Raw genomic sequence first — 72,089 nt, 5'->3', positions numbered from 1 at the left:
CACTACAGATGCTGTGGTTAATAAAACAGGGCTCCTCTTTTGCATGAGCTTAGACTAGTGGTGAGTAACTTTAGAGATGTACATTTTGTTAGAATTTGAAAGGCAAAGTAACAGGGAGAGAAGACAGGGAAAGAGCTTGAGAGACAGACATCTTCTATCCTCTGGTAAATTGTCCAAATGGCCACTGCAGCAGTGGTTGGGCCGGGCCACAGCCAGGACATGGAGCTCCATCTGGGTCTCACGCATGCACCCAAGGAATGGGACAATTTTCTGCTTTCTTGCCAGGCATTATACAAGGGAGCTAGATAGGAAGTGGGGTTACAGGTACTAAAATTCATGATCTATGGGTGCAGACTCTGCTCAGACTGCTGCTCCACTACACAGAACCCTAGCTATGATTGTGTTAAATGCTTGATAGAGCAAGTGAATTCTAATCCCATTAAGTCTGAAGTGCTGAGACATGTCTACATAATCAGAGGTGGAATGAGGTAAAGGGGACCAGGGCATTGTTTTAGGAGAAAAAATGAGAACTCAAGGGCAGGAAGGTAAGGGATCAAAGCCAGAACAAGGCAAGCAGGGAGAAAGAAATACTGATGTTTGGAAGCACTGGATGACAGGATGTTTGTCTAATGACGAGTGTGCTCACAGGAGGTCAGGAACATGCATCTCAGTGAGGCACACTGCAGGGTCCTGCATCTACTTGCAGAAGAAGCTAGGCCACAGCTTCTCTTTCCTGTAAGTGCAGGAATAGAGTTTGCAACTGGCAGACAAGAAAGCAAAAGTGACGGGGTGGGCAGGGTCATACAGCTAAGCTCCTGTCAGATCACAAAGACTAGAAAGGATGGCTTCAGGTGCCTGGGCCCAGCCCTGTCCCGTCTTCCTTAGACCCATCTGCTTTGGTCCTGGGACCAATGGGAGAGTATGAATGGAAGCAGGTCTTCTTTGCTGAGCTTGATGCCCAGAGATGACCTGCCAGGCCTTACACCAGGTGTCCAAGCCATATCTTGGGGAGCCTTGGAGTGGCATACAAGAGCCCCTGCAGCCGTGGGAAGATCTCCATTGCCATGGGCCCCAGGAATTGTGCCCATGACACATCAGAGTACAGGACCTTGGAAATATTTCATGGTAGTATGTGAACAAATCCTGTCACTGTGCCTTGGGCCAACTCTTACTAAGGCCTTGCATAGCCCTTTAACCCTGTGGGGAATGCCAAGGATCCCACAGCACCTCAGGGATTCCAGCATGGAGGCAGCACTGAGGAGAGCAGGGAGTGAAATGTGCACTGAGTTTGCAGCAGGTCCATGTTAGCACCATCAAGAGGAGGACGGAGCAGCTGCCACCAAGCCAAGGGTGGTGGCAGGGATGCAGCAGAGGAGTTTAGCACAGCTTCCTGCCACTCAGATGCCAAAGGCTGCTGGCCAGAAAGCAGCGGCAGCTGTGCTGGAAGTGGTGCGGTGGAATCACTGTTCTCCACCCTGCACTGGGGCTCGGCCATGGCGATGTCCTCTGCTGCCTTGAGCAGCATGGAGGAGGAAAAGGAGAGGCTGGAACACTAGCACTTCTGGAGATCACGAATTCTTTTGGCCACTATGGCCCCAGAATGTAAGAGTTGGCACATTGAATAGAAAGAGAATTTTGATAACTTCCAGCTAATCAGCAGAAATTGCTTCCTCAATATCTTAACTTGGACAAGATCTCAAACTGCATTTCTCCTAATCAAGGCATGCTAATGACCATTGTGAATGACTACATACTTATTTTAAGAAATAAAGGATATGGAGAATATGGAAAGATCTCACCAGCATCTACATTTGACATGAGTAAGTGAAAATCCAAGTGAAACACTTTGTGAGACTATAGTGAAACTGGCGAAGCAGGATGGGATTTCTGCTACCAGCCAATCATTATAAAAATGTTTTTTAAATTTTCAAAGATATGGGATCCTTCAAAAACAAATATTCTGGTATGTGGTGCTGGGCTAGGAAGATTGGCCTGGAAAATATCTATGCTCAGTTATGGTTGTCAAAGAAAGAATGGAGACTTTTGTGATTTTTCCCTAGGTTTATAGTAAATAGATGCTTTGAAATTAATAAATATAACCTTTATCCCTGGCCCTTAGTTTCCTCAAATGTTCTATAAAGGAAGCACATGATCTGCCTGCATCTTGACAGTCATCATTTTTCCAGAGAAAAATTTCAGAAGAAGTTGGCAAAGGCACAGCTTGTGTATGTGGAAGGGATTGAGGCTGTCATTGAGAACTCCTGAAAATGGTACCCGAGCCAACTCTCATAGGCAGTGAAACAAATGTGCTATGTAGAAGACACCCAGGACCAGTGCTGATTCAAACAGAAGTTGAGGCAGAAGTCCTATGAAGCAAAGATCAAACAGTAGTGCAGAAACCTCCATTTGTGTCCATTTCCCAATCTGGATACCTTGGAGAACCATGCATAAAGTTCTAAAACACTATCCAGAACATTCTGATATCAGTTATCTAAGACATTAAGGGAGGGAGTGTGCCCTCTTTGTAGAACTTTCTGCCCTGTTGTTCTAGTTAAGCCTCACCAGGAAGAGCAACTTCCTTCACAAGCTCTGGCTGTTCAGATGTTAGACCATGCCAGAAATACCCACAGAGACATGTCAAGAATGAGGCTAGAGCTCTCTGCTGTGGCCTGGGAGTACAGTGGAGGATGGCCCAAGTGCTTGGGTCCCTGCACCCACATGGGAGACCGGGAGGAAGTACCCGGCTCCTGGCTTCGGATTGGCACAGCGCTGGCCATAGCAGCCAACAGGGGAGTGAACCTACGGAAGGAAGACCTTTGTCTCTCTCTCACTGTCTATAACTCTCTCTCTCTGCCTCTCTCTCTCTCACTAACTCTGCATAGCAAAAAGAAGAAAAAGAAAGAAGAAGAAGAATGAGGCTAGCCCAAATGTTTGAGCACTCAGTGGCCCAGTCCAGTCATTACATAAAGTTAACTATCATAATATGATCACACAGAAAATAAAAGCAATATTAAGGCAAGGCTTTGGCATTCATAACCATAATCCTTGATATGCACAGGCAGGCAGGAAGAAGGAGAAGGGCTGCAAGGGGAGAAGAGGTAAAGAAGGGAAGCCAAGCAAAGGGGTCTACTGGAAGGCAGAAAAATGATCAGACTGAAAAGGCAAATAACCAAAGACAAAACAATGCCATAGGGGTGAGCAGAGGAGTAAAACTCTGGAGTGAGAGAGCTGTTACCTGAAGCCTCAGCCCTCAAATTTAGCTCAATCCCTCACCCTTCACCCCATGGTGACCAAAAATATTAGTGGGCCAACCAGGGACAATTTTTCCCAAATTCAGGAAGAAGCTAATAGACCAGACACAGGCAGCCATTTCCAAACATCTCTCATGGGGGCAAAATGCTGTTCATTCACAGGCTTTTCCTCAGTACCCATGGCAGGGAAACGGGTCTCATTCCAAGGCGTCTCTGGAATTCAGTGTCACATAGGAAACCACAGGCAAGTAACAAAGGCAAAGACATGCTTTGTTATCTCACTTAGAACACGCACACACTTACTGTGGATGGCCGTGCATTTGTTGACTGATGCTTCTTAAAACTCCTCTGTATGAGAAACAGCCTCACCCATCCAGTCATGCGATGGATTCAGGAAGTGCACCCAAATAGAGACTTGATTAACAATCTTGTAAGATTTCCAGCTTGGTAGGTCAGCACACCTGGGGTGGGTAGAGCAAACTATTTATTTCCTAGCATGGAGATCCCTTCCCTGGTTCCTCAAGGCTGAGAAGGACTGGGGTTAGAATCTTCCCTGCATTTGCTTCACCTGTTTTTGCCGCTATACTCCTGTTTAACTTGTTTGCCTAAAAGCATTCAGGTGCATGTAACCAAGCAGTCTGACTTTAAAAATGAATCAAATTTGTTTTCAGTGATTTCTTAAAAAAGATGTACTTATTTGAATGGCAAAAATCATACAAACAAATACAGAGCATTCACATCTAAAATACTCAAAAAAAGTCAGTTCCAGGCCAGGCTAAAGTTTGGACTAGGTGTAAATCTGCCACGTTTGTGGCAAAGACTCAAGCTCTTTTTTTTTTTAGTTTTCTTTTCTTTCTTTTTTTTTTTTAGAGACACAGGGGGAGAAAGGTCTTCCTTCCGTTGGTTCACCCCCCAAATGGCCACTACAGCTGGCATGCTGCGCTGATCCGAAGCCAGGATTCAGGTGCTTCCTCCTGGTCTCCCATGCGGGTGCAGGGCCCAAGCACTTGGGCCATCCTCCACTGCCCTCCTGGGCCACAGCAGAGAGCTGGACTGGAAGAGGAGCAACTGGGACAGAATCCAGCACCCCAACTGGGACTAGAATCCAGGTTGCCAGCGCCACAGGTGGAGGATTAGCCTAGTGAGCCGCGGCGTGGGCCAGATCCAAGTTCTTAAGCCATCACATGCTGTTGTCTATGCTCAAGGTTTTCTATCTTTGATCTAAACCTTCTATGTGTACTGCTCTCTGGCCAAGGTCCTATTGGCCTCCAAGGTTTCCACCAGAGGTCAAGTGCCTAAGCCAAAACCTCTGCCTTCCATGTTTGTGACCCCAATTTTTCACTATCTCAGCTCACTATACCTCCCCTACCCACCCAGGAATTCGTACTTTATCTCAGAACCAGGCCTGGCCCAAAGTCTACTCTCTCTGTGTTATCAGTTTGGGAATGATTGTCTCCATGCTTTTGCTCTCCAGCCCTCGTCCTCCAACTGGTCTTTTGTCCCTCTCTTGTTCCAGTTTTACCATAAGAATAGCAAGGGAGTGGTAATCCCATCCTTTTGGGCTCCCTGCTTATTGAGAAATAAATTAGGTATCCCACCCTTCTGATGGCTCTTTTGTTTCATCATGAGCAAGCCAGACAGGAAAATTAGGTTTGGTGCACTGACCTCTGGCCCACTGTCACCTTTGGGAATTGTCTTCATGCAGTCCCACGTGGCTGATTATGATGTCATGGGTCTAAGGTATTCTTAGGAAAAAGGCAACTGTAACTAGACATTGAGTTTGAAGGAATTTCTCTTTAAATCTAGCAAGATCACTACCTTTAAAAATATTGCTTTATAACCTGTTGAACTTATTTTGCAATTTATTTTAACAGGTTTCCGGGTAATCAGTACTCAATGAAACAGCAATGCGTAATTAGTACTTGTTTTAGATGAATGCAATTTTAATTTTAATCAAATTCAGATAGATATATAATATCAGCATCTTAAGTCATTTAGGTGTAACTGCTAATTTAAATTGGGTAAAGGCAAAAGAAATAAATGCATCTAAATGTAAACTTTTGTATACTCAGCATTTTATATTCTATAAAAAAAATTTGGGTTAGTTTATAAACTGTCCATGAAAATAGTTTAACATTGCTTAGAGTAATTCAGGCTGAAATTTGATTTGTTACCTTATTTAAAAATGTCTTAATTTGGAGATTTTTAACAGATATTTTAAAATGTAAATCAAGGACATTGGCAGATGGAAAACATCACAAGTATACTAACCAATTCTCTTTGACATAAAATTAGAATCTGATCCTCTGTTAAAGCAATGTGTTAAAGTAATCTATTATGTTCTCTTGATGTCTGTTAAATTCTTTTGTTTTTTAGTGAGCATAAATTTCCAAAGTACAGCTTATGAATTACAATAGCTTCCTCCCCCCCCGTAACTTCCCTCCCACCCACAATGCTAACACTCTCCCACTCCCTCTCCCCTTCCCCTTCACATCACGATTAATTTTCAATTATCTTTATATACAGAAGATCAATTTAGTGTGTGTTAAGATTTCCACATTTTGCTCCCACAAACACAAAGTGTAAAATACTATTTGAGTACTAGTTATAGCATTAATTAAACACTTAAGAGTAATTGTGTATTAGTTACAGAGTTCAACCAATAGTTTTAAGTAGAATATAAAATGCAACTTTTGTATTGCTATGGCTTCCCCCCACAACCTCCCTCCCTCCAGTGGCCCTCCCCTCTCCCACTCCCTCTCCCATCCCGCCCTTCATCACGTTTCATTTTCAATTACCTTCATATACTGAAGATCAACTTAGTATATACTAAGCAGGAATTTCAACAGGCTGCACTCACACAACCGAACCAGGTATAGGGTATTGTTCGACTAGTAGTGTTGTTTTTGAGTTTCATAGTTAAACACATTAAGGACAGAGATCCTATGTGGGGAGCATGAACCCAGTGACTCCCATTGTTGATTTAACAATTGGCACTCTTGTTTATGATGTCAGCAATCACCCGAGACTCTTGCTATGAGCTGTCTAGGCTATGGAAGCCCCTTGAGTTCACCAACTCTGAATTTGCTTAGTCAAGGCCGTATCACAGTGGAGGTTCCTTCCTCCCTTCAGAGAAAGGCGCCCCTCTCCTTGATGGCCTGATCCTTCTGCTGGGGTCTTGTTCACCAGGATCCTTCATTTAGATTGTTTTTTGCCACCACGTCATGGCTTTCCATGCCTGTGAGACTCTCATGGACCTTTTAGTCAGATCCGAATGTCCCAAGGGTTGATTCTGAGGCAGGAGTGCTGTTTAGGGCCTGTGCCATTCTATGAGTCTGCTGTGTGTCCTGCTTCCCCCGCAGGATCATTCTCTCCCTTTTGATCCTTTCATTATTTGCTTACACTGGTCTTATTTGTGTAATCTCTTTGACACTTACCCTATCTTTTTGATCAGTTGTGTATTTATACTTATCACTTTACCAAGTGTGCTGGCATTGGTACCTGCCTCCTTGGTAAGGTTGAGTTGAAATCCCCTGGCACATCTCTAGTTCCACCATTGGAGGTAGGTCTGAGTGAGTATGTGCCGTCCTATATATCTCCTCCCTCTCTTATTCCCACTCCTATGTTTCACAGAGATCAATTTTCTGTTAATTTTTAAACACTTAAGAATTGATGTGCATTGATTGCAGAGTTCAACCAGTGGTCTTGTGTAGAACAAACAGAGCAACAACAAGAAAAACAACAACAAAAATACTAAAGGAACAAAATAGTAAGTTGTTCCTCAACAGTCTAGACAAGGGCTGCTCATGTCATTGTCTCTCATAGTGTCCATTTCACTTCAATAGGTATCATTTTAGGTGCTCGTTTTGTTGCCATCGATCAGGGAGAACATGTGATATTTGTCCCTTTTGGACTGGCTTATTTCACTCAGCATTATGTTTTCCAGCTTCTTCCATTTTGTTGTAAGTGCCCGGATTTCATTGTTTTTTACTACTGTATAGTGTTCCATAGAGTACATATCCCATAGTTTCTTTATCCAGTCATCCGTTGATGGACATTTAGGTTGATTCCATGTCTTAGCTATTGTGAATTGAGCTGCAACAAATATTGAGGTGCAAATGGCTTTTTTCACTCCTTTAATTCCATTTGGGTATATTCCAAGGAGTGGGATGGCTGGGTCCTGTGGTAGTGCTATATTCAGGTTTCTGAGGATTCTCCAGACTGACTTCCATAGTGGCTTCACCAGTTTGCATTCCCACCAACAGTGGATTAGTGTCCCTTTTTCCCCACATCCTCGCCAGCATCTGTTGTTGGTTGATTTCTGTATGTGAGCCAATCTAACTGGAGTGAGGTGGTATCTCATTGTGGTTTTGATCTGCATTTCCCTGATGGCTAGGGATCCTGAACCTTTTTTCATCTGTCTGTTGGCCATTTGGATTTCCTCTTTTGAAAAATGTCTGTTAAGGTCCTTGGCCCATTTTTTTATTGGGTTGTTTTGATTCTGTGGTGTTTTCTGATATTTGTGTAGATTCTAGTTGTTAATCCTTTATCTGTTGTGTAGTTTGCGAATAACGTCGCCCATTCTGTTCGTTGCCTGTTCGCTTTCCTGACTGTTTCCTTTGCTGTAAAGAAACTCTTCAATTTGAGGTAATCCCATTTGTTTATTTTATCTTTGATTACCTGTGCCTGTGGGGTCTTCTCCAGGAATTCTTCGCTTCGCCTATTCCGATATCTTGAAGGGTTTCCCCTATGCTCTCAATTAGTTTCATGGTGTCGTGGCACATCTCTAGTTCTTTGATCCATGTTGAGTGGATTTTTGTATAAGGTGTAAGGTAGGGGTCTTGCTTCATACTGCGACATATGGACATCCAGTTTTCCCAGCACCATTTGTTGAAGAGGCTGTCCTTGTTCCAGGGGTTGGTTTTAGGTCCTTTGTCGAATATGAGTTGGTTATAGATGTTTGGATTGATCTCCGGTGTTTCTATTCTGTTCCATTGGTCTATCCATCTGTTTCTGTACCAGTACCAGGCTGTTTTGATTATAACTGCCCTGTAGTATGCCTTGAAGTCTGGAATTGTGATGCCTCCAGCCTTGTTTTTATTGTTAAGGATTGCTTTAGTTATTCTTTGTTTCCTGTTTCTCCATATGAATTTCAGCATCATTTTTTCTAGATCTGAGAAGAATGTCTTTGGTATTTTGATTGGTATTGCATTGAACTTGTAAATTGCTTTTGGGAGAATGGACATTTTGATGATATTGATTCTTCCAATCCATGAACATGGCAGGTTTTTCCATTTTTTTGTGTGTTGTCTTCTATTTCTTTCTTTAGTGTTTTGTAATTTTCATCATAGAGGTCTTTGACATCCTTGGTTAAATTTATTCCAAGGTACTTTATTGTTTTTGTGGCTATCGTGAATGGGACTGATCTTAGTAGTTCTGCCTCGGCCCTGGCATCATCTGTGTATACAAAGGCTGTTGATTTCTGAGCGTTGACTTTGTATCCTGCTACTTTACCAAACTCTTCTATGAGTTCCAGTAGTCTCTTATAGGAGTTTATCAGGTCCCCTATATATAGTATCATGCCATCTGCAAATAGGGATAGTTTAGCTTCCTCCTTTCCCATTTGTATCCCTTTAATTATTTTTTTTTTTTGCCTGATGGCCCTGGCTAACACTTCTAGGACTATATTGAATAGCAATGGTGAGAGTGGGCATCCCTGTCTGGTGCCAGTTTTCAATGGAAATGCCTCCAACTTTTCCCCATTCAATATGATGCTGGCCTTTGGTTTATCATAGACTGCCTTAATTGTGTTGAGGAATGTTCCTTCTAACCCCAATTTGCTTAGGGTTTTCATCGTGAAAGGGTGTTGTATTTTGTCAAATGCTTTCTCTGCATCTATTGAGATAACCATATGATTTTTGTTTCTCAATTTGTTAATGTGATGTATTACATTGATTGACTTTCGAATATTGAACCATCCCTGCATACCAGGGATAAATCCCACTTGGTCCGGGTGAATGATCTTTGTGATGTGCAGTTGGATTCGGTTTGTCAGAATTTTATTGAGTATTTTCGCATCTATGTTCATCAGGGAGATAGGTCTGTAGTTTTCTTTCTCTATTGTGTCTTTTCTGGGCTTAGGAATTAAGGTGATATTGGCTTCGTAGAAGGAATTTGGAAGGATTCCCTCTCTTTCAATCATTTGAATAATTTGAGAAGAACTGGGGTTAGTTGTTTTCTAAATGTCAGGTAAAATTCGGCAGTGAAACCATCCAGTCAAGGGCTCTTCTTTTTCAGTAGTGTGTTTATTACTGATTCAATTTCTTCCATGGTTATGGGTCTGTTTAGATTTTCTATATCTTCACGGCTCAGTTTAGGAAGGCTGTATTTGTCCAGGAATCTATCCATTTCTTCCAGGTTCCCCAATTTGTTAGCATACATCTCTTTGTAGTAGTTTCTGATGATTCTTTTTATTTCTGTTGTGTCTGTTGTTACATTTCTATTACTATCTTTGATTTTACAGATTTGGGTCTTCTCTCTCCTTTTTTTGGTTAGTTGGGCCAATGGTGTGTTGATTTTGTTTATTTTTTTTTCATAGAACCAGCTCCTGGTTTTGTTGAACTTTTGTATTGTTTTTTTTTTTTGTTTCAATTCTGTTTATTTCTTCTCTCATCTTTAGTATTTCTTTCCTCCTTTTGGATTTGGGCTTGATTTGCTGCTGTTTTTCTAAATCCTTGAGGTGCATGGATAGTTCATTTGTTTGGTTCCTTTCCAGCTTCTTGATGTAGGCACCAATTGCTATAAACTTTCCTCTTAGCACTGCTTTTGCTGTGTTCCACAGGTTTTGATAGTTGTGTTATCATTTTCTTTTGTTTCTAGAAATCTTTTGATTTCTCTTTTAATTTCTTCGATGACCCACTGTTTATTTAGGATCATGTTGTCCATTCTCCATATATTTGCATATGGTGTAGAGATTCTTGGGTTGTTGATTTCAAGTTTCACTGCGCTATGGTCTGAGAAGGTGCATGGTATAGTTTCAATTTTTTTGAATTTGTTGAGGCTCCCTTTATGGCCTAGTATATGGTCAATCCTAGAGAATGTTTCATGTACTGGGGAGAAATACGTGAACTCTGTGTCTGTGGGGTGGAAGGTTCTGAAGATATCTATTAGGTCTATTTGGTCTATGGCGTCAACTAGCTCAGTTGTTTCCTTGTTGAATTTCTGTCTGGTTGATCTGTCCATTGGTGAGAGTGGGGTGTTGAAGTCCCCTGTTACTATTGTATTTGAGTCTATATCTCCCTTTAAATCCTTTAGTAATTCTTTCAAGTAGCCAGGCACCCTGTAATTAGGTGCGTATACATTTATAATAGTAATGTCTTCCTGTTGGATAGATCCTTTAATCATTATATAGTGCCCTTCTCTGTCTCTTTTAATAGTTTTTATGTTAAAGTCTATTTTGTCTGATATTAGGATGGCCACACCAGCTCTCTTTTGATTTCCGTTAGCTTGGAGTATCTTTTTCCATCCTTTCACTTTCAGTCTGCGTGCATCTTTGCTGATGAGGTGTGTCTCCAGAATATAGATGGATTCTCTTTTTTGATCCAATCAGCTAGTTTGTGTCCTTTGGTAGTAGAATTAAGACCATTCACATTCAGTGCGACTACTGTTAAGTACTGTCTTTTTTCAGTCATGTTTCCTGAAATGAGCTGTTTATGTATTTTGAGGTTTGTAGCTTATTCTACATTCGCTTATTTTTGTAGTGAAGTTCTTGTTTTTGTATTTCTGTGTGCAGCATGTCTTTGAGCCAGTGTTGTGGGGTTAGACACGAAGATATAAATTCTTTCAGTTTCTGTTTGTCATGAAAGATCTTTATTTCCCTTCATTCATAAATGAGAGCTTTGCAGGGTATAGTATTCTAGGTTGGCATTGTTTGTCTTTTAAAACTTGAAATATATCATGCAATTGTCCTCTTGCTGTAGTGTTTGTGATGAGAAGTCTGGGGTGAGTCTGATTAACTTACCCCTGAATGTGATTTGTTGTTTCTCTCTGGCACATTTTAGGATTTTTTCTTTGTTTTTCATTGAGCTGAGTGTTGCCACAATGTGTCATGGTGAATTTCTCTTCTGGTCTAATACCTTCCAATCCATTCTCTCTTTCCACACCCTCAGGGACTCCTATTATCTGAACATTATAATGCTTGATTGAATCTTGTAGGTCTCCAACTGTATTTTTTAATTTTCTAATTTCTTCTTCCTGTGTTTGAACTGACTATTATTTTTGGAAGTTTGTCTTCGAATTCTGATATTCGCTCTTCTATTTCGTTTGTTCGATTTCTGAAGGATTCCACAGTGTTTTTTATATGGTCAATTGAGTTTTTCATTTCCAGTATTTCATTCTGGCTTCTCTTTAGGATCTTTGATCCTTGGGTGTGCTTTTTGTTCAGATCTTGAATCTGTTTCTCATTATTTCTCAGTAATCTGATTATAATTTTCTGCATTCTTTTCCAGCATGGTTTCAAATTCTTCTTCTCAGCCTCTATTATGGATGGTTTAGCCTGCTCCATTTGTGTGTTCATAGATTCTTCTATATTCTTATTCTGGATTTTTCCTTTGTTTTTCCACAATTCTGTTTGGCTTAATTTTCAGGTTGATTTCCCTCTGCTGTGGGCTGCTGTGGGTTTGTACCAATATCCAATGTAAGCAGGCAGCTCTACCTTCTAGAGTTTATTTATTTTTATTTATTTATTTTTTGGTAGCTTGAGTGGGCTGGTGTCAGGGCTTTGAGGTGCCAAGCTCTGCCCCTTGGGGCCGGTTTCCCTGTTCCTTTGTTCGCCCTAACGTGCCTGGGCCTTGTTGGTCAGCCGCCCCCCCTCACTGCGACCCCTGTCCAAGGAGTGATGAGTAGCTCCGAACCACCTTTGGTCTCTGCCACTGAACTTTCCTCCTTCAGAGTCCGAAAGCAGAATCCGCCCTCCTTTATGCCCAAATGTAAACAAACAAGATGGCTGCTTTCTGCCCACTGCAGCTCTGATGGGGGGCATGGAGACACCAAAGGATCCTGGCATGTTCAATCCCTCAGTTCGTCCCCTTAGATCGCACCCTCTTTCTGCAGGCAAAATTCACTTTTTTTATTTTGATTTCCTCCCCTACTCAGTCGTGCATGTCTCACCTGTCTGTCCCAGGGTGGGTCGGGAGCAGCGGCGGTGGCGGTGGCAGCTGCCTTGTCTCACCTCCCTTTCCAGCACTGGTGCATAGACTCTGCAGCTGGGGTCCCGAGCCGTGGGTGCCCATGCCCTCCTCGTAGGTCCACTCTGTCCCACTAGTTCCAGAAGAGTTTCCTCTGCAGTTTTTTCCCTGAAACCACAGAATCTCCACTTTTATTAAACTATCTTTTCCCAGCCATCTTTCATGAAAGGCTTCTTAGCATTGATTATCATCATGGAAATGCAAAGCTAGAACAGCTAGTTGCAAATTCAAATACAAGAGATGTTGGTTAGGATGCAGAGAAAATTGAATGATTATACATTGTGGGATATAAATTCCAACAGCCATTATGGAAATCACTGTGGAGGTATTCCCCCAAAAATAATTTAAACAAGAACTTTCATAGAGATCTAGTAATCATACTTTTGAGTCTATAACCAAAGGGTTCAAAATCATCATTTCAAAAATGTCTACATTCCCACCCTCACTATAGCAGTAGCCATGAAAGCAAAGGTATGTCAACAAGTGTACACTGACAAATCAATAAACATAGTATCACACTATGTATATTTATGGTACTATATAACCCCACGAAGACACATACAAACATGGATGTAAAGAAAGGAGCATCACAATGTCATAAACAATAATGTGCAAGGGATAACACTGACCATTGTGAATGATTGCATACATATGTTTGAAAATAATGGATATAAAGAATGTGGAAGAATGCAAAGATTATGCCAGCATCTACACTGGACATGCACAAGCTAAAATCCATATTGAAACCCTTTGTGAGCCTGGAGTGAAAGTGGCAAAACAGACAGGATGTCTGCTAGCAGCCAATCATTAAAGAAATATTAAAAAATTTTCCAAAATAGAGATGAGATCCTCTGAAAGAAAATACTCCAGTACATGGTGTTGGACTAGGAAGATAGACCTGGGAATATCAATGCTAGGTTTTGCTTCTCAAGGAATTAATATAATCTTTTTCTGCTTTTTCCCTCACCATTATACTCAATGGATGCTCTGAAATTAATAAATATATACTATATACTGGGTCCAACAGATTAACAACATATCAGCTGATCGGATTAGACTTACCTTTTTTCTCTGATCTTGACTCCCATCATCTTCCCCTTGTTTGTAACTTTTCTTTGAATGTAACAGCTTTTCTGGAGATTTATTCAAAATTCAATACCTGGAACTATATTGCTATGTGCTTCTTCATAGATACTGCTCACCATGTAATGGATTACATTGATATGAGATGGAAAATATTTAAAACAGCTGGAATTTGGATCAATCCAGGGCATCTTTTGCATTACTCTGAAAATGGTAGCAAATGAACTTTTCATAGAATTGAGCTACAAGGATACAAATATTGTCATTCTGCAATATGAATTCCAAGTAGAGATGAAAAAACAATCTGTCCTGGCCGGCGCTGTGGATCACTAGGCTAATCCTCCACCTTGCGGTGCTGGCACACTGGGTTCTAGTCCCGGTCAGGGGGCCGGATTCTGTCCTGGTTGCCCCTCTTCCAGGCCAGCTCTCTGCTGTGGCCAGGAAATGCAGAGGAGGACGGCCCAAGTGCTTGGGCCCTGCACCCCATGGGAGACCAGGATAAGTACCTGGCTCCTGCCATAGGATCAGCGTGGTGCGCCAGCCGCAGCATGCTGGCTGCGGCGGCCATTGGAGGGTGAACCAATGGCAAAGGAAGACCTTTCTCTCTGACTCTCTCACTGTCCACTCTGCCTGTCAAAAAATTAAAAAAAAAATCTGTCCTGTCAACTTATACTCTGAATGATCTCTCTAATGAAATGCTACTATGAATGTGCCTTGTTTTTGGCCCATAAGCTACCATAATGATCTTAAGTGACATTGCCTGGAAAAAGTTTCCATAGGAACAAATGGTGAAATAACTCAAAATCAACCATCAGTGATGAAAGGTCACAACCTCAAATCAGTGTTGGCTTCTTGTTCCTGACAAAAGTTAGAAATACGGTCTACTGGGGCTGGCATGCTGCATAGTAGATGAAGCCTCCACCTACAGTGCTGGAATCCCCTAGGGGCACCCATTCATGACTCAGCTGCTCCTCTTCTCATCCAGCTCTCTGCTATGGCCTCGGAAAGCTGTGAAAGTTGGCCCAAGTACTTGGGCCCCTGCAACCACATGGGAAACCTGAAGAATGCTCCTGGCTCCTGGCTTTAGATGGGCTCAGCTCCAGTCATTGTGGCAATTTGGGGAGTGCAGCAGTGGATGAAAGACCTCCCCGACCTCTAGTTGTCTCTCTCAATCTCTCTCCATCTGTAACTGCCTCTCAAATAAATCTTAAAAAAGAAAGTGTCTATTTTCTCAATGTGTCTATTGTTTAAAATATATACTGTCATGTACATTCATAGTAAACAGTTAAAATATGGAGGAAATGTCTTCAATTCCACTATCTTTGAGTTTTCATTCAGTAGAATAATTCTAATTGCCAATGTCTTCATGAAACCATCCATTGAAAATCTGCTAAATTATTGCTGAATAGTGAAGACATTCTCACGGAGAGTTGAAGAAAAAAACTGCAGTGAAAATTCTGTGGGAGGAGGCATGCCGTAGATGAGTGTAGAAGGTGCAAACATGCAGCAGTGTGCACAAGCACAACATAATACCACAGCAGCCAAGAGCCAGAGAGAGCACAAACTTTAGAAAGCAAGGTGACATCAGAGTGCAACAGCTTTTGCCACTGGTGATATATTTGAAGGGGGATCCTGACACACTAAACTATCTTTGAGTTCAACCTGGAGCCCAAAGGGGAAAAGGGTACCCACAAACCCCACAAATAAATGGGGGGGTACATTTCTCTCTGCCCATGTCCCCACGACAGCAGCTGACAACCAGCTGACAGAGGGTAGGTGCCATATTGGACCTAAGAAGCAGCCAGGCAGCTCTTGTGTGGGCACCCAGCAACTGGCATTGACAACACACCATCATGAAAGCAGCAGCTATGGAGGAACAGTGTTACTTCATACTACTTGTTGAACTCTTCATTTAGTGCAGGGTTAATCTTAGATGAATAAAGTAAACTGAAAGTACATCTTGCTGAATTCTACCAGACATTTAAAGAAGAACTAACTCCAATTCTTCTCAAACTATTCAGAACAATTGAAAAAGAGGGAATCCTCCCAAATTCTTTCTATGAAGCCAGCATCACCTTAATTCCTAAGCCAGAAAAAGATGCAGCATTGAAAGAGAATTACGGACCAATATCCCTGATGAACATAGATGCAAAAATCCTCAATAAAATTCTGGCCAATAGAATGCAACAACACATCAGAAAGATCATCCACCAAGACCAAGTGGGATTTATCCCTGGTATGCAGGGATGGTTCAATATGTGCAAATCAATCAATGTGATTCACCACATTAACAGACTGCAGAAGAAAAAACCTATGATTATCTCAATAGATGCAGAGAAAGCATTTGATAAAATACAACACCCGTTCATGATGAAACTCTAAGCAAACTGGGTATGGAAGGAACATTCCTGAATACAATCAAAGCAGTTTATGAAAAAACCACGGCCAACATCATACTGAATGGGGAAAAGTTGGAAGCATTTCCACTGAGATCTGGTACCAGACAGGGATGCCCACTCTCACCACTGCTATTCAACATAGTTCTGGAAGTTCTAGCCAGAGCTATTAGGCAAGAAAAAGAAATTAAAGGGATACAAATTGGGAAGGAAGAACTCAAACTATCCCTCTTTGCAGATGATATGATTCTTTACTTAGGGGACCCAAAGAACTCTACTAAGAGACTATTGGAATTCATAGAAGAGTTTGGCAAAGTAGCAGGATATAAAATCAATGCACAAAAATCAACAGCCTTTGTATACACAGGCAATACCATGGCTGAGAAAGAACTTCTAAGATCAATCCCATTCACAATAGCTACAAAAACAATCAAATACTTTGGAATAAACTTAACCAAGGACGTTAAAGATCTCTACGATGAAAATTACAAAACCTTAAAGAAAGAAATAGAAGAGGATACCAAGAAATGGAAAAATCTTCCATGCTCATGGATTGGAAGAATCAATATCATCAAAATGTCCATTCTCCCAAAAGCAATTTATAGATTCAATGTGATATTAATCAAGATACCGAAGACCTTCTTCTCAGATCTGGAAAAAATGATGCTGAAATTCATATGGAGACACAGGAGACCTCGAATGGCTAAAGCAATCTTGTACAACAAAAACAAAACTGGAGGCATCACAATACCAGATTTCAGGACATACTACAGGGCAGTTGTAATCAAAACAGCATGGTACTGGTACAGAAACAGATGGATAGACCAATGGAACAGAATAGAAACACCAGAAATCAATCCAAACATCTACAGCCAACTCATATTTGATCAAGGATACAAAACCAATCCCTGGAGTAAGGACAGTATATTCAACAAATGGTGCTGGGAAAACTGGATTTCCACGTGCAGAAGCATGAAGCAAGACCCCTACCTTTCACCTTACACAAAAATTCACTCAACATGGATTAAAGACTTAAATCTATGACCCGACGCCATCAAATTACTAGAGAGCATTGGAAAAACCCTGCAAGATATAGGTACGGGCAAAGACTTCTTGGAAAATACCCCAGAAGCACAGGCAGTCAAAACCAAAATTAACATTTGGGATTGCATCAAGTTGAGAAGTTTCTGTATTGCAAAAGAAACAGGAAAGTTAAGAGACAACCGACAGAATGGGAAAAAATATGGGCAAACTATGCAACAGATAAAGGGTTGATAACCAGAATCTACAAAGAAATCAAGAAACTCCACAACATAAAAACAAACAACCCACTTTAGAGATGGGCCAAGGACCTCAATAGACATTTTTCAAAAGAGGAAATCCAAATGGCCAACAGGCACATGAAAAAATGTTCAAGATCACTAGCAATCAAGGAAATGCAAATCAAAACCACAATGAGGTTTCACCTCACCCAGGTTAGAATGGCTCACATTCAGAAATCTACCAACAATAGATGCTGGAGAGGATGTGGGGAAAAAGGGACACTAACCCACTGTTGGTGGGAATGCAGACTGGTAAAGCCACTATGGAAGTCAGTCTGGAGATTCCTCAGAAACCTGAATATAACCCTACCATTCAACCCAGCCATCCCACTCCTTGGAATTTACCCAAAGGAAATTAAATTGGCAAATAAAAAAGCTGTCTACACCTTAATGTTTATTGCAGCTCAATTCACAATAGCTAAGACCTGGAACCAACCCAAATGCCCATCAACAGTAGACTGGATGAAGAAATTATGGGACATGTGCTCTATAGAATACTATACAGCAGTCAAAAACAATGAAATCTGGTCATTTGCAACAAGATGGATGAATTTGGAAAACATCATGCTGAGTGAATTAAGCCAGTCCCAAAGGGACAAATATCATATGTTCTCCCTGATCGGAGACAACTAACTGAGCACCAAAAGGGAAACTTGTTGAAGTGAAATGGACACTATGAGAAACAGTGACCTGATCGGCTCTTGTCCTGACTGTTGATGTACAATGTAATACTTTATCCATTTTAATATTTTTTGTTCTAGTACTATTGGTTGAACTGAGTAATTAACACACAATTATTCTTAGGTGCTTAAATTTAACTGGAAAGTGATCCCTGTTAGGAATCTGGAAAGCATTATGCTGCGTGAATTACCAGTCCCAAAGGGACAAATATCATATGTTCTCCCTGATTGGTGACAACTAAGCACCAAAAAGAAAACCTCTTAAAGTGAAATGAACACTATGAGAAATGGTGACTTGATCAGCCCTTGCCCTGACTGTTGATGAAAAACTTAATATATTATCCCTCTTAGTATTTTCTTTTGTTTATTTGTTCTATTTAATACTTTTGGTTGAATACTGTAATCAATACAGTTATTTTCAAGTGTTGAAACTTAACTGAAAAGTGTTCGCTGTTAAATATAAGAGTGGGAGTAAGAGAGGGAAGAGATGTGCAATTCGGAACATGCTCAAGCTGACTTACCCCAAATGGTAGAGTTAGAAACATACCAGGGGATTCCAATTCAATCCCATCAAGGTGACATGTACCAATGCCATCTCACTAGTCCCAGTGATCAATTTCTGTTCACAATTGATCATAATGATAGGACTAAGAGCCAAAAGGAGCACATAAACAAGACTAGTGTCTGCAAATACTAGCTGATAGAATAAAAAAGGGAGAGAACGATCCAACATGGGAAGCGAGATACACAGCAGACCCATAGAATGGCAGATGTCCTAAACAGCACTCTGGCCTCAGAATCAGCCCTTAAGGCACGCGGATCTGGCTGAAAAGCCCATGAGAGTATTACAGGCATGGAAAGCCAAGACACTCTGGCAAAACAAACAAACAAACAAACAAAAAACAACAACAACAACAACAACCTAAATGAAAGATCTCTGTGAGTGAGATCCCAGTGGAAAGAACAGGTCTTCAAAGAAGGAGGTACCTTCCTCTGAAGGGAGGAGAGAATTTCCACTTTGACCATGGCCTTGTCTAAATATTATCAGAGTCGGTGAACTCAGGGGGCTTCCATAGCCTTGGCGACTCATGACAAGAACCTAGGGTGATTACTGATGCCATAAACAAGAGTGTCAATTTGTTAAGTCAACAACAAGAGTCATTGTGCGGTTACTCCTCATGTAGGATCCCTGTCCTTAATCTGCTGTACATTGTGATTTAATGCTATAACGAGTACTCAAACAGTATATTTCACTTTGTGTTTCTATGGGGGTGCAAACTGTTGAAATCTTTACTTAATATATGCTAAACTGATCTTCTGTATATAAAGAGAACTGAAAGTGAATCTTGGTGTGAATGGAAGGGGGGAGGGAGAGGGAAAGGGGAGGGTTGCTTGTGGGAGGGAAGTTATGTGGGGGGGAAGCCATTGTAATCCATAAGCTGTACTTTGGAAATTTATATTCATTAAATAAAAGTTTAAAAAAAGTAGATCTTTGTAAATCTTATGCGTGGGAAAAGGAGAGAAAGGAAGTAGTGTGGGAGGGAAGGTAGAGTGGGATGAACCACTATCTTCCTAAATCTGAATATGTGAAATACATGAAATTTGTAAATCTTAAATAAAATTTTATAAAAAGAACATATGCAAAAAATATGCTCAAAAACAGTACTGAAATCCATAATCTTGCTTTTTATTCATTGGGTGTTATTTTAAAAAGAGCTGAAGGTGTTCTGTCACATACAACATGTGGAATGGAGACTTCTATGCTCTTTGGACCCAAGCAGTATATACATAAAAGGTGTGTATTTTTATCACTCTAATTATTTTATTTTTTTTGTGTTTGACGGATTTTTTAACTTTTATTTAATAAATATAAATTTCCAAAGTACAGCTTTTGGATTATAGTGGCTTTCCCCCCCATAACTTCCCTCCCATCTCCTGCTCCCTCTCCCATTCCATTCACCTCGATTCATTTTCAATTATCTTTGTATATGGAAGATCCATTTAGTATAGACTAAGTAAAGATTTCAACATTTTGTACCCACACAGAAACACAAAGTGTAAAGTACTGTTTGAGTACTAGTGATAGCATTAATTTACATTGTACAACATATTAAGGACAGAGATCCTACATGGGGAGTAAGTGCACAGTGACTCCTATTGTTAACTGTTGACCCTCTGGCCAGCACCGCGGCTCAATAGGCTAATCCTCTGCCTTGCGGCACCAGCACACCAGGTTCTAGTCCTGGTCGGGGCACTGGATTCTGTCCCGGTTGCCTCTCTTCCAGGCCAGCTCTGTGCTGTGGCCCAGGAGTGCAAGTGCTTGGGCCCTGCACCCGCATGGGAGACCAGGAGAAGCACCTGGCTCCCGGCTTCAGATCAGTGCTGTGCGCCAGCCACAGTGACCATTGGAGGGTGAACCAACAGCAAAGGAAGACCTTTCTCTCTGTCTCTCTCTCTCTCACTGTCCACTCTGTCAAAAAAAAAATTGACACTCTTGTTTATGGCATCAGTAATCACCCTAGGCTCTTGTCATGGGTTGCCAAGGCTATGGAAGCCTTTTGAGTTCACCAACTCCGATCTTATTTAGACAAGGTCATAGTCAAAGTGGAAGTTCTCTCCTCCCTTCAGAGAAAGGTGCCCCTGGCACGTTTCTAACTCTACCATTTGGGGCAATAAAATAATACAATACTAAAAATACAAATGATTGCTATGCATATGAAAGACTGATCAACACTATTATCATCAGGGAAATGCAACGTTGGGATGGCTAGCACCAGAAATTCAAAAGACAAAAATGTTGTTTAGGAGAAAGAGAACATGGAATGCTTGTATACTGTGGGATGCAAATGGTAGTCACGTAGGAAAGCAATCTGGAGGTTCCCCCAAATTTTCATGTAGAAGTGTGTGTGTGTTTTTCAGTCATTAAAAGGGAGGAAATCCCGCCTATTCAAACAAGAGGAAAGAACTCTGTGGGTATCACTCTGTGTGAAGTAATCTGGATATAGACCTCACTTACATGTAGAATTTCAACCTGTTAAATTCATACCCACAGAGAATCAAAGAGTGGTTTCTGAAATGGGGGTGGGAGAATGAGGTGATGCTAATGGGAATAAACTTGCAGTTATAAGATGGACAAACTAGAGTGCTAACTAACAGCATGGTGACTACAGTTCATAATTATGTATTTTACAAGAGGTTAGTTCTTAGGTGTTCCCAGCACAACCAAAAAAGGTAATTTGTACATTGATGGATAACTCAGATTGTGATACAATTTGACAAAAGTATATAAAACGATCAAGTAAGACAACTTGTACACGTAAAACTTTTATGTCAAGTGAACTTCAGTAAAACTCAAACCATCACTATAGCCATGACAAAAGGGAAAAGATTCATTTAATGAATCATAACTTGGTTTACATGTTTTGGATCTTCGGTCCTATTGATGCTGTTTGCATTTGTCAACTTTTTGTTATTTACATAAAACACCTGAAAAGAGCTTCTTTGGAAAACAGTAGGCCTATTTTGTCTTACACCTAGAAAGTACAGGCTCATATTCAGAATTTTAAAAATTCCACACATTTTCAAGTGGGTGCTCTGTGTTTATGTTTTGGGTACTTTTGGTCAATAGAACTGTGAACTCATATTAAATATGTAGACTTGTACCCATCACTGCAATCAGTTCACAGAACTGTTTCTTTCTCATTCATAAACTTTTACTTGCTGTGTATTTGTCACACTCTCTCCTCACCCACAAATCCTGGCAACAACTAATCTTTTTCCATGTCCACAATTTTCTGACATCAACTGTTACTTGAAAGTTATCTGCTGGGCTTGGGATGTTAATTTGGATGCTGCATATTCTCCAAGGCCCAGGTGTTAAAGGTTTGGTCTCCAGGGTATTGATACCGGGATGGTGAAACCATTAGCTAGTATGAGGAAGTGGGAGGTCATTGCATGATTGCAGGTGTTCCCCTGGAAGGTAGTTCTCATGAGAGTATTGTCCTAAGAGTCCTGAGGCAGGGCTCAGCCTCCATCTCCGATTCCTTGCTGACCAGGTGATCCTTCTTCACACACACTCCTCTAATGCCACCCACCCCTCTCAGCAGAGGACAATGAAGTTCCCCCATCACGTGGCATAGCTATTGCTTGTGATGTTGGTACCCCCAAATACAGTACAATTTGAGTCCAGCTGCTTTGCTTCTGGTCTGTTTCCCTGCTAATGCACCTGTGAAGCAGCAGAGGATTTCCCTTGGTGCTTTGAACCCTGTGACCCATTCAGGAGATCTGAATGGTATCCCAGGCTGGAGCCTTAAGCCACGATCATCCCAGGCATTTTAAGCCATTTTGGGAAGAACCATTGGATAGAAGATCTCTCCCTTTCTCTGTCATTATCTTTTTAAAAAATGTTTTAAATATTTGAAAGAGACACAGAGAGAAGTAGAGGCAGAGAGAGAAATGGCCGCAATGGCCAGAGCTGCGCTGATCCGAGGCCAGGAGCTTCTTCCGGGTCTTCCATGCGGGTGCAGGGGCCCAAGGACTTGGGTCATCCTCAACTGCTTTGCCAGGCCACAGCAGAGCTGGATCAGAAGAGTAGCAGCCGGGACTAGAACTGGCGCCCATATGGGATGCCAGCGCTTCAGGCCAGGCCTTTAACCTGCTGTACCACAGTGCCAGCCCCTCTCACTATCTTGAAAATACGATAAGTAAATATTGTTCTGAGGTTTTTTTCAAATAGTGTTTTACTGCATAGCCTTCATTTTGAATCTTTGTCAAAACTCAATCTGAGTGTCATACATTGCAGTACAGCACAATAAGCTGCTACTTGGGAATCCCACATCAGGCCTGGAGCCTGGTGTCACACCCCAGCACTCCAACATGGCATTGGATATCCCAGGAACATTATAACCATCAGGCCAAATGCCTGTCTCCAGAGTTTATTACCCATGATATTTTTGAAATTCAGTTCATTGATGGCCCAGGAGCTCCACACATGTGTATATATAAATGACTGTGCTTGCTTTAAATCCTAGGTATCTGTCATTTGTGTTAAAACAAGAAGATATATTGTAAATGAGGGAAATTAACATCTTGAGACTTCATTTTTTACAGCCCTTACCTAGACACTTGAGTAATAGTGGTTTTTTAAATTACTACTGTTGAATTCTTTATTTAGTAGAAGTTAAGCTTGTGATTATAAAATAACCTGAAATTATGTCACAAACAAATTAAAAATTAGAGAAGGATGAGGGAGGGTGGGAACATGGGCTAAAAGGAGGTTAGGGTGGGGAGTATCATTATGCTTTTAAATCTGCTTATATGAAAGACATGAAGTTTGTTCACCCTATATAAATAAACCCTTTAAAAACTAGATGATGTTTTATCTGAAAGGTCAGCATTTAAATTCCTGCTATAATTTGCAAGGGAAGATTATGTCCATGGTTTTGGGTATGGAGATGAAATATCTATACTGCCTTATTCCTCAAGGGTTGGACACTGGAAGTCATTTATTTTTCTTCCAAAGCCACTAATGGCAGTGCCGTTGTCCTGTCTGATTCAGGAGTCCTGAGTTTAATAGGCACAGAATTTTGAAAAAAAAAAAAAAAAACCATGAAAGCAGAGATGCCCACAGTACGAGAGCCCAAGGGTGGGTACCCATGTGCATCACTTGTTTTCACAGTGCAAGGAACACAATTCCCAATAGGAACAAACAGCATGAAAGTACTGCTTGGACCAAGAGAAACCGTGCATGTCTTCTTCACCACTAACCAATGTCCTAAGATTCAGAGAAGGGCCTGGTGTCATGCATTTGGCTTTGATCCCTCCCCAGAAGAACAGACCCCAGCTGGGGAAAAGCCAGGGGATATGATTATTCCCACAACAGCTGAGTTGATTTAGTCTTCAAGTGACTCCATTTGGTTTCACTTGCCGATTCTACATGCAAAAATTTTAACAGTGCTCCTGCATTTTGAGACCAGGCATTTCTCTGTGCTCTACTTTCATTTGTCCATTGTCTTCATGTGTGGGTTTGTTTTATCTACTCAAAAAGCCTGTGCATTCAGGGAGCAATTTTGTTTCACTCCTCTTTACTATACCATGCTGCCTGACCTCTCAGAATTATACAGGTACTCAAAAATTCTGCTAGCCAACTATATTAGCCAGAAATCCCAATGTGAGTAGAAACAACAGAATGCAGAAATCTTGTATGCTTATCTGTATATCTTTTTTTTTAATTTTTGACAGGCAGAGTGGACAGTGAGAGAGACAGAGAGAAAGGTCTTCCCTTACCGTTGGTTCACCCTCCAATGGCTGCTGTGGCTGGTGCACAGTGCTGATCCGAAGCAGGGAGCCAGGTGCTTCTCCTGGTCTCCCATGTGGGTGCAGGGCCCAAGCACTTGGGCCATCCTCCACTGCACTCCCGGGCCATAGCAGAGAGCTGGCCTGGAAGAGGGGCAACCGGGACAGAATCCAGTGCCCCGACCGGGACTAGAACCCGGTGTGCCGGTGCCGCAATGCAGAGGATTAGCCTATTGAGCCATGGCACCGGCCATCTGTATATCTCTAACTATCCATTCATTCATCTATATGTCTGCCATTTCCCTATATTGGCCTATAAAGAAAGAGATATTACACAGCTACTGGCACTCCTAAGCCAATTAAGAAGGACCCCAGGTACCAAGATGCCCATGCTCCAATCTGGAGACCCAGGAGAGCCACACATAGAAGTCTAGAACCATATCCAGAGTATTCCAGTTATCTAAGGCATTATAGGAGTCTCTTGCTCACAGACTGGTCATCCTTTTGCTCTATTCATGCCTCACCAGGAAGCATAGTTTCCTTTACAAGTCTAGCTATTCAGATGTTAAACAAAGCTAGAAATACCCATATACAAATATCAGTAATAAGCTTGGCCAAAAGTATAGGCACTTGGTGGTCCAGTACAATTGCCACAGGAAATTAACTCAAACTAGGATCACACATGAAATAAAAATATCAAGACTAAGGCAAGATTTTGGCATTCATAGCCACAATCCTTGATATGCATAAGCAGACAGGAGGAAAATGAAGTGCTGGAAGGGGAGAAGGGGTTAAAAATGGAGGCTAGCAGAGGGGTATACTGGAGGGCAGGAAGACAGATTAGCAAGGCAAAGAATCACAAGACAAAACTGTTATAGGGTCAAGCAGGAGTAAAATTCCAGAGTTAGAGTGCAGTTGCCTGAATAGAGAGCCCCTAACTTCAGCTCAGTCCCTCACCCCATGGTGACCAACATGACCTAGTGGGCCAAACAAGGCCAATTTTCCTAACTTCAGGAACAAACTTGCAATGTAGAGACAGGCAGCCATCTCTAAACAAATCTCTAATGTGGGCAAAGTGTTGTTTATTCACAGGCATCTTCACAGTACCCACAGGAGGATTCTGGGGTGCCTGACTTCTCTTGTTCATGGGGGTATTTGGAGCTCAGTATAGGCTAAGAAACCACAGCCAAGTAATAAAGACAAGAGCATGCATGTTTACCTCTCTGAGCACACAAACACACTAACCAGGAATGGCCCTGCATTTGTTGACAGATGTTTCATAAAGCTTGGCATGCAAGAGAAACGTACTCAACCATCCACTCAAGGGACAGACAGACTCGGCGCAGCAAAGAGAGACTTGATTAGCAATCTTACAGGACCTCACGCTTGGTGGGCCAGCAAACCAGGGGCAGTTGACAGCAAGCTATTTATTTCCTAGCATTTGGATCCCTCCCCCTGTTCATCATTGGCTAAATAACAGGGTTGCAATCTTCTCAGCATATGCTTCACCTATTTTGGCCGCTAACATCATGACTGGAAAAAAATTGAGGTGCATGCAACCTTGTAGTCTTTGGAAAAAAAACACAAACATTTACTTATAAAAGTGTGGGATGGTGGAGAGAAGTTTGTGGGCAATACATCTTTGAGCAGAGTAGCATATATGGGACAGGAATATGGGCTTGTCTAGAAGAGTAATGTATTGGCTCACACAAATTCACAGTCATGCAAAAAATTCAAAATTTAAACTGTGAGATCACTAAACTCTCCCATTCCTGAAAACTGCCTGGAGAGCATCTATCATAAACTGCCAGCATGTCTATATCCTCTGGAAAATAAGAATTCCCCAAACACACCCCCTGACAGTCTTAGCCTAGTATTCTCTCCAGTAGTGTTACAGATTCCAAGAAGTAGACTGGGGGGTTTGCTCCCTAAAAACTTGCAATGGAACTCAGACTAGTCGCTATGTCTTTGGTTTCCAGTTACCATTCCATGATAAGCAAAGTCTTCTATCATCCACCCTACACACACTCCAGCACAGGATGCTCACAAAGCTCCAGGGGTGAGTTGCAGGTCCTTTCAAGAGTTGCTGTCTCCTACAATACACATCAGGAGGAAGCTAAAATTAGGAATGGAGCCAAGATTAAATACAAGAAATCCTATATGGGATGTAGACATCCAAACCCACACCTATGCATCCAACTGTTAATTACTATAACATTTAAAAGGAAATGCATCACAAAATATCTATACAGGGATATTTGTGCACATAATGTATGAAAATGTTAGCTATAACAAGAAATGAAGTATTGGACAAGGCATAGAGATGCAGAATGTGTATGCTATTGTAAATGCCATCAACTCAGACTAAATGGCTATATACCATCAACTCAGACTAAATGGCTATATACTTAGGATGTTATCTGAACCCCAGTGTTAACATACTATGGATAATTTCTAAAGATTTATTTTATTTCAGAGGCAGAGTGACTGAGAGGCAGAACTGGATCACTCCCCAAATGGCCAAAATGGCTGAGGCGAAGGCTACACCAGGCAGAAGGCCATACCCAAGAGCTTCCTCCAGGTCTCACATGGGTGCAGGGACCCAAACACTTGAGCCATCCTCTGCTGCTTTCCCACACATAGTATTAGGAAGCTGGATAGAAAATGGAGAAGCTGGCAGGGAGCAGGCAAGATGGTGGAATAGGAAGGGAGCACACTGATAGTCTGGGGAGAGACAGTTTAATAAAAGTGGAGATACTGCAGGTTCAAGGAAGAGTAGGGGAGGAAACAGCAGAAGAAACTCTTCCAGAATGCGTGATTCACAGCGGACCTGCGTGGAGAGTGTGGGAGCCCACAGTTCGGGACACCTGAGGCAGACTCAACACACCAGCGCTGGAACGCGAGGTGAGCCGAACCTCAATAGCGCGAGACACCGGCAGGCAAGCGGAGAGAGGAGACTAGAGGGAACGAACCCCGGGGGGGAAAAGTTCACCAGGCTAACTGGAAGAGAGAGAGAGAAAAAAAAAGGTGACTGGTACGGACACGGGTTTCTCTCTCTCCGCTCACCTCTCAAGGGCGAGCAAGACAAAGAGCAGGCGCCATCTTGGACATACATCATAAGCAGAGCGACCTCAGGTCTGCACCGGCCCTGAGCCTAGCAGAAAAACCTGACTCTGGGCGGGGCGAATTAACAGGAGATTAGGACCTAGTAAATTTGTGGTGCTACTGAACTGAGACTGTGAAAAAAGAGACGGTGGGGGAGAGAACTCACGGAATTCACGTGAGCACTCTCCAGAGATGCTACAATTCCGTAACTTTGGCAACCCAGTGGGAGACTGAAGGAGAATTTGAACCCACTCCAAGGGCCGAACAGATTCCTTGTGTGGTCCTTGAGAAAGAGCTTCCGATCTCTGGCTCCTGTGGGTATATCATTTGCCTGCTAACTACCTCCAACTTCGTCCAGCTGTGCGGAATTACTTCCCTTTTGAATCAAAAAAAGAAAGAGAGAGAGAGAGAGAGAGAGATTTACCACGCCTAACCTGGGAGTGTCACCTTTGGCACACCAAAGAGAGCTCTCAGGCCACACCCATCTCAAGCCCTAAGGCTCCATCAAAAACAGATAGTCCACTTAATCTAGAGTCATAGTATAACAAGAAAAAGCACCACAGTAAAGAAACCAAATATCTCCAATATGACAAATAACAAACGCAAAAACCAAGGTAATAAAAACAAGGAAGTCACCATGACGCCCTCAAATGAAAAAGACACCCCAATTCAAGATTATGAAGATGATGACATAGAAGAAATGCAAGAAGCAGATCTCAAAAAATTGATAAGAACATTAAGAAGTTCTCAAAAACAAATTCTTGAACTACATAAAGCCTTAATGGACAAGATAGAAAATCTCTCTCGTGAAAATGAAATATTAAGGAGGAATCAAAATGAAACGAAACAACTAGTACAACAGGAAACTGTGATAGTGACTGAAGTGAAGAATTCAATAGATCAAATGAAAAACACAATAGAGAGCCTTACAAACAGAATGGGTGAAGCAGAAGAGAGAATATCGGATTTAGAAGACAGAGAACAGGAAAGGATACAGTCAGACCAAAGAAAAGAAGAGGAAATTAGAAATCTAAAACATATTGTCAGGAATATTCAGGATACTATTAAAAAACCCAACATTCGGGTTCTAGGAGTTCCTGAAGGCATGGAGAGGGAGAAAGGATTAGAAGGCCTTTTTAGTGAGATATTAGCACAAAATTTCCCAGGTTTGGAGAAGGACAGAGAAATCCTGGTACAGGAAGCTCACAGAACCCCTAATAAACACGACCAAAAGAGATCCTCACCACGACACGTTGTAATTAAACTCTCCACAGTGAAACATAAAGAAAAGATCCTAAAATGTGCAAGAGAGAAACGTCAGATTACTTTCAGAGGATCTCCAATCAGACTCACAGCTGACTTCTCATCAGAAACTCTACAAGCTAGGAGGGAATGGAGAGATATAGCCCAGGTACTAAGAGAGAACAACTGCCATCCCAGAATATTATATCCTGCAAAGCTCTCATTTGTGAATGAAGGTGAAATAAAGACTTTTCATAACAAACAGAAATTGAAAGACTTTGTGGCCACTCGTCCAGCCCTGCAACAGATGCTTAAAGATGTATTACACACAGAAACATGGCCATCAATATGAAAGAAGATAAAGGAAGGAAACCTCACAGCAAAAGATCACAGGGAATTCAAAGCATATATTAGAACTTATCTTTGGTAAATGGCAGGGCAAAGTTACCACTTATCATTAGTCACATTGAACATGAATGGCCTGAACTGTCCAGTTAAAAGACACCGATTGGCTGATTGGGTTAAGGAACAAAACCCATCTATTTGCTGCTTACAAGAAACACATCTTTCCAACAAAGATCCATACAGACTGAAAGTGAAAGGCTGGAAAAAGATATTCCATGCCAACAGAAATGAAAAAAGAGCAGGCGTAGCCATCTTAATATCGGACAACATAAACTTTACCACAAAAACTGTTAAGAGAGACAAAGAGGGGCACTATATAATGATTAAGGGATCAATACAACAAGAAGATATAACAATTATCAATGTATATGCACCTAACTACAGGGCACCAGTTTATCTAAAAGATTTGTTAACGGACTTAAAGGGAGACTTAGACCCCAATACAATAGTACTGGGGGACTTCAATACTCCACTCTCAGAAATAGACAGATCAATAGGACAGAAGATCAACAAGGAAACAGCAGATTTAATTGACACTATTGCCCAAATGGATCTAACAGATATATACAGAACTTTCAATCCTACAGCTAAAGATTTTACATTCTTCTCAGCAGTACATGGAACCTTCTCTAGGATTGACCACATACTAGGCCATAAAGCAAGTCTCAGCAAATTTAAAAGAATTAGAATCATACCATGCAGCTTCTCAGACCATAAAGGAATGAAGTTGGAAATTAGCAACTCAGGAAACCCTAGAGCATACGCAAACACATGGAGATTGAACAACATGCTCCTGAATGAACAATGGGTCATAGAAGAAATTAAAAGAGAAATCAAAAATTTTCTGGAAGTAAATGAGGATAACAGCACAACATACCAAAACTTATGGGATACAGCAAAAGCAGTGTTAAGAGGAAACTTTATAGCAATAGGTGCCTACATCAAGAAATTGGAAAGGCACCAAATAGATGAGCTTTCAATTCACCTCAAGGATCTAGAAAACCTACAGCAAACCAGACCCAAATCTAGTAGGAGAAGAGAAATAATTAAAACCAGAGAAGAAATCAACAGGATTGAATCAAGAAAAACATTCCAAAAAATCAGCCTAACGAGGAGCTGGTTTTTTGAAAAAATAAACAAAATAGACACCCCATTAGCCCAACTAACTAAAAAAAGAAAAGACCCAAATCAATAAAATCAGAGATGAAAAAGGAAATATAACAACAGACACCACAGAAATAAAAAGAATCATCAGAAATTACTACAAGTACTTGTATGCCAGCAAACAGGGAAACCTATCAGAAATGGATAGATTCCTGGATATATGCAACCTACTTAAATTGAACCAGGAAGACATCGAAAACCTAAACAGACCCATAACTGAGACAGAAATTGGAACAGTAATAAAGGCCCTCCCTACAAAGAAAAGCCCAGGACCAGATGGATTCACTGCTGAATTCTACCAGACATTTAAAGAAGAACTAACTCCAATTCTTCTCAAACTATTCAGAGCAATCGAAGAAGAGGGAATCCTCCCAAATTCTTTCTATGAAGCCAGCATCACCTTAATTCCTAAGCCAGAAAAAGATGCAGCACTGAAAGAGAATTACAGACCAATATCCCTGATGAACATAGATGCAAAAATCCTCAATAAAATTCTCTCCAATAGAATGCAACAACACATCAGAAAGATCATCCACCCAGACCAAGTGGGATTTATCCCTGGTATGCAGGGATGGTTTAATGTGTGCAAGACAATCAATGTGATACACCACATTAACAGACTGCAGAAGAAAAACCATATGATTATCTCAATAGATGCAGAGAAAGCATTTGATAAAATACAACACCCGTTCATGATGAAAACTCTAAGCAAACTGGGTTTGGAAGGAACATTCCTCAATACAATCAAAGCAATCTATGAAAAACCCACAGCCAACATCCTATTGAATGGGGAAAAGTTGGAAGCATTTCCACTGAGATCTGGTACCAGGCAGGGATGCCCACTCTCACCACTGCTATTCAATATAGTTCTGGAGGTTCTAGCCAGAGCTATTAGGCAAGAAAAAGAAATTAAAGGGATACAAATTGGGAAGGAAGAACTCAAACTATCCCTCTTTGCAGATGACATGATTCTTTATTTAGGGGACCCAAAGAACTCTACTAAGAGACTATTGGAACTCATAGAAGATTTTGGCAAAGTAGCAGGTATAAAATCAATGCACAAAAATCAACAGCCTTTGTATACACAGACAATGCCATGGCTGAGGAAGAACTTCTAAGATCAATCCCATTCACAATAGCTACAAAACAATCAAATACCTTGGAATAAACTTAACCAAGGACGTTAAAGATCTCTATGATGAAAATTACAAAACCTTAAAGAAAGAAATAGAAGAGGATACCAAGAAATGGAAAAATCTTCCATGCTCATGGATTGGAAGAATCAACATAATCAAAAAGTCCATTCTCCCAAAAGCGATTTATAGATTCAATGCAATACCAATCAAGATACCGAAGACCTTCTTCTCAGATATGGAAAAAATGGTGCTGAAATTTATATTGAGGCACAAGAGACCTCGAATAACTAAAGCAATCTTGTACAACAAAAACAAAACTGGAGGCATCTCAATACCAGATTTCAGGACATACTACAGGGCAGTTGTAATCAAAACAACATGGTACTGGTACAGAAACAGATGGATAGACCAATGGAACAGAATTGAAACACCAGAAATCAACCCAAACTTCTACAGCCAACTTATATTTGATCAAGGATCTAAACCTAATTCCTGGAGCAAGGACAGTCTATTCAATAAATGGTGCTGGGAAAACTGGATTTCCACGTGCAGAAGCATGAAGCAAGACCCCTACCTTACACCTTACACAAAAATCCACTCAACATGGATTGAAGACCTAAATCTATGACCTGACACCATCAAGTTATTAGGGAACATTGGAGAAACCCTTCAAGATATTGGCACAGGCAAAGAACTTCTGGAAAAGACCCGGGAGGCACAGGCAGTCAAAGCCAAAATTAACTATTGGGATTGCATCAAGTTGAGAAGTTTCTGTACTGCAAAAGAAACAGGAAAGTGAAGAGACAACCGACAGAATGGGAAAAATATTTGCAAACTATGCAACAGATAAAGGGTTAATAACCAGAATCTACAAAGAGATCAAGAAACTCCACAAAAACAAAACCAACAACCCACTTGAGAGATGGGCCAAGGACCTCAATAGACATTTTTCAAAAGAGGAAATCCAAATGGCCAACAGGCACATTGAAAAAATGTTCAAGGTCACTAGCAATCAGGGAAATGCAAATCAAAACCACAATGAGGTTTCACCTCACCCCGGTTAGAATGGCTCACATACAGAAATCTACCAACAACAGATGCTGGCGAGGATGTGGGGGAAAAGGGACACTAATCCATTGTTGGTGGGAATGCAAACTGGTCAAGCCACTATGGAAGTCAGTCTGGAGATTCCTCAGAAACCTGAATATAACCCTACCATTCGACCCAGCCATCCCACTCCTTGGAATTTATCCAAAGGAATTTAAATTGGCAAACAAAAAAGCGGTCTGCATCCTAGTGTTTATCGCAGCACAATTCACAATAGCTAAGACCTGGAACCAACCTAAATGCCCATCAACGGTAGACTGGATAAAGAAATTATGGGATATGTACTCTTTAGAATACTATACCGCAGTAAGAAACAACGAAATCCAGTCATTTGCAACAAAATGGAGGAATCTGGAACACATCATGCTGAGTGAATTAAGCCAGTCCCAAAGGGACAAATACCATATGTTCTCCCTGATCGGTGACAACTGACTGAACACCAAAAAGGAAACCTCCTGAAGTGAAATGGACACTATGGGAAACGGCGACTTGATCAGCATAGCCCTGACTGTTAATGAACAACTTAATACATTATCCCTCTTAGTAGTTTTTTTGTCTGTTCTACTTAATATGACTGGTTTAATTCTGTAATTAATACACAGTTATTCTTAAGTGTTGAAATTTAACTGAAATGTGATCCCTGTTAAACATAAGAGTGGGAATAAGAGAGGGAAGAGATGTACAATTTGGGACATGCTCAAGCTGACTTGCCCCAAATGGTAGAGTTAGAAACATACCAGGGGACTCCAATTTAATCCCATCAAGGTGGCATGTACCAATGCCATCTCACTATTCCAAGTGATCAATTTCAGTTCACAATTGATCATAATGAAAGGACTAAGAGTCAAAGGAAGCACAAAAACAAGTCTAGTACCTGCTAACACTAACCGATAGAATAAATAAAGGGGAGAGTGATCCAACATGAGAAGCGAGATACTCAGCAGACTCATAGAATGGCAGATGTCCTAAACAGCACTCTGGCCTCAGAATCAGCCCTAAAGGCATTCCGATCTGGCTGAAAAGCCCATGAGAGTATTTCAGGCATGGAAAGCCAAGACACTCTGGCAAAAAGATCTCTGTGAGTGAGATCCCAGTGGAAAGAACAGGTCTTCAAAGAAGGAGGTACCTTTCTCTGAAGGGAGGAGAGAACCTCCACTTTGAATATGACCTTGTCTAAACAAGATAAGAGTCGGTGAACTCAAAAGGCTTCCATAGCCTTGGAAACTCATGACTGGAGCATAGGGAGATTACTGATGCCATAGACAGGAGTGTCAATTTGTAAAGTCAACAACAGGAGTCACTGTGCACTTACTCCTCATGTAGGATCTCTGTCCTTAATGTGCTGTACATTGAGACTTAATGCTATAACGAGTACTCAAACAGTATATTTCACTTTGTGTTTCTATGGGGGTGCAAACTGTTGAAATCTTTACTAATGTATACTAAACTGATCTTCTGTAAAAAAAAAAAAAGAAGAAGAAGAAATGATCAATTCCCAACTTGACTCTCCCTGGGATTAAACATGACAATAGGTCTGATCTGATTTCATCATCATTTAAAAAATCATCTGTTATTTTTCACTTTATGTTTGTGTGTGAGCGAACTGTTGAAATCTTTACTTAATGTATGCTAAACTGAAATTCTGTATATAAAGAGAATCGAAAATGAATCCTCATGTGAATGGAAGGGGAGAGGGAGTGGGAAAAGGGAGGGATGCGGGTGGGAGAGACGATATGGGGGGGAAGCCATTGTAATCCATAAGCTGTACTTTGGAAATTTATATTCATTAAATAAAAGTTTAAAAAAATGGAGAAGCTAGGACTCAGATAGGCCCCCATATGGGATGCTGGCATCAAAGGGAGAAATTTACTGCTATGTCACAAACACAGGCCCCTACTGAATTTTCTGTACATGTTTGAGGAATTCAGCCATACTGGTATATTACCTAATAGAAAAAAGTCCTGCCCATTGGTATGTCTTCTTGATACAGACATTTTCCTCTATATACTCAGCTCATAAAGCATCCTAAATACATACAAAGAATAAAATGAGAAGGTATGGCCCTTGGAAAGTGCTTTGATTACCGAGTGGGAATAGATGCAGTTAACCACTGGCCTGGTTGTGTTCAGTGTATGTGGAGGGATTGGTGTAAAGTGTTAGAAAAGCTTTGGCCTTTTTCAGTGCTCTTGGTTGGTTAGGCCCAATGCTTTGGGGCACTATTTCATCACTCTAGTTTCATGGTCTAGCCCTAGATTTCAAGTATTCTATAACAAATTCTGAAGACTTCCTGTTAGGAAAAATTGTTAAAAGTAGAAACTTGGGGCTGGCGCCATGGCGTACTAGGTTAATCCTCCACCTGTGGCGCCGACATCCCATATGGGCGCCGAGTTCTAGTCCCGGTTGCTCTTCTTCCAGTCCAGCTCTCTGCTGTGGCCCGGGAGAGCTGTGAAAGATGGCCCAAGTGTTTGGGCCCCTGCACCCACATGGGACACCACTTTATGGTTTTATAACCATATCAAACTTGAGGGCCTTAAAACTACATTGATGCAATGCATTTTATCTCCAAATATAACATTTTGATCCAACCTATATATCAGGAAATACTTGAATATTTCAAGAGAATATACTAAGGTATTTAGAAAAGTTCAGAGAAAAACAGAATTGCAAACATGAACTGACTTTGTTAAAAAAAAATTGGCTAATCTTTGGGGGCGGAGCCAAGATGGCGGAATAGTGAGGGCGTGCACTGATAGTCCAGGAAAATTTAGTTTAATAAAAGGGGAGTTACGGTAGCCTCAGAAAAAGAACCAGGAAAATATTGCAGAGGAAACTCTTCTGAATCGAGTGGCTATGAATCGGAGGACCTACTCGGAGAACAAGGTCACCCACTGCGCGGAAGCCGAGCCGCAGGAGCCGTGGGAGCCGCAGGGTCTGCGCGCCAGTGCAGGAAGGGGAGTACATGTCACACAGACACCAGCGGGGAGAGTTGGGACATCCAGGGCTCCGAGTCCACACATCGGCGCTGGAAGGGGAGGTGAGCTCAATAAACCAAGACATTGGCGGGGAAATGGGGGTCAGAATCTAGAGGGGAACTGGAAAGTGCAGCAGACTCACTACCGGAAAGAAGGGAAAAAAAGGTTGGGGGTTTCTCTCTCCGCCAACCTTGCAAAGGTTGCAAGGCTGCAAGGCTTCAAGAGTTTGCAAGAGACAAAGAGCAGGCCCCCTCTCTGGATTTACATAACAACAGGGAAGAGCTAAGGAACTGAGTCATTACAATTCAGTAGCCTAGGCAACCCAGTGGGAGTCCTGAGGAGAAACAGAGCCTACACAGACTCTTTGGGTAGAAGCCAGAGACTGGAAGCTAAATACAATCAATTCTGCACAGACGTGCCATGTGGTATTACTTACCCCCTGAATAAATAAAATAAATAAATAAATAGAGAGAGATTTACCACGCATAACCTGAGGGTGTCACCTTTGCACACCCGTAACCAGGAAGAAACAAGCAGAGCTCTCAGGCCACACCCATCTCAAGCCTCCAAGGCTCCTCCAACAGCAGGAAGTCCACTTAACACGGACATAGTATAAAATAAAATAAAAAATAAAAAAAAAACGCACAGTGACGAAAGAAGAATTAACTATGCCAAGCAACAAACACAGAAATCGAGGGAACAAGATCAATGATGACACTATGATGCCTCCAAATAAACAAAACACCCCAAGCCAAGATTATGAAGATGATGAGATAGAAGAAATGCAAGATACGGATTTCAAAAAATTTATGATAAGATCATTTAGAAGTTTTCAAAAGCAAATCCTTGAACTACAGAAATCCTTATTGGACAGGATTGAAAATCTCTCTCGTGAAAATGAAATTTTAAGGAAGAATCAAAATGAAACGCAGAAACTAGTAGAACAGGAAAGTGTGATAGTGAAGAGAAATCAAAATGAAATGAAGAGCTCAATAGATCAAATGACAAACACATTAGAGAGCCTTAAAAAACAGAATGGATGAAGCAGAAGAGAGAATATCGGACTTAGAAGACAGAGCACAGGAAAACATACAGTCAAACCAAAGAAAAGAAGAGGAAATTAGAAATCTAAAAAATATTGTTGGGAATCTACAGGATACTATTAAAAAAACCAACATTCGAGTTCTAGGAGTTCCTGAAGGCATGGAGAGAGAGAAAGGATTAGAAGGCCTTTTTAGTGAAATACTAGCAGAGAACTTTCCAGGTTTGGAGAAGGACAGAGACATCCTAGTACAGGAAGCTGATAGAACCCCCAATAAACATGACCAAAAGAGATTCTCACCACGACACGTGGTGATTAAACTTACCAGAGTGAAACATAAAGAAAAGATCCTAAAATGTGCAAGAGAGAAACGTCAGATTACTCTCAGAAGAACTCCAATCAGACTCACAGCAGACTTCTCATCAGAAACACTAGAGGCTAGGAGGGAATGGTGAGACATAGCACAGGTGCTAAGAGAGAAAAATTGCCAGCCCAGAATATTATATCCTGCTAAGCTCTCATTTGTGAATGAAGGTGAAATAAAGACCTTTCATAGCAAACAGAAATTGAAAGACTTTGTGGCCACTCATCCGGCCCTGCAAAAGATACTTAAAGATGTGCTACACTCAGAAACACAGAAACACAGCCATCAATATGAAAGAAGGTAAAGGAAGAACACCTACCAGTAAAAGAGCATGGGAAGCTCAAAGCATATACTAGAAAATATCTCCGGGAAAATGGCAGGGCAAAGTCACTACTTTTCAATAGTCACATTAAACGTTAATGGACTTAACTCTTCAGTTAAAAGACACCAATTGGCTGATTGGCTTAAGGAACACAACCCAACTATTTGTTGCCTACAAGAAACACATCTCTATAACAAAGATGAATGCAGACTGAAAGTGAAAGGTTGGAAAAAGATATTCCATGCCAACAGAAACCAAAAAAAACCAGGTGTAGCCATATTAATATCAGACAAAATAAACTTTAATACAAAAACTGTTAAGAGAGACAAAGAGGGACACTATATAATGATTAAGGGTTCAATTCAACAGGAAGATGTAACTATTATAAATATATATGCACCTAATTACAGGGCACCGGTCTATTTAAAAGATATGTTAAGGGACTTAAAGGGAGATTTAGATTCCAATACAATAGTACTGGGGGACTTCAATACTCCACTCTTAGAAATAGATCATCCGGACAGAAGATCAACAAGGAAACAGCAGATTTAATTGACACTATTGCCCAAATGGATCTGACAGATATCTACAGAACTTTCAATCCTACATCTAAAGACTTCACATTCTTCTCAGCAGTGCATGGAACCTTCTCTAGGATTGATCACATACTAGGCCATAAAGCAAGTCTCAGCAAATTTAAAAGAATTAGAATCATACCATGCAGCTTCTCAGACCACAGTGGAATGAAGCTGGAAATTAGCAACTCAGGAAGCCCCAGAAAGTATGCAAACACATGGAGACTGAACAACATGCTCCTGAATGAACACTGGGTCATTCAAGAAATCAAAAGAGAAATCAAAAACTTTCTGGAAGTAAATGAAGATAACAACGCAACATATCAAAACTTATGGGATACAGCAAAAGCAGTATTGAGAGGCAAGTTTATAGCAATAGGTGCATCTATCAAGAAATTGGAAAGGTACCAAATAAATGAGATTTCAGCACATCTCAAGGACCTAGAAAAACTGCAGCAAACCAAACCCAAATCTAGTTGGCAAAGAGAAATAATTAAAACCAGAGAAGAAATTAACAGGATTGAATCCAAAAAAAAAAAAAAAAAAAAAACACTACAAAAAATCAGCTAAGCGAGAAGCTGGTTTTTTGAAAAAATAAACAAAATTGACACCCCATTGGCCCAACTAACTAAAAAAAGAAAAGATCCAAATCAATAAAATCAGAGATGAAAAAGGAAATGTAACAAGAGACACCACAGAAATAAAAAGAATCATCAGAAATTACTACAAGGACCTGTATGCCAGCAAGCAGGAAAATCTATCAGAAATGAATAGATTCCTGGACACATGCAATCCACCAAAATTGAACCATGAAGACATAGAAAACCTAAATAGAAACATAACTGAAACAGAAATTGAAACAGTAATAAAGGCCCTCCCTACAAAGAAAAGCCCAGGACCAGATGGATTCACTGCTGAATTTTACCAGACATTTAAAGGAAAACTAATCCCATTTCTTCTCAAACTATTCAGAACAATCAAAAAAGAGGGAATCCTCCCAAATTCTTTCTATGAAGCCAGCATCACCTTAATCCCTAAGCCAGAGAAAGATGCAGCACTGAAAGAAAATTATAGACCAATATCCCTGATGAACATAGACGCAAAAATCCTCAATAAAATTCTGGCCAATAGAATACAACAACACATCAGGAAAATCATCCACCCAGACCAAGTGGGATTCATCCCTGGTATGCAGGGATGGTTCAACATTCGCAAATCAATCAATGTGATTCACCACATTAACAGACTGCAGAAGAAAAACCATATGATTATCTCAATAGATGCAGAGAAAGCATTCGATAAAATTCAACAACCTTTCATGATGAAAACTCTAAGCAAATTGGGTATAGAAGGAACATTCCTCAATATAATCAAAGCAATTTATAAAAAACCCATGGCCAGCATCCTATTGAATGGGGAAAAGTTGGAAGCATTTCCACTGAGATCTGGGACCAGACAGGGATGCCCACTCTCACCACTGCTATTTAACATAGTTCTGGAAGTTCTAGCCAGAGCCATCAGACAAGAAAAAGAAATCAAAGGAATACAAATTGAGAAGGAAGAACTCAAACTATCCCTCTTTGCAGACGATATGATTCTTTACTTAGAGGATCCAAAGAACTCTACTAAGAGACTATTGGAACTCATAGAGGAGTTTGGCAAAGTGGCAGGATATAAAATCAATGCACAAAAATCAACAGCCTTTGTATGCACAAGCAATGCCATGGCTGAGAAAGAACTTCTAAGATCAATCCCATTCACAATAGCTACAAAAACAATCAAACACCTTGGAATAAACTTAACCAAGGACGTCAAAGATCTCTACGATCAGAATTACAAAATCTTAAAGAAAGAAATAGAAGAGGATACCAAAAAATGGAAAAATCTTCCATGCTCATGGATTGGAAGAATCAACATAATCAAAAAGTCCATTCTCCCAAAAGCAATTTATAGATTCAATGCAATTCCAATCAGGATAACAAAGACATTCTTCTCAGATCTAGAAAAAATGATGCTGAAATTTATACTGAGGCACAAGAGACCTCGAATAGCTAAAGCAATCTTGTACAACAAAAACAAAACTGGAGGCATCTCAATACCAGATTTCAGGACATACTACAGGGCAGTTGTAATCAAAACAACATGGTACTGGTACAGAAACAGATGGATAGACCAATGGAACAGAATTGAAACACCAGAAATCAACCCAAACTTCTACAGCCAACTTATATTTGATCAAGGATCTAAACCTAATTCCTGGAGCAAGGACAGTCTATTCAATAAATGGTGCTGGGAAAACTGGATTTCCACGTGCAGAAGCATGAAGCAAGACCCCTACCTTACACCTTACACAAAAATCCACTCAACGTGGATTAAAGACCTAAATCTATGTCCTGACACCATCAAGTTATTAGAGAACATTGGAGAAACCCTTCAAGATATTGGCACAGGCAAAGAATTTCTGGAAAAGACCCGGGAGGCACAGGCAGTCAAAGCCAAAATCAACTATGGGATTGCATCAAGTTGAGAAGTTTCTGTACTGCAAAAGAAACAGGAAAGTGAAGAGACAACCGACAGAATGGGAAAAATATTTGCAAACTATGCAACAGATAAAGGGTTAATAACCAGAATCTACAAAGAGATCAAGAAACTCCACAAAAACAAAACCAACAACCCAATTAAGAGATGGGCCAAGGACCTCAATAGACATTTTTCAAAAGAGGAAATCCAAATGGCCAACAGGCACATGAAAAAATGTTCAAGGTCACTAGCAATCAGGGAAATGCAAATCAAAACCACAATGAGGTTCCACCTCACCCCGGTTAGAATGGCTCACATACAGAAATCTACCAACAACAGATGCTGGCGAGGATGTGGGGAAAAAGGGACACTAACCCACTGTTGGTGGGAATGCAAACTGGTCAAGCCACTATGGAAGTCAGTCTGGAGATCCCTCAGAAACCTGAAGATAACCCTACCGTTCGACCCAGCCATCCCACTCCTTGGAATTTACACAAAGGAATTTAAATTGGCAAACAAAAAAGCGGTCTGCATCCTAGTGTTTATCGCAGCACAATTCACAATAGCCAAGACCTGGAACCAACCTAAATGCCCATCAACGGTAGACTGGATAAAGAAATTATGGGATATGTACTCTTTAGAATACTATACCGCAGTAAGAAACAAAGAAATCCAGTCATTTGCAACAAAATGGAGGAATCTGGAACACATCATGCTGAGTGAAGTAAGCCAGTCCCAAAGGGACAAATACCATATGTTCGCCCTGATCGGTGACAACTGACTGAACACCAAAAAGGAAACCTCCTGAAGTGAAATGGACACTATGGGAAATGGTGACTTGATCAGCATAGCCCTGACTGTTAATGAACAACTTAATACATTATCCCTCTTAGTAGTTTTTTTGTCTGTTCTATTTAATATGACTGGTTTAATTCTGTAATTAATTCACAGTTATTCTTAAGTGTTGAAATTTAACTGAAATGTGATCCCTGTTAAACATAAGAGTAGGAATAAGAGAGGGAAGAGATGTACAATTTGGGACATGCTCAAGCTGACTTGCCCCAAATGGTAGAGTTAGAAACATACCAGGGGACTCCAATTTAATCCCATCAAGGTGGCATGTACCAATGCCATCTCACTATTCCAAGTGATCAATTTCAGTTCACAATTGATCATAATGAAAGGACTAAGAGTCAAAGGAAGCACAAAAACAAGTCTAGTACCTGCTAACACTAACCGATAGAATAAATAAAGGGGAGAGTGATCCAACATGGGAAGCGAGATACTCAGCAGACTCATAGAATGGCAGATGTCCTAAACAGCACTCTGGCCTCAGAATCAGCCCTAAAGGCATTCCGATCTGGCTGAAAAGCCCATGAGAGTATTTCAGGCATGGAAAGCCAAGACACTCTGGCAAAAAGATCTCTGTGAGTGAGATCCCAGTGGAAAGAACAGGTCTTCAAAGAAGGAGGTACCTTCCTCTGAAGGGAGGAGAGAACCTCCACTTTGAATATGACCTTGTCTAAACAAGATAAGAATCGGAGAACTCAGAGGGCTTCCATAGCCTTGGGAACTCATGACTGGAGCATAGGGAGATTACTGATGCCATAGACAGGAGTGTCAATTTGTAAAGTCAACAACAGGAGTCACTGTGCACTTACTCCTCATGTAGGATCTCTGTCCTTAATGTGCTGTACATTGAGATTTAATGCTATAACAGTCGCTCCCCCTCTTCGTGGAGGAACGACACAGGACCCTGTGTTGTTCTTTCATCTGCTCGGCCCTCCCCGGGTTTGCTGCTGGTTCTTCCCGGGTTGGCTACCGACCCTTCCACCTCCGTGGAAGGGCGGTTCCCCCTGCCACATTCCCCACTTCCGCGGGGGAGCGGCACACCTCCGGCCGGCTCTCTCGGGGGCTGCTCAGGTGTTCCTTCAAATAGACGTTCCTCTTAGATGTTCCTGGTGCATGTTGTCTCTCTCCTCCTTTATAGTCCTCTTCCACCAATCCCAACTCTGCTACCCACACGCCGAGTACGCTGCTCTCCTCCAATCAGGAGCAGGTCCTACAGTTTATTGGTTGAACTGGAGGCAGCTGTGTAGAAGCTGTTTCTCCCTTCTTAGTGCCATTTTGTGGGAGAGCAGATGCATAGAATAAGTCTTAATTCCAGTAACTTAGTCTAGTCCGAGTTGCTCCCAATTGCTCCCCACAGATCCCCCTTTCTTTTTATTTTTGGCGTTGATACGTGCCTCTCTTCGGTGCCCCGCGGCACACACTCTGCTCTGCTTGCTAGAGTTGCCCACAGGTGCTTATAAGTCCTATCAATCAGGCAAACCGAATCTGGGTCCTCTCTTCGCCATGTTGTGAGGAGGTTTTTAGGCGCTGATGCGTGCCTGTGTTCGGTGCCCTGCAGCGCATGCTCTGCTCTGCTAGAACTGCCTGCAGGTACTTACAAGCCCTATCAGGCAAACCGAATCCAAGCCCTCTCATTGCCGTCTTGTGGGGAGACTTATTGATGTTAATTTGTGCCTGTCTTCGATGACCTGCGGCGCATAAGCTGCTAGCCGCCCGCAGGTGCTCACCACCTCCCTAATCAGGCAGACCGAATCCAAGCTCTCTCATTGCCGTGCGTGTTGTGGGGAGGCCTTATTTTTCTCTATTTCTATCTCCGGGCATTCCTATCTCTCCTATTTTACTTCTATCTGCCAGCATTCCTATTTCTCTCATTTTACTTCTAAACTTCTGTTTCTCTTATCCCTGCGGCTTCCCGGCGCCCGCCCCAAGGCTGCTTCTCGGCGGCTTCCCGGCTCTGAGCCGCTTCAGCCCACGCTTCTCTCATCTGCGCGGCTTCCCGGCTTCGCGCGCGCACTCCGCGGTCTCCGCGCCCCTTCGCGCCCACACCACGGCCTCGCACTAGCCCCACGTTCCCTATCTATTCACGCCCCATGCTCTCTCTGCACGCGGCGGCTTCCGCGAGTCACACAGCGTAGCTTACGTTTCCACCACCACCGGTATTCAATCTAAGTTCCCCGGGCTAACCTGGCGAATTCAACCTGGCTCACGTCCGCGCCTCTGGTTCCAGATTTTCGCCTTTTGCTCCCCGGGCTGACTTGAAGAATTCCAAGATAGCTTACGTTTCCGCCTCAGCCTGCATTCGCAGCTTCATCCTCCCTAACATTTTTCTCTACCCGGTATGTTTCCCTAAGTTTTCTTCCAACAATATTCCTCCCTCATTTCTCCTGGCTTGTCCCCACAGTCCGTATCCGAGTCTGTTTGTTCTAGCTTTCACTTTCGCTTTCGACCTTAGAGATTTCTCCCAGTTTCCCCCCGTAGTCCGTATCTGAGTCTATGCCTAGGCTTTTGATAGCTTCTTCCAGCACCTTTTTCATCCGGCTTTCCCCTAGGCTCTTTGCTAGTCTCTCTCTCTGGTATTTTCCACTTCTTCCCGTTTCTTCCCTCCTAGGTTTCCTATCTGAGTCACGGCACCATTATGTCGCTCCCCATCTTCGTGGAGGAACGACACTAAACCCTGCCTAGGCTTCATATCCGAGTCACGGCACCATTATGTCACTCCCCGTCTTCGTGGAGGAACGACACAGGACCCTGCGCTGTTCTTTCGTCTGCTCAGCCCTCCCCGGGTTTGCTGCTGGTTCTTCCCGGGTTGGCTACCGACCCTTCCACCTCCGTGGAAGGGCGGTTCCCCCTGCCACATTCCCCACTTCCGCGGGGGAGCGGCACACCTCCGGCCGGCTCTCTCGGGGGCTGCTCAGGTGTTCCTTCAAATAGACGTTCCTCTTAGATGTTCCTGGTGCATGTTGTCTCTCTCCTCCTTTATAGTCCTCTTCCACCAATCCCAACTCTGCTACCCACACGCCGAGTACGCTGCTCTCCTCCAATCAGGAGCAGGTCCTACAGTTTATTGGTTGAACTGGAGGCAGCTGTGTAGAAGCTGTTTCTCCCTTCTTAGTGCCATTTTGTGGGAGAGCAGATGCATAGAATAAGTCTTAATTCCAGTAACTTAGTCTAGTCCGAGTTGCTCCCAATTGCTCCCCACAGATCCCCCTTTCTTTTTATTTTTGGCGTTGATACGTGCCTCTCTTCGGTGCCCCGCGGCACACACTCTGCTCTGCTTGCTAGAGTTGCCCACAGGTGCTTATAAGTCCTATCAATCAGGCAAACCGAATCTGGGTCCTCTCTTCGCCATGTTGTGAGGAGGTTTTTAGGCGCTGATGCGTGCCTGTGTTCGGTGCCCTGCAGCGCATGCTCTGCTCTGCTAGAACTGCCTGCAGGTACTTACAAGCCCTATCAGGCAAACCGAATCCAAGCCCTCTCATTGCCGTCTTGTGGGGAGACTTATTGATGTTAATTTGTGCCTGTCTTCGATGACCTGCGGCGCATAAGCTGCTAGCCGCCCGCAGGTGCTCACCACCTCCCTAATCAGGCAGACCGAATCCAAGCTCTCTCATTGCTGTGCGTGTTGTGGGGAGGCCTTATTTTTCTCTATTTCTATCTCCGGGCATTCCTATCTCTCCTATTTTACTTCTATCTGCCAGCATTCCTATTTCTCTCATTTTACTTCTAAACTTCTGTTTCTCTTATCCCTGCGGCTTCCCGGCGCCCGCCCCGAGGCTGCTTCTCGGCGGCTTCCCGGCTCTGAGCCGCTTCAGCCCACGCTTCTCTCATCTGCGCGGCTTCCCGGCTTCGCGCGCGCACTCCGCGGTCTCCGCGCCCCTTCGCGCCCACACCACGGCCTCGCACTAGCCCCACGTTCCCTATCTATTCACGCCCCATGCTCTCTCTGCACGCGGCGGCTTCCGCGAGTCACACAGCGTAGCTTACGTTTCCACCACCACCGGTATTCAATCTAAGTTCCCCGGGCTAACCTGGCGAATTCAACCTGGCTCACGTCCGCGCCTCTGGTTCCAGATTTTCGCCTTTTGCTCCCCGGGCTGACTTGAAGAATTCCAAGATAGCTTACGTTTCCGCCTCAGCCTGCATTCGCAGCTTCATCCTCCCTAACATTTTTCTCTACCCGGTATGTTTCCCTAAGTTTTCTTCCAACAATATTCCTCCCTCATTTCTCCTGGCTTGTCCCCACAGTCCGTATCCGAGTCTGTTTGTTCTAGCTTTCACTTTCGCTTTCGACCTTAGAGATTTCTCCCAGTTTCCCCCCGTAGTCCGTATCTGAGTCTATGCCTAGGCTTTTGATAGCTTCTTCCGGCACCTTTTTCATCCGGCTTTCCCCTAGGCTCTTTGCTAGTCTCTCTCTCCGGTATTTTCCACTTCTTCCCGTTTCTTCCCTCCTAGGTTTCCTATCTGAGTCACGGCACCATTATGTCGCTCCCCATCTTCGTGGAGGAACGACACTAAACCCTGCCTAGGCTTCATATCCGAGTCACGGCACCATTATGTCACTCCCCGTCTTCGTGGAGGAACGACACAGGACCCTGCGCTGTTCTTTCGTCTGCTCAGCCCTCCCCGGGTTTGCTGCTGGTTCTTCCCGGGTTGGCTACCGACCCTTCCACCTCCGTGGAAGGGCGGTTCCCCCTGCCACATTCCCCACTTCCGCGGGGGAGCGGCACACCTCCGGCCGGCTCTCTCGGGGGCTGCTCAGGTGTTCCTTCAAATAGACGTTCCTCTTAGATGTTCCTGGTGCATGTTGTCTCTCTCCTCCTTTATAGTCCTCTTCCACCAATCCCAACTCTGCTACCCACACGCCGAGTACGCTGCTCTCCTCCAATCAGGAGTAGGTCCTACAGTTTATTGGTTGAACTGGAGGCAGCTGTGTAGAAGCTGTTTCTCCCTTCTTAGTGCCATTTTGTGGGAGAGCAGATGCATAGAATAAGTCTTAATTCCAGTAACTTAGTCTAGTCCGAGTTGCTCCCAATTGCTCCCCACAATAACGAGTACTCAAACAGTATATTTCACTTTGTGTTTCTGCAAACTGTTGAAATCTTTACTTAATGCATACTAAACTGATCTTCTGTAAAAAAAAAAAAAAAAAAAGAAAAGAAATTATCAATTCCCAACTTGACTCTCCCTGGGATTAAACATGACAATAGGTCTGATCTGATTTCATCATCATTTAAAAAATCATCTATCATTTTTCACTTTATGTTTCTGTGTGGGAGCAAACTGTTGAAATCCTTACTTAATGTATACTAAGCTGATCTTCTGTATATTAAGATAATCAAAAATGAATCTTGATGTGAATGGAAGGGGAGAGGGAGTGGGAAAGGGGAGGGTTGTGGGTGGGAGGGACGGTATTGGGGGGGAAGCCACTGTAATCCATAAGTCGTACTTTGGAAATTTATATTCATTAAATAAAAGTTAAAAAGAAAAAAAAAGAGGAATAAGTTGGGGTACTTGGGAAGGAAAACATCAAAAGATAGAACTTTGAAACATTCATGGAACAGTGGAATTAAACATATGAATTTATTTTGTTGCAAAAATAAAAAAAAATTGAGGTGTCAGTGTTTGGCCTATCCATTTACATACCATTTTCCCGCAGCAAAGTCTTTGGGTTTGATCCTCAGCATTGGAATCTAATTCCAATGCATACCTGGAGGCAGCAGGTGATGGCTCAAGTAAATGTGATCTTGACACTCACACTGGAGTACCAAATTCAGTTCTAGGTTTTTGGCTTTTGGTCCTGGCCAGGTGCACATTTTGGGAGTGAAGCAGCAGATTGGAGATCTCTTTTTCTATTTTTCACTCTCTCTGCCTCTCAAAAAATATTAACAATGTTGAAATAAATGCATAGTTTGCTCATCATATGCGTTTTTCACATATAATCAAAATTATCTTGCTCCTGATTTCTTTTTCCTGCAGAAAAATAGCAGGTATGTTTAACAATTAAATCTACTTTTCCATGAACTTTTTGACATATTCTACACAAAGTCAGATAACTTAGGTTCTATTCTGGGAAAAATACAAAACTGGAACACTTACAGAAATATTAAAATAATTACGAAAAAGACATTACTTACCATTATGAAAATAAAAAAGATATAATGAAGAAAGAGAATTGTAGACCAATGTCAAGGATGAGATGCAAAAATCCTCCCCAAATACAAGCTGATTAAATCAAAAAGCCCGTAAGAAAGGTCACTCACCTGCAGGGATGGTTCTACATTCACAAATCAATAATGTGATAAATCACATAAACAATTTTAAGAATAAAAACTGTATGATTATCTCAACATATTCAGTGGAAGTATTTGATAAAATACAATGTCCATTAATTGAAAAAATAGAAAAACCTTAAGCAAATTGGGATTCGAAAGATCATCCAACAACACAGTCAAGGCAATATATGAAAAGCTGGAATAATTTCTATGAACATCTGGAACTAGAAAAAGATGTCTACTTTAATCATTGCTATTCAATGTTTCCCTGGATTTTTTAGCCATAGCCATTACAGAGGAAAAAGTAATCAAAGGGATACAAACTGGAAAGGAAGAAGGCAAAATATCCCTGTTTGTAGATGACATATTTAGGTATACAGGGGAACTAAAACACCCTATTAAAGACAATTGGAACTCATAAGAGAGTTTGCTAAATTGCAGGATACAAAATTAGTATGCAAAAATCAACTGTAATGACTGTAATAAGATTGTATGATGATTCTTCAGAAAGCTCAAAATAGATATACCTTATGGTCCAGCCCTCCCACTCTTGGGAATTTACCAATAGAAAATGAAATCAGCATATGAAAGAGTTGTCTATACTCCTATGTTCACTGCAGCCCAATTCACAATAGCTAAAATATGGAATCAACCCAGAAGACCATCAACTGATGACTGGATTATGAAAATGTGGTACATATACAATATGGAATATTACTCTACTGTAAAAAAAAGTTTGAAATTCTTTCTTCAAAACAAATTGGATGTAAATGGAAAACATACTTTGTGAAATAATCCAATCCCCAAAAGATATATCATTATTTTTTCCTGGTCTGTGGTAACTAATAGAATACAAATAAATGTAATGTATAATTGTTTGCATTGCAATCTGCATAAAATTATTCATGTGTATAAACTGTTTAGAGAAAATAGCTTAAAGCCTAAATGAACTTAATTATTATCCTGTAACCACACAGGAAGTATTTAGGTATCATATTGTTAGTACTTGCATATCATTGAAATAAATTATGAATGACTGGCCAAAAAACTTGATATGGGTGAATTAATCATTTATAAATCAATTATTTTCTATAGCCATTGTCTATATTTCCATTAAACTGGGGACCTTTTTCATTTTTACTTGTTAATCTCTTTTTTGTATTTTTGTATTTATTTATTTTTATTTAGTAAATATAAATTTCCAAAGTACAGTTTATGGACTACAATGGCTTCCCCCCCAACATAATTTCCCTCCCACTCGAACCCCTCCCATCTCCCGCTCCCTCTCCCATTCCATTCACATCAAGATTAATTTTCAATTATCTTTATATACAGAAGATCTATTTAGTATATATTAAGTCAATCAACTTCAGTTCACAATTGATCACAATGATAGGTCTAAAAGTCAAAGGGATCACACAAACAAGACTAGTGTCTGCTAATACTAACTGATAGAATCAAAAAGGGAGAGAACGATCCAACATGGGAAGTGGGACACACAGCAGACTCACAGAATGGCAGATGTCATAAACAGCACTCTGGCCTCAGAATCAGCCTTGAAGGCATGTGGATCTGGCTCTAGAGCCCATGAGAGTATTTTAGGCATGGAAAGCCAAGACACTCTGGGAAAAAAAAAGAAGACCTAAATGAAAGATCTCTGCAAGGGAGAACCCAGTGGAAAGAACGGGGCCATCAAAGAAGGAGGTACCTTTCTCTGAAGGGAGGAGAGAACTTCCACTTTGACTATGACCCTGTCAGAATAAGATTGAAGTCGGCGAACCCAAAAGGCTTCCATAGCCTTGGCAACTCATGACTAGAGCCTAGGGAGATTTCTGACGCCATAAACAAGAGTGTCAAATTGTTAAATCAACAACAGGAGTCACTGTGTACTTACTTCTCATGTGGGATCTGTCCTTAATGTGTTATCCAATGTGAAGTAATGCTCTAAATAGTACTGAAACAGTATTTTTACACTTTGTGTTTCTGTGTGGGTGCAAATTGATGAAATCTTTACTTAATATATACTGAATCAATCTTCTGCATATAAAGATAATTGAAAATGAATCTTGATGTGAATGGAATGGGAGAGGGAGCAGGATATGGGAGGGGTGCGAGTGGGAGGGAAATTATGGGGGGGGGGAAGCCAATGTAATCCATAAACTGTACTTTGGAAATTTATATTTACTAAATAAAAAAGGGTGTTATATTTTATCAAATGCTTTCTCTGCGTCAATTGAGATAATCATATGCTTTTTCTTCTGCAGTCTGTTAATGTGGTGTATCACATTGTTATTTTGCAAACATTGAACCATCCCTGCATACCAGGGATAAATCCCACTTGGTCTTGGTGGATGATCTTTCTGATGTGTTGTTGCATTCTATTGGCCAGAATTTTATTGAGGATTTTTGCATCTATGTTCATCAGGGATATTGGTCTGTAATTCTCTTTCAGTGCTGCATCTTTCTCTGGCTTAGGAACTAAGGTGATGCTAGCTTCATAAAAATAATTTGGGAGGATTCCCTCTTTTTTGATTTTTCTGAATAGTTTGAGAAGAATTGGAGTTAGTTCTTCTTTAAATGTCTGGTAGAATTCAGCAGTGAATCCATCTGGTCCTGGGCTTTTCTTTGTAGGGAGGGCCTTTATTACTGTTCCAATTTCTTTCTCAGTTATGAGTCTGTTTAGGTTTTCTATGTCTTCCTAGTTCAATTTAGATAGGTTGCATGTGTCCCCAGAATCTATCCATTTCTGATAGATTTCCCTGTTTGCTGGCATACAAGTCCTTGTAGTAATTTCTGATGATTCTTTTTATTTCTGTGGTGTCTGTTGTTACGTTTCCTTTTTCATCTCTGATTTTTATTGATTTGGGTCTTTTCTTTTTTTAGTTGGGCTAATGGGGTGTCAATTTTGTTTATTTTTTCAAAAAACCAGCTCTTCATTTGGCTGATTTGTTGTAATTTTTTTTTGAATTCAATCCTGTTGATTTCTTCTCTGATTTTAATTATTTCTCTTCTCCTACTAGATTTGGGTCTGGTTTGCTGCAGATTTTCTAGATCCTTGAGGTGAATTGAAAGCTCATCTATTTGGTGCCTTTCCAATTTCTTGATGTAGGCACCTATTGCTATAAAGTTTCCTCTTAACACTGCTTTTGCTGTATCCCATAAGTTTTGGTATGTTGTGTTGTCATCTTCATTTACTTCCAGAAAATTTTTGATTTTTCTTTTGATTTCCTTTATGAGCCATTGTTCATTCAGGAGCATGTTGTTCAATCTCTATGTGTTTGCATATGCTCTAGGGATTCCTGAGTTGCTAATTTCCAACTTCATTCCTTTATGGTCTGAGAAGCTGCATGGTATGATTCTAATTCTTTTAAATTTGCTGAGACTTGCTTTATGGCCTAGTATGTGGTCAATCCTAGAGAAGGTTCCATGTACTGCTGAGAAGAATATAAATGCTTTATGTGTAGGATGAAAAGTTCTGTAGATATCTGTTAGATCCATTTGGGCTATAGTGTCATTTAAATCTACTGTATCCTTGTTGATCTTCTGTCCTGTTGATCTGTCTGTTTCTGAGAGTGGAGTATTGAAGTCCCCCAGTACTATTGTATTGGAGTCTAAGTCTCCCTTTAACTCCCTTAACAAATCTTTTAAATAAACCAGTGCCCTGTAATTAGGTGCATATACATTGATAATTGTTATATCTTCCTGTTGAATTGATCCCTTAATTAATATAGTGCCCCTCTTTGTCTCTCTTAACGGTTTTTGTGTTAAAGTTTATTTTGTCTTTCACTTCTGTTGGCTTGGTATATCTTTTTCCAGCCTTTCACTTTCAGTCTGTATACATCTCTGTTGGAAAGATGTGTTTCTTGTAAGCAGCAAATAGATGGGTTTTGTTCCTTAACCCAATCAGCCAATCGGTGTCTTTTAACTGGACAGTTGAGGCCATTAATGTTCAATGTGACTACAGATTAGTAACTTTGCCCTGCCGTTTGCCAAAGATATTTTCTAATATATGCTTTAACTTCCTGTGATCTTTTGCTTGAGGTTTCCTTCCTTTACCTTCTGGCATATTGATAACTGTGTTTCTGTGTGTAACACATCTTTAAGCACCTTTTGCAGGGCTGGATGAGTGGTGGCAAAGTCTTTCAATTTCTGTTTGCTATGAAAGGTCTTTATTTCACCTTCATTCACAAATGAGAGCTTGGCAGGATATAATATTCTGGGATGGCAGTTTTTCTCTCTTAGTACCTGGGCTATGTCTCGCCATTCCTCCTAGCTTGTAGAGTTTCTGATGAGAAGTCAGCTGTGAGTCTGATTGGAGATCCTCTGAGAGTAATCTGACGTTTCTCTCTTGCACATTTTAGGATCTTTTCTTTATGTTTCACTGTGGAGAGTTTAATTACAACGTGTCGTGGTGAGGATCTCTTTTGGTCGTGTTTATTAGGGGTTCTGTGAGCTTCCTGTACTAGGATGTCTGTGTCCTTCTCCAAACCCGGGAAGTTTTCTGCTAGTATCTCACTAAAAAGGCCTTCTAATCCTTTCTCTCTCTCCATGCCTTCAGGAACTCCTAGAACTCGAATGTTGGTTTTTTTAATAGTATCCTGAAGATTCCCGACAATATTTTTTAGATTTCTAATTTCCTCTTCTTTTCTTTGGTTTGACTGTATGTTTTCCTGTGCTCTGTCTTCTAAGTCCGATATTCTCTCTTCTGTTTCACTGACTGTTTTTAAGGCTTTCTAATGTGTTTGTCATTTGATCTATTGAGTTCTTCATTTCATTTTGATTTCTCTTCACTATCACACTTTCCTGTTCTACTAGTTTCTGCGTTTCATTTTGATTCCTCCTTAAGATTTCTTTTTCTCGAAGGAGATTTTCTATCCTGTCCAGTAAGGATTTCCGTAGCTCAAGCATTTGTTTTTGAAAACTTCTAAATGTTCTCATAAATTTTTTGAAATCTGTATCTTGCATTTCTTCCATCTCATCATCTTCATAATCTTGGCTTGGGGTGTCTTTCATGTCTCCCTTGTTCTTGTTTCCTCGGTTTCTGCGTTTGTTGCTTGGCATTGTGGAGATATTCTTTGGATTCTTCTTCCCTTGCTGTGGTGTTTTTGTTTTTGTTTTTTTGTTTTGTTATACTATGACTGTATTAAGTGGACTGTCTGTTTTTGATGGAGCCTTAGAGGCTTGAGATGGGTGTGGCCAGAGAGCTCTGTTTGGTTCCTCAGGGTTAAGGGTGTGCCAAAGGTGACATTCCCAGGTTAGGTGTGGTAAATCTCTCTTTTTTTGATTCAGAAGGGAAGTAATGTCACGCAACTGAATGGAATTGAAGGTAGTCAGCTTCCAATCTCTGGCTCCTGTGGGTATAACATTCACCTGCTCTTTTCCAAGGACCACACAGGGAATCTGTTCTGCCCTCAGTGTGTGCTCAAATTTTCCTACAGTCTCTCACTGGGTTGCCAAGGTTACCAAATTTTAGTGTCTCTGGAGAGTACTCACATGAACTCCATGAGTTCTCTCACCCACCGTCTTTTTTCACAGTCTCAGTTCATTAGCTCCACACATTCACTAGGTCCTAATCTCCTGTTATTTCACACACACACACCCCAGAGTCAGGTTTTTCTGCAATAGTTTGTTTTTTTTTTTATTTGGTTTTCTTCATAGTATTTGTTGAAACTTTTTATTTAACAGAGCACTAACCATATGTGTATAAAGTCTCTTGAGGGTAGATCTCAGTAAAAAAGTGAGAGTGGGAATAAAGAGGGAGGAGGAAGTTTGTAACTTTAAACTATATAGTTATGCATACAATCCTATAGACTTACTTATAAGGGTACAGTTTAAAAACTTAACTTGGGACCCCAAATCCCATTAGGCTGGGTGGTAAAAATGCCACCTTAAGTGTTAAAGTGATCATATTAAGTGTTAAAATGAACATATAGATAGGATTAAGTGTTAAAGTGATCCTAAAAATAGGATTATGTCTCTGGTAACAGTAAAGTTATCTCCATGGATGTCTTCATGAAGTTTTCCCAGTAGATCACATTCAAATGCTCTCCATCTTATTTCCTCAGGGTTCAAAATAATCCGACAGCTACTAAAATGATATTTGACCTAAGAGCTGATTTTTGTGTGGTATCTTGAATATCATCTCTTTGCAGCCACGTCTTCTGGCGACTAAGTAGGATTTTCAAGTAAGTTCTGAGCAGACAATGTTATTCAGTAGAAGGAGAAATTAACAAAGATAATGCTGTAGTCTACAACTAAGATTGGCCCTGCTGAAGCCATTGATACATTCCATTTTATGAATATTGAAAATCTTCTCAAAATGAAAAATACTTTAAAATTTAATTCTAAATGCTTTTAAAATACACTGATACACTGAGTGTCTACCAGGTGCCAGCCACTACAAGAAGAACTACAGAGAAGGTATATCCAAAGGAGGGGCATAATATCTGTCCCTAAATTCTGCAATCTGGACATGATCCAGAAGCAACAGAAATTGTATTTTACTTTTGCAAAAATGGGGCTTGGGCTGTAAGGGTTTTGCTCTGATTCCATTTTAACTGTTTAATCAATTTACTTTATGTAAATCACTTTACTTCATTGTTTAATAGAGTAAACTTGATTATATTGTCTATTATTTGACATTATTGTGATTCTATTGAGAGTTATATATTATGTGTCATAAAAATATTTAAATTCCAAAGTTTGTACTATTCCAATATTCACTTTGTGGAAGTATTTAAAATAATGTTTAAAAATTAAATATTGGCTGGTACACCTGAGCATTCAACCACTCACCCTATTACCAACTCCCACTACAAATGCTTCTCAAACTATTCCAAACAATTGAAAAGGAAGGGCTACTCCCAAACTCCTTCTTTGAGGACAGTATCACCTTAATTCCAAAACCAGAAAAAGATACAGGAGAAAGAACTACAGACCAATATCCTGATGAACACAGATGCAAAAATCCTCAAAAAAATTCTAGCTAATCCAATTGAACTACACATCAGAAAGCTTATTCACATAAACCACGCGTGATTTTTCTCTGGTATGCAGGTTTGTTTCAACACATGAAAATGAATAAATGTGATGTGTCACATGAACAGATTGAAGAATAAATACCATATAATTATATCAGTAGGATTTATAAAGTACTTGAAGTATCACATCCTTTCATGATACAAATCTTAAGCAATTTGGTTATAGAAGGAACATACCTCAACTCAGTCAAGGCAATATATGACAAACACACAACACAAACATATTGAGTGGGAAATGTTGCAAGTATTTCCACTAGATTTGGAAGCAGACAAGGATGCCCACTCTTACAACTGCTATTCTGTATACTTCTGGAGGTGTTAGCCACAGCCATAGGCAAGAAAATCAATTCAAATAGATAGAGATTAGAATTGGAGGAAATCAAATCATCCCTGTTTGCAGACATCATGATTCTGTATACAGGATCAATGGACTCCAACTTTGGTGTAGTTCCAGCATAGAAAGTCAACACATGACAATCAATAGCCTTATTATGCAAATGCAATGTCATAGCTGAGAAAGACGTTCTAAGATCAATTCAATTAGCAGTAGCTCCAGAAATATTTTAAATGTCTTATAAAGTTAACCAAGAGTGTGAAACATCTGTACAGTGGAAACAACAAAAGGGCAACCAACAGATTGGCAGAAAATGTTTGCAAATTATGCAACTGATAAGTGATTAAAAACCAAGATTTGTAAAGAGCTCAAGAAACTCCAAAACAATAAAACAAACAATACAGTGAAGAAATCTGACATGACATGAACAGGCAGTTTTCAAAGCATGAAATACAAATGATCAACAGCCACATGAACAATTCCTCAGGATCACCAGCCAACAGGAAAATGCAAATAAGAATCACAATGAGGTTTCACATCACCCCAGTTAAAATGTGTACAATCCAAAAAAAAATAATGCTGGCAAAGATGTGGGGGGAACAGGTACCCTAATACTCTACTGGTGGGAATGTAAACTCAACGATTATTATTGAACACAGTATGAAAATTCCTAGGAAATATGAAAATATATGAAATGTATGACCCAGCCATTCCACTCCTGGTAACTGACCAAATGAAATTGGTACATGAAACACATTTCTAATGCCATGTTTATTATAGCTGAATTCACAATAGCTAAGCTATGGAATACATTCAGATGAGGCAGATGATTCAGGTGATGACTGCATAAAGCAAATGTGGCATATATGCACTACAGAACACTACACAGATAGAAAAAGTGTTGGAATTTTGTCTTTTCTAAAAAAGTCAATGCAACTGGAAACCATTACGTGCGTTGAAATAATCCAGTTTCTGAAACACAAATATCATATGTTTTCTTTTATATGTAGTAAGTTAGAGTGCAAAAGTCTATTGAAATGAAATGGTCATCTTGTGACTGCACTGCTGTTTTTAGCCTTTGTTTGTACTGCTGTGGACCTCTGGTCTTTCTGCTTTTTACTTGTTGACTATTATGGTTCGTGGTGCACTAGCCTGTGATTGCATACTGAAATTCTGTTTTTATAAAAATTAAAGGAAAAAAGATGAAAGAGGAGGGTTGCAGGAGGAGAGAAGGGGGATGGAACTATGGTTGCCAGAACTGTACCTACAAACACATGAAATCTGATATTTTGTTAATAAAAATTTTTAAAAAAATTAAAGACTACTACTGAGTCTCTTGAAAGAAAATACATGAAGGGGCTGATTGGATTACATGAATGATCAATTTTCATGTTGCCTGCCAAAAGACAAAGTTAGAAAATCTTATGTAGATTCAATGTGAAGGGATGGAAAAAAAGCTACCTTCATATGTCCTAAGTTCAAACAACACAGGTGGTTTTATCTTTAACAAAATAGAAAATCATGATTGTACTTTAAATAAAAGATAGTAGAAAGTTATTTAGAATGTTACTGAACCACGATAAAGATGCAATTCATCGAGAAAACCCTGGGGCGGAGCCAAGATGGCAGAATAGTGAGGGCGCGCACCGATAGTCCGGGAAAATTTAGTTTAATAAAAGGGGAGTTACGGTAGCCTCAGAAAAAAGAACCAGCAAAATATTGCAGAGGAAACTCTTCTGGATCCAGTGGTCGTGAATCGGAGGACCTACTGGGAGAACAAGGTCGCCCACCGCGCGAAAGCCCAGCTGCGGGACCAAGCCGCGGGACCAAGCCGCGGAAGCCGAGCCGCGGGACCCAGCTACGCAAGCTGCAGGGTCTGCGCGCAAGTGCTCGAAGGGGAGTGCGTGCCACACAGACAACAGCGGAGAGACTTGGGACGTCCAGGGCTCCGAGTCCACACATCGGTGCTGGAAGGGGAGCAGACCTGCGTGGAGAGCGTGGGAGCCCACAGTTCGGGACACCAGCGGCAGACTCAACACACCAGCGCTGGAACGCGAGGTGAGCCGAACCTCAATAACCCGAGACACTGGCAGGCAAGCAGAGAGAGGAGACTAGAGGGAACGACCCCCCCGGGGGGGGGACTTCACCAAGCTAACTGGAAGAGAGAGAGAGGAAAAAAGAAAAAGGTGACTGGTATGGACACGGGTTTCTCTCTCTCCGCTCACCTCTCAAGGGCGAGCAAGACAAAGAGCAGGCGCCATCTTGGACATACATCATAAGCAGAGCGACCTCAGGTCTGCACCGGCCCTGAGCCTAACAGAAAAACCTGACTCTGGGCGGGGCGAATTAACAGGAGATTAGGACCTAGTAAATTTGTGGTGCTACTGAACTGAGACTGTGAAAAAAGAGACGGTGGGGGAGAGAACTCACGGAATTCACGTGAGCACTCTCCAGAGACGCTACAATTCCGTAACTTTGGCAACCCAGTGGGAGACTGAAGGAGAATTTGAGCCCACTCCAAGGGCCGAACAGATTCCCTGTGTGGTCCTTGGGAAAGAGCTTCCGATCTCTGGCTCCTGTGGGTATATCATTTGCCTGCTAACTACCTCCAACTTCGTCCAGCTGTGCAGAATAACTTCCCTTTTGAATCAAAAAAAAAGAGAGAGAGAGGTTTACCATGCCTAACCTGGGAGTGTCACCTTTGGCACACCAAAGAGAGCTCTCAGGCCACACCCATCTCAAGCCCTAAGGCTCCATCAAAAACAGATAGTCCACTTAATCTAGAGTCATAGTATAACAAGAAAAAGCACCACAGTGAAGAAACCAAATATCTCCAATATGACAAATAACAAACGCAAAAACCAAGGTAATAAAAACAAGGAAGTCACCATGAAGCCCTCAACTGAAAAAGACACCCCAATTCAAGATTATGAGGATGATGACATAGAAGAAATGCAAGAAGCAGATCTCAAAAAATTGATAAGAACATTAAGAAGTTCTCAAAAACAAATTCTTGAACTACAGAAATCCTTAATGGACAAGATAGAAAATCTCTCTCGTGAAAATGAAATATTAAGGAGGAATCAAAATGAAATGAAACAACTAGTACAACAGGAAACTGGGATAGTGACTGAAGTGAAGAATTCAATAGATCAAATGAAAAACACAATAGAGAGCCTTACAAACAGAATGGGTGAAGCAGAAGAGAGAATATCGGACTTAGAAGACAGAGAACAGGAAAGGATACAGTCAAACCAAAGAAAAGACGAGGAAATTAGAAATCTAAAACATATTGTCGGGAATCTTCAGGATACTATTAAAAAACCCAACATTCGGGTTCTAGGAGTTCCTGAAGGCATGGAGAGGGAGAAAGGATTAGAAGGCCTTTTTAGTGAGATATTAGCACAAAATTTCCCAGGTTTGGAGAAGGACAGAGAAATCCTGGTACAGGAAGCTCACAGAACCCCTAATAAACACGACCAAAAGAGATCCTCACCACGACACGTTGTAATTAAACTCTCCACAGTGAAACATAAAGAAAAGATCCTAAAATGTGCAAGAGAGAAACGTCAGATTACTCTCAGAGGATCTCCAATCAGACTCACAGCTGACTTCTCATCAGAAACTCTACAAGCTAGGAGGGAATGGAGAGATATAGACCAGGTACTAAGAGAGAACAACTGCCATCCCAGAATATTATATCCTGCAAAGCTCTCATTTGTGAATGAAGGTGAAATAAAGACTTTTCATAACAAACAGAAATTGAAAGAATTTGTTGCCACTCATCCAGCCCTGCAAAAGATGCTTAAAGATGTGTTACACACAGAAACAAAGAAACACGGTCATCAATATGAAAGAAGGTAAAGGAAGGAAACCAAGGAAGGAAAGCTCACAGCAAAAGATCACAGGGAATTCAAAGCATATATTAGATCTTATCTTTGGCAAATGGCAGGGCAAAGTTACCACTTATCATTAGTCACATTGAACGTGAATGGCCTGAACTGTCCAGTTAAAAAGACACCGATTGGCTGATTGGGTTAAGGAACAAAACCCATCTATTTGCTGCTTACAAGAAACACATCTTTCCAACAAAGATCCATACAGACTGAAAGTGAAAGGCTGGAAAAAGATATAATACCATGCCAACAGAAATGAAAAAAGAGCAGGCGTAGCCATCTTAATATCAGACACCATAAACTTTACCACAAAAACCGTTAAGAGAGACAAAGAGGGACACTACATAATGATTAAGGGATCAATTCAACAGGAAGATGTAACTATTATTAATGAATATGCACCTAATTACAGGGCACCGGTTTATCTAAAAGATTTGTTAACGGACTTAAAGGGAGACTTAGACCCCAATACAATAGTACTGGGGGACTTCAATACTCCACTCTCAGAAATAGACAGATCAATAGGACAGAAGATCAACAAGGATACAGTAGATTTAAATGACACTATAGCCCAAATGGATCTAACAGATATATACAGAACTTTCAATCCTACAGCTAAAGATTTTACATTCTTCTCAGCAGTACATGGAACCTTCTCTAGGATTGACCACATACTAGGCCATAAAGCAAGTCTCAGCAAATTTAAAAGAATTAGAATCATACCATGCAGCTTCTCAGACCATAAAGGAATGAAGTTGGAAATTAGCAACTCAGGAATCCCTAGAGCATATGCAAACACATGGAGATTGAACAACATGCTCCTGAATGAACAATGGGTCATAGAAGAAATCAAAAGAGAAATCAAAAACTTTCTAGAAGTAAATGAGGATAACAGCACAACATATCAAAACTTATGGGATACAGCAAAAGCAGTGTTAAGAGGAAACTTTATAGCAATAGGTGCCTACATCAAGAAATTGGAAAGGCACCAAATAGATGAGCTTTCAATTCACCTCAAGGATCTAGAAAACCTACAGCAAACCAGACCCAAATCTAGTAGGAGAAGAGAAATAATTAAAATCAGAGAAGAAATCAACAGGATTGAATCAAGAAAAACATTCCAAAAAATCAGCCTAACGAGGAGCTGGTTTTTTGAAAAAATAAACAAAATTGACACCCCATTAGCCCAACTAACTAAAAAAAGAAAAGACCCAAATCAATAAAATCAGAGATGAAAAAGGAAACATAACAACAGACACCACAGAAATAAAAAGAATCATCAGAAATTACTACAAGGACTTGTATGCCAGCAAACAGGGAAACCTATCAGAAATGGATAGATTCCTGGACACATGCAACCTACTTAAATTGAACCAGGAAGACATCGAAAACCTAAACAGACTCATAACTGAGACAGAAATTGAAACAGTAATAAAGGCCCTCCCTACAAAGAAAAGCCCAGGACCAGATGGATTCACTGCTGAATTCTACCAGACATTTAAAGAAGAACTAACTCCAATTCTTCTCAAACTATTCAGAACAATCGAAGAAGAGGGAATCCTCCCAAATTCTTTCTATGAAGCCAGCATCACCTTAATTCCTAAGCCAGAAAAAGATGCAGCACTGAAAGAGAATTACAGACCAATATCCCTGATGAACATAGATGCAAAAATCCTCAATAAAATTCTTGCCAATAGAATGCAACAACACATCAGAAAGATCATCCACCCAGACCAAGTGGGATTTATCCCTGGTATGCAGGGATGGTTTAATGTGCGCAAGACAATCAATGTGATACACCACATTAACAGACTGCAGAAGAAAAACCATATGATTATCTCAATAGATGCAGAGAAAGCATTTGATAAAATACAACACCCGTTCATGATGAAACTCTAAGCAAACTGGGTTTGGAAGGAACATTCCTCAATACAATCAAAGCAATCTATGAAAAACCCACAGCCAACATCCTATTGAATGGGGAAAAGTTGGAAGCAATTCCACTGAGATCTGGTACCAGGCAGGGATGCCCACTCTCACCACTGCTATTCAATATAGTTCTGGAGGTTCTAGCCAGAGCTATTAGGCAAGAAAAAGAAATTAAAGGGATACAAATTGGGAAGGAAGAACTCAAACTATCCCTCTTTGCAGATGACATGATTCTTTATTTAGGGGACCCAAAGAACTCTACTAAGAGACTATTGGAACTCATAGAAGATTTTGGCAAAGTAGCAGGGTATAAAATCAATGCACAAAAATCAACAGCCTTTGTATACACAGATAATGCCATGGCTGAGGAAGAACTTCTAAGATCAATCCCATTCACAATAGCTACAAAAACAATCAAACACCTTGGAATAAACTTAACCAAGGACGTTAAAGATCTCTATGATGAAAATTACAAAAATAGAAAAGGATACCAAGAAATGGAAAAAATCTTCCATGCTCATGGATTGGAAGAATCAATATCATCAAAATGTCCATTCTCCCAAAAGCAATTTATAAATTCAATGCAATACCAATCAAGATACCGAAGACCTTCTTCTCAGATCTGGAAAAATTGGTGCTGAAATTTATCTGGAGGCACAAGAGACCTCGAATAGCTAAAGCAATCTTGTACAACAAAAACAAAGCCGGAGGCATCACAATACCAGATTTCAGGACATACTACAGGGCAGTTGTAATCAAAACAGCATGGTACTGGTACAGAAACAGATGGATAGACCAATGGAACAGAATTGAAACACCAGAAATCAACCCAAACATCTACAGCCAACTTATATTTGATCAAGGATCTAAACCTAATTCCTGGAGCAAGGACAGTCTATTCAATAAATGGTGCTGGGAAAACTGGATTTCCACGTGCAGAAGCATGAAGCAAGACCCCTACCTTACACCTTACACAAAAATCCACTCAACATGGATTAAAGACCTAAATCTACGACCTGACACCATCAAGTTACTAGAGAACATTGGAGAAACTCTTCAAGATATTGGCACAGGCAAAGAGTTTCTGGAAAAGACCCGGGAGGCACAGGCAGTCAAAGCCAAAATTAACTATTGGGATTGCCTCAAATTGAGAAGTTTCTGTACTGCAAAAGAAATAGTCAGGAGAGTGAAGAGACAACCGACAGGATGGGAAAAAATATTTGCAAACTATGCAACAGATAAAGGGTTAATAACCAGAATCTACAAAGAGATCAAGAAACTCCACAAAAACAAAACCAACAACCCAATTAAGAGATGGGCCAAGGACCTCAATAGACATTTTTCAAAAGAGGAAATCCAAATGGCCAACAGGCACATGAAAAAATGTTCAAGGTCACTAGCAATCAGGGAAATGCAAATCAAAACCACAATGAGGTTCCACCTCACCCCGGTTAGAATGGCTCACATACAGAAATCTACCAACAACAGATGCTGGCGAGGATGTGGGGAAAAAGGGACACTAACCCACTGTTGGTGGGAATGCAAGCTGGTCAAGCCACTATAGAAGTCAGTCTGGAGATCCCTCAGAAACCTGAAGATAACCCTACCGTTCGACCCAGCCATCCCACTCCTTGGAATTTACACAAAGGAATTTAAATTGGCAAACAAAAAAGCGGTCTGCAGCCTAATGTTTATTGCAGCTCAATTCACAATAGCTAAGACCTGGAACCAACCTAAATGCCCATCAACGGTAGACTGGATAAAGAAATTATGGGATATGTACTCTTTAGAATACTATACCGCAGTAAGAAACAACGAAATCCAGTCATTTGCAACAAAATGGAGGAATCTGGAACACATCATGCTGAGTGAAGTAAGCCTGTCCCAAAGGGACAAATACCATATGTTCGCCCTGATCGGTGACAACTGACTGAACACCAAAAAGGAAACCTCCTGAAGTGAAATGGACACTATGGGAAATGGTGACTTGATCAGCATAGCCCTGACTGTTAATGAACAACTTAATACATTATCCCTCTTAGTAGTTTTTTTGTCTGTTCTACTTAATATGACTGGTTTAATTCTGTAATTAATACACAGTTATTCTTAAGTGTTGAAATTTAACTGAAATGTGATCCCTGTTAAACATAAGAGTAGGAATAAGAGAGGGAAGAGATATATAATTTGGGACATGCTCAAGCTGACTTGCCCCAAATGGTAGAGTTAGAAACATACCAGGGGACTCCAATTTAATCCCATCAAGGTGGCATGTACCAATGCCATCTCACTATTCCAAGTGATCAATTTCAGTTCACAATTGATCATAATGAAAGGACTAAGAGTCAAAGGGAGCACATAAACGAGTCTAGTACCTGCTAAAACTAACCGATAGAATAAATAAAGGGGAGGGTGATCCAACATGGGAAGCGAGATACTCAGCAGACTCATAGAATGGCAGATGTCCTAAACAGCACTCTGGCCTCAGAATCAGCCCTAAAGGCATTCCGATCTGGCTGAAAAGCCCATGAGAGTATTTCAGGCATGGAAAGCCAAGACACTCTGGCAAAAAGATCTCTGTGAGTGAGATCCCAGTGGAAAGAACAGGTCTTCAAAGAAGGAGGTACCTTTCTCTGAAGGGAGGAGAGAACCTCCACTTTGACTATGACCTTGTCTAAACAAGATAAGAATCGGAGAACTCAGAGGGCTTCCATAGCCTTGGGAACTCATGACTGGAGCATAGGGAGATTACTGATGCCATAGACAGGAATGTCAATTGGTAAAGTCAACAACAGGAGTCACTGTGCACTTACTCCTCATGTAGGATCTCTGTCCTTAATGTGCTGTGCATTGAGATTTAATGCTATAACGAGTACTCAAACAGTATATTTCACTTTGTGTTTCTATGGGGGTGCAAACTGTTGAAATCTTTACTTAATGCATACTAAACTGATCCTCTGTTAAAAAAAAAAATATCAACTCCCAACTTGACTCTCACTGGGATTAAACATGACAATAGGTCTGATCTGATTTCATCATCATTTAAAAAAAATCATCTATTATTCCTCACTTTATGTTTCTGTGTGGGAGCAAACTGTTGAAATCCTTACTTAATGTATACTAAGCTGATCTTCTGTATATTAAGATAATCGAAAATGAAAAAAAAAAAAAACAAATAACGTGTCTCGGGGCCAGTGCTGTGGCATAGTGAGTAAAGGCAAACCCTGCAGTGCTGGTATCCCATAGGGGCACCGGTTTGAGAGCCAGCTGTTCCTCTTCTGATCCATCTCTCTGCTATGTCCTGAAAAAACAGAAGATGGCCCAAGTCCTTGGGCCCCTGCACCCACATGGGAGACCTGGAAGAAGCTCCGGGCTCCTGGCTCCTGATTGGCTCAGCTCCAGCCATTGCAGCCAACTAGAGAGTGGACCAGCAGATGTAAGAGCTCGCTCCCTCTCTGCCTCTCTCTCTGTGTGTAACTCAAGTAAATAAATTTTTAAAAAAGTCTCTCATTTGTACATGTTTTTAAAAGGACAGAGATGTCCCTGGCACTACAGATGCTGTGGTTAATAAAACAGGGCTCCTCTTTTGCATGAGCTTAGACTAGTGGTGAGTAACTTTAGAGATGTACATTTTGTTAGAATTTGAAAGGCAAAGTAACAGGGAGAGAAGACAGGGAAAGAGCTTGAGAGACAGACATCTTCTATCCTCTGGTAAATTGTCCAAATGGCCACTGCAGCAGTGGTTGGGCCGGGCCACAGCCAGGACATGGAGCTCCATCTGGGTCTCACGCATGCACCCAAGGAATGGGACAATTTTCTGCTTTCTTGCCAGGCATTATACAAGGGAGCTAGATAGGAAGTGGGGTTACAGGTACTAAAATTCATGATCTATGGGTGCAGACTCTGCTCAGACTGCTGCTCCACTACACAGAACCCTAGCTATGATTGTGTTAAATGCTTGATAGAGCAAGTGAATTCTAATCCCATTAAGTCTGAAGTGCTGAGACATGTCTACATAATCAGAGGTGGAATGAGGTAAAGGGGACCAGGGCATTGTTTTAGGAGAAAAAATGAGAACTCAAGGGCAGGAAGGTAAGGGATCAAAGCCAGAACAAGGCAAGCAGGGAGAAAGAAATACTGATGTTTGGAAGCACTGGATGACAGGATGTTTGTCTAATGACGAGTGTGCTCACAGGAGGTCAGGAACATGCATCTCAGTGAGGCACACTGCAGGGTCCTGCATCTACTTGCAGAAGAAGCTAGGCCACAGCTTCTCTTTCCTGTAAGTGCAGGAATAGAGTTTGCAACTGGCAGACAAGAAAGCAAAAGTGACGGGGTGGGCAGGGTCATACAGCTAAGCTCCTGTCAGATCACAAAGACTAGAAAGGATGGCTTCAGGTGCCTGGGCCCAGCCCTGTCCCGTCTTCCTTAGACCCATCTGCTTTGGTCCTGGGACCAATGGGAGAGTATGAATGGAAGCAGGTCTTCTTTGCTGAGCTTGATGCCCAGAGATGACCTGCCAGGCCTTACACCAGGTGTCCAAGCCATATCTTGGGGAGCCTTGGAGTGGCATACAAGAGCCCCTGCAGCCGTGGGAAGATCTCCATTGCCATGGGCCCCAGGAATTGTGCCCATGACACATCAGAGTACAGGACCTTGGAAATATTTCATGGTAGTATGTGAACAAATCCTGTCACTGTGCCTTGGGCCAACTCTTACTAAGGCCTTGCATAGCCCTTTAACCCTGTGGGGAATGCCAAGGATCCCACAGCACCTCAGGGATTCCAGCATGGAGGCAGCACTGAGGAGAGCAGGGAGTGAAATGTGCACTGAGTTTGCAGCAGGTCCATGTTAGCACCATCAAGAGGAGGACGGAGCAGCTGCCACCAAGCCAAGGGTGGTGGCAGGGATGCAGCAGAGGAGTTTAGCACAGCTTCCTGCCACTCAGATGCCAAAGGCTGCTGGCCAGAAAGCAGCGGCAGCTGTGCTGGAAGTGGTGCGGTGGAATCACTGTTCTCCACCCTGCACTGGGGCTCGGCCATGGCGATGTCCTCTGCTGCCTTGAGCAGCATGGAGGAGGAAAAGGAGAGGCTGGAACACTAGCACTTCTGGAGATCACGAATTCTTTCGGCCACTATGGCCCCAGAATGTAAGAGTTGGCACATTGAATAGAAAGAGAATTTTGATAACTTCCAGCTAATCAGCAGAAATTGCTTCCTCAATATCTTAACTTGGACAAGATCTCAAACTGCATTTCTCCTAATCAAGGCATGCTAATGACCATTGTGAATGACTACATACTTATTTTAAGAAATAAAGGATATGGAGAATATGGAAAGATCTCACCAGCATCTACATTTGACATGAGTAAGTGAAAATCCAAGTGAAACACTTTGTGAGACTATAGTGAAACTGGCGAAGCAGGATGGGATTTCTGCTACCAGCCAATCATTATAAAAATGTTTTTTAAATTTTCAAAGATATGGGATCCTTCAAAAACAAATATTCTGGTATGTGGTGCTGAGCTAGGAAGATTGGCCTGGAAAATATCTATGCTCAGTTATGGTTGTCAAAGAAAGAATGGAGACTTTTGTGATTTTTCCCTAGGTTTATAGTAAATAGATGCTTTGAAATTAATAAATATAACCTTTATCCCTGGCCCTTAGTTTCCTCAAATGTTCTATAAAGGAAGCACATGATCTGCCTGCATCTTGACAGTCATCATTTTTCCAGAGAAAAATTTCAGAAGAAGTTGGCAAAGGCACAGCTTGTGTATGTGGAAGGGATTGAGGCTGTCATTGAGAACTCCTGAAAATGGTACCCGAGCCAACTCTCATAGGCAGTGAAACAAATGTGCTATGTAGAAGACACCCAGGACCAGTGCTGATTCAAACAGAAGTTGAGGCAGAAGTCCTATGAAGCAAAGATCAAACAGTAGTGCAGAAACCTCCATTTGTGTCCATTTCCCAATCTGGATACCTTGGAGAACCATGCATAAAGTTCTAAAACACTATCCAGAACATTCTGATATCAGTTATCTAAGACATTAAGGGAGGGAGTGTGCCCTCTTTGTAGAACTTTCTGCCCTGTTGTTCTAGTTAAGCCTCACCAGGAAGAGCAACTTCCTTCACAAGCTCTGGCTGTTCAGATGTTAGACCATGCCAGAAATACCCACAGAGACATGTCAAGAATGAGGCTAGAGCTCTCTGCTGTGGCCTGGGAGTACAGTGGAGGATGGCCCAAGTGCTTGGGTCCCTGCACCCACATGGGAGACCAGGAGGAAGTACCCGGCTCCTGGCTTCGGATTGGCACAGCGCTGGCCATAGCAGCCAACAGGGGAGTGAACCTACGGAAGGAAGACCTTTGTCTCTCTCTCACTGTCTATAACTCTCTCTCTCTGCCTCTCTCTCTCTCTCACTAACTCTGCATAGCAAAAAGAAGAAAAAGAAAGAAGAAGAAGAATGAGGCTAGCCCAAATGTTTGAGCACTCAGTGGCCCAGTCCAGTCATTACATAAAGTTAACTATCATAATATGATCACACAGAAAATAAAAGCAATATTAAGGCAAGGCTTTGGCATTCATAACCATAATCCTTGATATGCACAGGCAGGCAGGAAGAAGGAGAAGGGCTGCAAGGGGAGAAGAGGTAAAGAAGGGAAGCCAAGCAAAGGGGTCTACTGGAAGGCAGAAAAATGATCAGACTGAAAAGGCAAATAACCAAAGACAAAACAATGCCATAGGGGTGAGCAGAGGAGTAAAACTCTGGAGTGAGAGAGCTGTTACCTGAAGCCTCAGCCCTCAAATTTAGCTCAATCCCTCACCCTTCACCCCATGGTGACCAAAAATATTAGTGGGCCAACCAGGGACAATTTTTCCCAAATTCAGGAAGAAGCTAATAGACCAGACACAGGCAGCCATTTCCAAACATCTCTCATGGGGGCAAAATGCTGTTCATTCACAGGCTTTTCCTCAGTACCCACGGCAGGGAAACGGGTCTCATTCCAAGGCGTCTCTGGAATTCAGTGTCACATAGGAAACCACAGGCAAGTAACAAAGGCAAAGACATGCTTTGTTATCTCACTTAGAACACGCACACACTTACTGTGGATGGCCGTGCATTTGTTGACTGATGCTTCTTAAAACTCCTCTGTATGAGAAACAGCCTCACCCATCCAGTCATGCGATGGATTCAGGAAGTGCACCCAAATAGAGACTTGATTAACAATCTTGTAAGATTTCCAGCTTGGTAGGTCAGCACACCTGGGGTGGGTAGAGCAAACTATTTATTTCCTAGCATGGAGATCCCTTCCCTGGTTCCTCAAGGCTGAGAAGGACTGGGGTTAGAATCTTCCCTGCATTTGCTTCACCTGTTTTTGCCGCTATACTCCTGTTTAACTTGTTTGCCTAAAAGCATTCAGGTGCATGTAACCAAGCAGTCTGACTTTAAAAATGAATCAAATTTGTTTTCAGTGATTTCTTAAAAAAGATGTACTTATTTGAATGGCAAAAATCATACAAACAAATACAGAGCATTCACATCTAAAATACTCAAAAAAAGTCAGTTCCAGGCCAGGCTAAAGTTTGGACTAGGTGTAAATCTGCCACGTTTGTGGCAGAGACTCAAGCTCTTTTTTTTTTTTAGTTTTCTTTTCTTTCTTTTTTTTTTTTTTTAGAGACACAGGGGGAGAAAGGTCTTCCTTCCGTTGGTTCACCCCCCAAATGGCCACTACAGCTGGCATGCTGCGCCGATCCGAAGCCAGGATTCAGGTGCTTCCTCCTGGTCTCCCATGCGGGTGCAGGGCCCAAGCACTTGGGCCATCCTCCACTGCCCTCCTGGGCCACAGCAGAGAGCTGGACTGGAAGAGGAGCAACTGGGACAGAATCCAGCACCCCAACTGGGACTAGAATCCAGGTTGCCAGCGCCACAGGTGGAGGATTAGCCTAGTGAGCCGCGGCGTGGGCCAGATCCAAGTTCTTAAGCCATCACATGCTGTTGTCTATGCTCAAGGTTTTCTATCTTTGATCTAAACCTTCTATGTGTACTGCTCTCTGGCCAAGGTCCTATTGGCCTCCAAGGTTTCCACCAGAGGTCAAGTGCCTAAGCCAAAACCTCTGCCTTCCATGTTTGTGACCCCAATTTTTCACTATCTCAGCTCACTATACCTCCCCCACCCACCCAGGAATTCGTACTTTATCTCAGAACCAGGCCTGGCCCAAAGTCTACTCTCTCTGTGTTATCAGTTTGGGAATGATTGTCTCCATGCTTTTGCTCTCCAGCCCTCGTCCTCCAACTGGTCTTTTGTCCCTCTCTTGTTCCAGTTTTACCATAAGAATAGCAAGGGAGTGGTAATCCCATCCTTTTGGGCTCCCTGCTTATTGAGAAATAAATTAGGTATCCCACCCTTCTGATGGCTCTTTTGTTTCATCATGAGCAAGCCAGACAGGAAAATTAGGTTTGGTGCACTGACCTCTGGCCCACTGTCACCTTTGGGAATTGTCTTCATGCAGTCCCACGTGGCTGATTATGATGTCATGAGTCTAAGGTATTCTTAGGAAAAAGGCAACTGTAACTAGACATTGAGTTTGAAGGAATTTCTCTTTAAATCTAGCAAGATCACTACCTTTAAAAATATTGCTTTATAACCTGTTGAACTTATTTTGCAATTTATTTTAACAGGTTTCCGGGTAATCAGTACTCAATGAAACAGCAATGCGTAATTAGTACTTGTTTTAGATGAATGCAATTTTAATTTTAATCAAATTCAGATAGATATATAATATAATATCAGCATCTTAAGTCATTTAGGTGTAACTGCTAATTTAAATTGGGTAAAGGCAAAAGAAATAAATGCATCTAAATGTAAACTTTTGTATACTCAGCATTTTATATTCTATAAAAAAATTTGGGTTAGTTTATAAACTGTCCATGAAAATAGTTTAACATTGCTTAGAGTAATTCAGGCTGAAATTTGATTTGTTACCTTATTTAAAAATGTCTTAATTTGGAGATTTTTAACAGATATTTTAAAATGTAAATCAAGGACATTGGCAGATGGAAAACATCACAAGTATACTAACCAATTCTCTTTGACATAAAATTAGAATCTGATCCTCTGTTAAAGCAATGTGTTAAAGTAATCTATTATGTTCTCTTGATGTCTGTTAAATTCTTTTGTTTTTTAGTGAGCATAAATTTCCAAAGTACAGCTTATGGATTACAATAGCTTCCTCCCCCCCGTAACTTCCCTCCCACCCACAATGCTAACACTCTCCCACTCCCTCTCCCCTTCACATCACGATTAATTTTCAATTATCTTTATATACAGATCAATTTAGTGTGTGTTAAGATTTCCACATTTTGCTCCCACAAACACAAAGTGTAAAATACTATTTGAGTACTAGTTATAGCATTAATTAAACACTTAAGAGTAATTGTGTATTAGTTACAGAGTTCAACCAATAGTTTTAAGTAGAATATAAAATGCAACTTTTGTATTGCTATGGCTTCCCCCCACAACCTCCCTCCCTCCAGTGGCCCTCCCCTCTCCCACTCCCTCTCCCATCCTGCCCTTCATCACGTTTCATTTTCAATTACCTTCATATACTGAAGATCAACTTAGTATATACTAAGCAGGAATTTCAACAGGCTGCACTCACACAACCGAACCAGGTATAGGGTATTGTTCGACTAGTAGTGTTGTTTTTGAGTTTCATAGTTAAACACATTAAGGACAGAGATCCTATGTGGGGAGCATGAACCCAGTGACTCCCATTGTTGATTTAACAATTGGCACTCTTGTTTATGATGTCAGCAATCACCCGAGACTCTTGCTATGAGCTGTCTAGGCTATGGAAGCCCCTTCAGTTCACCAACTCTGAATTTGCTTAGTCAAGGCCGTATCACAGTGGAGGTTCCTTCCTCCCTTCAGAGAAAGGCGCCCCTCTCCTTGATGGCCTGATCCTTCTGCTGGGGTCTTGTTCACCAGGATCCTTCATTTAGATTGTTTTTTGCCACCACGTCATGGCTTTCCATGCCTGTGAGACTCTCATGGACCTTTTAGTCAGATCCGAATGTCCCAAGGGTTGATTCTGAGGCAGGAGTGCTGTTTAGGGCCTGTGCCATTCTATGAGTCTGCTGTGTGTCCTGCTTCCCCCGCAGGATCATTCTCTCCCTTTTGATCCTTTCATTATTTGCTTACACTGGTCTTATTTGCGTAATCTCTTCGACACTTACCCTATCTTTTTGATCAGTTGTGTATTTATACTTATCACTTTACCAAGTGTGCTGGCATTGGTACCTGCCTCCTTGGTAAGGTTGAGTTGAAATCCCCTGGCACATCTCTAGTTCCACCATTGGAGGTAGGTCTGAGTGAGTATGTGCCGTCCTATATATCTCCTCCCTCTCTTATTCCCACTCCTATGTTTCACAGAGATCAATTTTCTGTTAATTTTTAAACACTTAAGAATTGATGTGCATTCATTGCAGAGTTCAACCAGTGGTCTTGTGTAGAACAAACAGAGCAACAACAAGAAAAACAACAACAAAAATACTAAAGGAACAAAATAGTAAGTTGTTCCTCAACAGTCTAGACAAGGGCTGCTCATGTCATTGTCTCTCATAGTGTCCATTTCACTTCAATAGGTATCATTTTAGGTGCTCGTTTTGTTGCCATCGATCAGGGAGAACATGTGATATTTGTCCCTTTTGGACTGGCTTATTTCACTCAGCATGATGTTTTCCAGCTTCTTCCATTTTGTTGTAAGTGCCCGGATTTCATTGTTTTTTACTGCTGTATAGTGTTCCATAGAGTACATATCCCATAGTTTCTTTATCCAGTCATCCGTTGATGGACATTTAGGTTGATTCCATGTCTTAGCTATTGTGAATTGAGCTGCAACAAATATTGAGGTGCAAATGGCTTTTTTCACTCCTTTAATTCCATTTGGGTATATTCCAAGGAGTGGGATGGCTGGGTCCTGTGGTAGTGCTATATTCAGGTTTCTGAGGATTCTCCAGACTGACTTCCATAGTGGCTTCACCAGTTTGCATTCCCACCAACAGTGGATTAGTGTCCCTTTTTCCCCACATCCTCACCAGCATCTGTTGTTGGTTGATTTCTGTATGTGAGCCAATCTAACTGGAGTGAGGTGGTATCTCATTGTGGTTTTGATCTGCATTTCCCTGATGGCTAGGGATCCTGAACCTTTTTTCATCTGTCTGTTGGCCATTTGGATTTCCTCTTTTGAAAAATGTCTGTTAAGGTCCTTGGCCCATTTTTTTATTGGGTTGTTTTGATTCTGTGGTGTTTTCTGATATTTGTGTAGATTCTAGTTCTTAATCCTTTATCTGTTGTGTAGTTTGCGAATAACGTCGCCCATTCTGTTCGTTGCCTGTTCGCTTTCCTGACTGTTTCCTTTGCTGTTAAGAAACTCTTAAATTTGAGGTAATCCCATTTGTTTATTTTATCTTTGATTACCTGTGCCTGTGGGATCTTCTCCAGGAATTCTTCGCTTCGCCTATTCCGATATCTTGAAGGGTTTCC

General features: G+C 41.3%; 1 long non-coding RNA gene and 1 pseudogene across 1 annotated transcript; one reads left to right on the top strand and one right to left on the bottom strand.

Moving 5' to 3' along the window:
* Window positions 1-1,585: 1,585 nt before the first annotated feature.
* Window positions 1,586-2,139, top strand: LOC138849896 (protein-L-histidine N-pros-methyltransferase CARNMT1 pseudogene; annotated as a pseudogene).
* Window positions 2,140-25,926: 23,787 nt separating this feature from the next.
* On the bottom strand, window positions 25,927-68,843 carry LOC149126866 (uncharacterized). The gene is made up of 3 exons (XR_016234431.1): window positions 68,737-68,843; window positions 67,649-67,806; window positions 25,927-26,364 (listed from the first exon to the last, which is right to left on the bottom strand). It is a non-coding gene; the product is annotated as an uncharacterized LOC149126866 (long non-coding RNA).
* Window positions 68,844-72,089: the final 3,246 nt, after the last annotated feature.

This window comes from Oryctolagus cuniculus, chromosome 5 (genome assembly GCF_051225735.1).
Source record: "Oryctolagus cuniculus isolate XC-2025 breed Fujian yellow rabbit chromosome 5, ASM5122573v1, whole genome shotgun sequence".
NCBI lineage: Eukaryota > Metazoa > Chordata > Mammalia > Lagomorpha > Leporidae > Oryctolagus > Oryctolagus cuniculus.
Note: the sequence above shows the minus strand (reverse complement) of the source record. Positions and strands in the feature narration are given on the sequence as shown.